Genomic DNA, 67,584 nt, shown 5'->3' with positions numbered 1-67,584 from the left:
CTGTGCAAATATGAATTCGTTCAACCATTAAGATTTAAAATTCAATTTTTGAAATTTTCTTGTGAAACTTCCCTGCATTTAACAACCTGAAATTATTGTGCATAAAATAGGCATGGATGCGTGAATCCATTTACGTCTTTGATTGGATAAATTTTAATTAAATCTGTTAAAACATTAATTTTAATTGATATTCTTCCAATGTATTTCTTGACAAAATTACACGGTGAACTACCTGAGCGATTTCATACACACAATTAACCTCAGAAAATATTGCCGACGACTATTTCATAGGACTTGTTCTATGTACTCCATCATGTACTCATCGGTTCTCAACGATGACGCTACTCATGGGCACTCAAAAAATGAGGAAGGCAATCAGTTCTCTCAACCGATGGCGCTCTCGATCATGTGTACTCTAAAAACGCAAAACTTAATCAGCTCTAAACTAATGGAACTTCCATGTATACTTTAAAAACACAATACGCAATCAATTCTCAACCAATTGCGATTCTCATGCGTATTCTAAAAACACAGAACCCATTCAGTATCAACTGAAGGCGGTTTCATGTGTACTCTAAAGACACTAGCTGTAGTCCATCAGTTAAGAGGAAAATCCTGTTTCTGAAAACAGGAATATTTCATGTTTTCTTAATAAACCAAATGTCTTTCCTTTTGTTTAAATTTGAGAAGAACATAAATTAACCCGCATAGATCATTGACTTTAATGAAGCAGTAACAAAATTTTAAATATCTCTCTTTTATTTAAAAGAATGTTTGACCTTTACTCTATTTTATTAATTTAACACTAATTATTTCATCTGGCTTCTAATTACACTAAAAATGCGTTATGAATATATGCTTCTTTAATTGTGAACAATTCTTCAGGGCTTTATTTAAACTAGTGTCCAGCGTTGATTATATTTTACGAGCAGATATTGACGGCCTGGCATCTCGTCGAGCGTGTCATTGAAACCTGAATAATATCACTCAGGACTTGGATGCTGAATGAATATTCTCAATGAATATTCAAAATTTTCGGTGTTCTTGTTTCATTACATGAAACACGTTTACACGTGACGAAAAACGATTTTTTTTGCTCATAATAAATCCGAATCAGCATCCAAGTCCAAGTCCAGCATCCTACACTGATGCTGAGCGAATATTCACATTTTTCTGAGTTTTTATTTCATTACATGAAACATGTTTCTACGTGACGAAAAACGACTTTTTTTTATCTCATAATAAATTATAAATAGTTCAATACAACAAGGCTGACTCACGTGACGAAGATATCGAAACGTCTTGGGAGGCAAGGAGGCGCGACTCTACAGCCTCGTCGTCATCGTCGAAAGCTTGCATGATCTCCGTCGTCATCCTGGCATCGTCGGCCGCGCGGTGCAACTGTAGTCAAAAAATTAAAATTAGCAAAAAAATGTTCATGAAAATTAAAATGATTCCACATTCACATAGCTATTTGTTCTATTAATTAAAATAAGAAAATTAAGTCTAGCTGTTGCAAAAACAAGCCTTTAGTGGAGCAATTGATTCTGGTCATGATATAGTTGTTATAGAGGAATTTTTACATCATTTAACATTTAATGACAATATTTTTCTTGAAACTTAATGAAAGTCTCTGGTTCTTGTATGGACGAGTAAATACTTGCACATGCACTACTCAATACGAGTACTATACTCGTGTACTATAACGACTATATATGTGTATCTGTATTTCCTCCGCTTGCTGAAGACACGGCAACAAAAGAAGATGGTCACGTATAAACTTTTTATTGCATCTCATAAGCAAAGATATGATAACCAAAAAACCAAAACCTTTTACTGCATCTCATCATGATGCAAAACCTTTTATTGCATCACCAACCTTATTATTGCCTCTCATAAGCAAAGAAAGTTCTCTTCAAAATATGATAACCAAAAACCAAAACTATGAAGAAAATTCGTACACTTCCAAAATCTATCTAACTTTGTATGTTCATAAAATAAAGTTATGTTGTGTATAGGGAAACGCTTACGACTTTTTAAAAGAATAGACTTTTTCGATAGATTATAATTTCTCAGTTTACTTCCGTGGAAATTTTTGAATAGGTTTGCCGATCATGACGGCCTCCATAAGACAGTTGATAATATTTCATCTTTTAACATCATCTTCAGTATTCTGGCTCTTAGTTATTCTTATTTAGCATGAAATGAGAATCAGTGAAAACATTTAATTGAACGGTTGTAGCAGCTTCTATCAGATGATGGATATTCAAAGTACTTCTATTGAATAAACACACATACTTTGATGACACAATGCATAGCTGCACAGTTTCTCATATGTATGTTTTATTAAAAAATATAACTAAGTACTCACTGCAGTGAGTGACAGAGAGCGCATTTTCTCGTCGACGAAAACTTGAGGTTACGGACAGACGGACGGACGGACAGGCAGACAGACGGACATGGCGAGCACAATAGTGCATTTTTTCCATAAATGAGAAAATGCGCTAAAAATGTCGTGTATTTTGCCACCGGGATATTAAGTTTAAGGAGCAACCAGAAGAAGTTTGCCGTCTCACCGGGGAGCCAGAGGAGGGAATTTACAACAGATGTGTGGGACTCGAGAATTATCTTTATCACCAATAGCATCAAAATTATCGAGGCTACATGAAATATTTCGCAAAATGCGCAAATAATGTTGCTACGCAACTATTGTTCTTGCTAAGGACTTATAACGGCTGAATCAACTCAAGTCGATTTATCGGGTTTACATAGCGTTTAGTTGTGTAATGAAGAAACCTGTTTGAAACAGCGCATATCAGAGACCGCAAAGTGAATAAATAAAGGATTTAGATGCATTAAGCTTTTCATCACCAAACGAATTCTATGCTGAAGAACCTAATTCTTATACATCGGGATCAAAAATACCTCCATTCTAAATTTCTTACAGATAACCATGGATTTATAAAGGTAAACAATGAGTTAATGTCAAGCTTGTCCGCCTCAGTTTCCTCGTAACTCGGAAAATTTCTCATCCGTTTTTTAAGAAATATTAATTATTTCTCACCTGTTTATTATGAATTGATGCTCATTTCTCACCTGTTTATTAAGAGTCCATACTTATTTCTCACTTGTTTATTAAGAATTAATACTTAATTCTCACATGTTTATTAAGAATTAATTCTTACTTGTCACCTGTTTATTGAGAATTAATACTCATTTCTCACCCTTTTTGTAAGAAAAATGACACCGCAGCCGATGAGTGTTGCTGCTGTTAAGAACAGCGCAATGTCCGTACTACGAAGTCCGTCGTTTGGTAGAGCGTTGTTGTCTGACATGGCACGAGAGTCTAGGCCTTTGCTAATGTTGAACCTTCTTGGTAACTGGCAATACAAACTGTTGATTGAGAATTTCTGTTTTATTTGAAAAATATTATTTGAAAAATATATTATTTGAAAAATATTAGAGAGCTTGAGCAGTACCTTTTACATTTTTTATGATTCGCAAAGTTGTGTCACAAACCTTGATATTGCTGAGAAATTTAGCACATTATAGTGATTTATTAATATAAATGATTGGATGATCTCATATATTGTTCAACACGAGCTGACACAGTTGTATATTGTTCAGCTCGAGCTGTCAACATACATGCTGACACAGTTGTATATTGTTCAACACGAGCTCCCTACACACATGCTGACACTGTTGTATATTGTTCAACACGAGCTGTCAACACACATGCTGATACACATGTATATTGTGCAACACGAGCTAAGTCTACACACATTCGGACACTTGTATGTTGTTCCACACGACCTGTTTACACACATGCTGACACTGCATATTGTTTAACACGAGCTAAGTCTATACACATCCTGACACAGTTGTATGCTGTTCTATACGAGCTAAGTCTCCACACATGCCAACACCAGACACAGAAATACACTATACGAGATCTTTACGCCGGTCTCCGATATTAATTATGAAGTATGCACCGATGGAAACGCGGTTATGCATTCTAATCAGCTTTTTAATACCGGTTTTGAAGCAGGCGCTTAGGCCTAGTTGTAAATGACGAAAATTTTCTGTAAAATGAATTATAAGATAATGTAAAACCTCTTACTAAGGCATTTATAATTGAATCAATCTCATGGCTGCATTTAATTGTATTGCAGCAACTTGAGTTGTCGCTTTAACTTTTTCATTATCAATTGCAAACCAATTCCTAAAAGTATTCACTCATTCAACATATTTTTTAGAAATGTTCTCACTGGAAAGTAAAACCCTGCATTGGTAATTTCATCGCAAGTTCATGAAAGAGAAGGAAATCAGTCTTTGATGAATAATTCGTTTGCTTCCAGTTCATATGTTCTGCAAAGCACGCGTTAATGCGGATTTTACAATAATAATTTATCGCATGTTTCATCAGATAATCTATGCATTCAAAATCCACATAAAATATTCAAAACCTATTATTCCTTTGAGCCAAGGTGCACTCACCGGATGAGCCAGCTATAAATTATTCAAATTGTATTCTAAAGAGAGATAAAATTCATGGAAAGGAACGAGAATCATTTCAAATCCCCCTCGTGTTCTGTATAAATCAGGGTTTTACTGAATCGTGGATGAATAAGTGAACAATGCATAATGTTTGAATACAGCGTCGTGGTCAGATGAATAACCACTTAAATTAAAAATATGATGTAAGCATTCATCAAAGTATGTTACACGTGTAAACGAAATGGAAATATTTATTATAAAAAATAATAATTTATCATTTCAGAATATTTTGAAGACAATTTTCTGTTTTGGCTTTGCAGACATCGAGGTGTTGCTAATTAATGAACTGTTAAGGCCACGGACCTTAGCTGGATTGTGCGGTTTGTATCTGAATGACAATATTGAGCATATGTAATAAAAAAATTATTCTCATCCAATTGATTTTGATTTTTTACTGATTTCATAATTTATAAACGAAAAATTTGAACTCATACTTGCTGTGTTCACTAAATAAAGTATAGCCGCGATTATAAGTTCAGACGAATAAATCCAACTTTAAGCTTCCAGCACTGAACATTTGAGCCTGGAGCTCGAATGAAAAGCAACCAGCAATATCGTCAAGCTGGATCCAAACAAGGCAGCAGCACACGAATTTATCCATATATTAATAATTTCTCATTCCCATGGATTAATATAAACAGTACAGTTAAGTGTTATTAAATGTGACGTTTGCGACGTTTGCGTTCCCGAAAAAGTATATGCCCGTTGCGATCTTGAAGAAAAAATTAACCTATTTGACCTCGCCAACGTCATGAAATAATGGCGAATGCTAACCAGTTCAAAAATGTATAGATGCGATGGCACCAAAGTAAAGATAAATGCTAAAGTTAGGAAGGTTTTGGGTAGGCTGATTCAATGAGGAATGAGGAAAACAATGAGGATAAAAAGCTTTTTCTATAAAAATTATACAAAATTTTCATGACTTCACACACGGAAACGCAATGCTTTTTAATTGTTTACCAATAATTCTTGAAGACTAAATAAACTTCTATAGGACTGAGCGTATAGTCTGAGGATACACTGAGAAAAATGAATGGGCCAATATAGTCAATATAGTGGTAAAATTTCTTTCCCGCAGCACAAGCATAGAGCAGATTCGCCCATTTGCTAGTCCAAACTGCGTCAGGATGACCCGTGGTAATAAACATTATTCAACATTTATTTTTTTAAATATTAATTTACGTTGTATTACAGTTTTACATATTAATACAACGTAAACATTTTTTATTAATATGTAAAATCATTTTTCGCGATGCATAGAGATTTTTGCTATTAAAATATTGCATAGTCAATTGATCAAAGTACCACTCATTTTTTTAAGCGATATATAGTTACAAAACTATCACCCTTGCTCCCTAAATATAGCTGTGCTCGCGATGCATAGAATTTTTTGCTATTAAAATTATGCTTAGCTACTTGATCAAAGTATCACTAATTTCTTTAAGCGATATATAGTTACAAAACTATCACCCCTGCTCCCTAAATATAGCTTGTGCTCCGCCGCCAGCGAGTAAGGCGGTGTAGGCGCAGGACTCAGAAGCGTCTGCTTCTCAAATAACAATCTGCAGTACAAACACAGCGTCCGTCTGAGATTAATGAGTACACGACATCTAAAGGTAGACGAGTGCGGACACTGTCTTGGACACCATCACATTGGTACACACAGAGGAAAGTTTCCGTGATATTGTGTTGATATAAAAAATCCGTGGGAAAACTGGAGAAAATGGAGTGGAAGCCACATAAATAAATAAATAAGTTGAAAACTGTAAATAATTTGCAGAATTAAAATTGAGTTAAATTATTTCTTTTCAAACCGTAAAAAAACAGTGCGATCGGTTGGAAGACGAGTGAAAATAAACAGCATTGCCCTCATTGCTGCTCAAACTAACGTTTTATGACAATTCATTTCGAATGGTGTTATTTGTATTAGCCGGAAATCTACCACTCATATTTCGGCATTTCTACAGAGTTAAAAGTTGAAAAGGTAGAATAACAAAAACACGGAATGAGTTTTTGGACAAAAACAGTCAGAAATATTAACCCTTGCAGTGAGCATTTCAGTCAAGAGATCTTTACTGAAGTAAAATTCTAAAAACGAAGCTTGCGTCGATCGCCTCGGCTTTTCAAACCTCCTGATTTCCCGAGGAATGGAAATTGCTAATAATATAACATTATTTAATTGCGACTTTATTATATACATTAAAGTTACTGTACCGGCTAAATATGGTTCAAATTAGTACGGTAACGTTGCTATGTGGGCAATTATTCAATGCTTCATCAGAACTCACTAGCAATCTTAAAATTAACATCGTCCTTTGCATTTAGAAACATGAATGATAATCTACATCATCGCAATAATCAAGAATATTCTTATAACTTATTCTATATCACTGACCTCGAAATATCACGAAAAATCATCATGAATTTCCCATAAAAATAATTTTAAGAACAAAGGAATCGCCAATCAAATTGATTATATATTCATTAGAAAAGTTTGGGAGATCAGCTCCATGCAATTCTCTTCCAAAAATTTAGAGAGTGCAGTATAATCAGTAATAGTATATAGTATAATCAGTAATAATCAGAATACTGTAAAATCAAAAGAGGAAAGCCGAAATTAACAAAAATGAAAACCTCAGTAACAAAAGACAAACGAAAGAACATAAAAATATGTCGATTAATATTTCGAAGTGGATAAGCACTGTAAGCGCTATTAATGAATGACATCCGTTTAAAAATATGCAGTGATTCCAAACTTCTTAAATCTATATCCTACCATGCTGATAAATTCTTGTTAAACTTAGGATTTAAGCAGACGAAAGTTTCCTTAAATATCGTTATCAGGCCGCTGCCTTCCCGGCATGGACCTCGAGTTATCTTGGCTCGACCGCTCCTGCCGTCAAAGGCGTCGTCTGCAAACAAACCTTGGTCGAGATATTGCATTACGGCCCCGGCACAAACTTTGCCTGCGCTGCCTATTGTTTGTGTGAACAGTTTGTCCTCGTCTCGCTGTCACCAACAGGAGCCACCACCTCCGTTGCTGTCACCAACAGGGGCTGCCACCTCAGCTACAGGATCATTCAGCCGCGGCGCAATATGTTCCGGCGTCTGCATCTGAAACTGGGCGCGGGAGGTGGAAAGACTCAATGGAATTGTACAGTGGGCGAAATATAAATAGAATTATTTAAATTGTTTTTTTTTAGATTGGGAGGATATTTATCGACGAATGGGAAAATAATACGAGTTTTGAAAAATAGTAAATGCATAATAGATTTCGTCGTTCACTTTTTTAATATTTAATGTACAAAATTTAAAAGATATTTTATTAAAACATTCGACGCAAGCGCTATATTTTAGCAGCACCTCGCACTTCCATGGCTGCGTTTCGCTCTTTCAGCCAGGGCCTCCATCGTTCAGACAAACCAGCTTCAGTGCGTCATCTTCTACCTATCCGTCAGGTCAAAGCAAATTTAAAAAGCATATTTAATTTTTTTCGGAGTACCTCTTTCATACATATGAATAATTTTAAGCATCGAATCTGCTATTCAATGTGTGTGAAAGTCAAACACAGAATTTTACAAAGACCTAGAAAAATTTAAATGATGCATGTCATAATTAATTATTATAGTTGATACATTAATCATCCTATATAGCAGTCATAATCCATGATTAATCGCGGTACGTCTTAAAACTTGTTCGATTAATTGTCGCGAATTGCGAAGTTTCCATGTTTACGTCAAGCGCCCAGCCGGCGCCCGAATATTCGACTAACGCCTAGTATTTCATGATATCAGTTACACGGAAAAAATTAGTGATTGATTATAATAGGCGAGGCGCCTGTGAGGGCAGATGCCTTGCCTCTCATGCTCCACCAGTGATTTGAATGTTAGTGCTCCACCAGTGATTTGCCACACTGACCCACTGCTATAGGTCAGTGTGGCGTAATGAGTCGTAGCTTGATCACCTTCTATGGTATTCAAGCTCTTATATCGAATGTTAGGGCATCATTATTACCACAAATACCTCAAAGCTGTGATTATCCCGAAGGTGATCAAGCCAGATCACCAGCGAAGTAATCACAGCTTGGTGGACATCGCCAGAGATGCGAGGGGTTCTTCAACGCTGGTGTGCGCTTTGCTCCAGAAGCTTTAATCTAGATTATTAGTAAGTACATCGCTTGGAAAGACTCAATGGAATTGTACAGTGGGCGAAATATAAATAGAATTATTTAAATTGTTTTTTTTTAGATTGGGAGGATATTTATCGACGAATGGGAAAATAATACGAGTTTTGAAAAATAGTAAATGCATAATAGATTTCGTCGTTCACTTTTTTAATATTTAATGTACAAAATTCAAAAGATATTTTATTAAAACATTCGACGCAAGCGCTATATTTTAGCAGCACCTCGCACTGCGTTTCGCTCTTTCAGCCAGGGCCTCCATCGTTCAGACAAACCAGCTTCAGTGCGTCATCTTCTACCTATCCGTCAGGTCAAAGCAAATTTAAAAAGCATATTTAATTTTTTTCGGAGTACCTCTTTCATACATATGAATAATTTTAAGCATCGAATCTGCTATTCAATGTGTGTGAAAGTCAAACACAGAATTTTACAAAGACCTAGAAAAATTTAAATGATGCATGTCATAATTAATTATTATAGTTGATACATTAATCATCCTATATAGCAGTCATAATCCATGATTAATCGCGGTACGTCTTAAAACTTGTTCGATTAATTGTCGCGAATTGCGAAGTTTCCATGTTTACGTCAAGCGCCCAGCCGGCGCCCGAATATTCGACTAACGCCTAGTATTTCATGATATCAGTTACACGGAAAAAATTAGTGATTGATTATAATAGGCGAGGCGCCTGTGAGGGCAGATGCCTTGCCTCTCATGCTCCACCAGTGATTTGAATGTTAGTGCTCCACCAGTGATTTGCCACACTGACCCACTGCTATAGGTCAGTGTGGCGTAATGAGTCGTAGCTTGATCACCTTTCATGGTATTCAAGAGCTTATATCGCAGGTTAGGGCATCATTATTACCGTAAATACCTCAAAGCTGTGATTATCTCGAAGGTTATCAAGCCAGATCAGCTGCGAAGTAATCACAGCTTGGTGGACATCGCCAGAGATGCGAGGGGTTCTTCAACGCTGGTGTGCGCTGTGTTCCAGAAGCTTTAATCTAGATTATCTACACTTGTGCACGAAATTATTCATACCCTAACGTAATTTCCACAAATGACGAGAAATAGACCAAACAATAATTATCGAAAACTTTAAAGCATATTTAAACCGTTTATGAACCATATAACATGTATTTAGAAACCAAAAAATATTATTTTTTCAGTTTTTTAAAGAGATTCAAAGGAAACATAAAACGGACTCATGACCAGATTTATTCATGCCCTGAATCAATAGTTAATATCATGGCCTTTTTACTCGTGATAACTTGCTGTAAACGCTTTGGGTAATGGTCAACAAGGTTCCTGCATGTATCAACGCTAAGTTTTGTCCATTCTTCCAAGGCATACTGTTCCAATTCTTTCAAATTTTTAGGTTGTCTCTTTTTCATCTCTATTGTCAGTACGCGCCGCAAATTCTCAATTGGATTGAGATGGGGAATTTGACTAGACCATTCCGTGACATTGTTGTGAGAATCCTCGAACCACTTCTTGACTATTTTCTATGTGTGCTTCGAATTATTATCCTGCTGAAGAATCCAATCAGGACCAAGAAAAAAACTTTCTGCATCATGCTTGATGTTATTTTTGATAATATCAAAATATTGTTCTTTTTACATGATTCCAATTACTCTGATCAGACTTCCAGGTCCCCTGGCAGAAAATGAACCACAAAAGATCAAACTCCCACCGCCATGTCTAGCTGTGGGGATTGTTTTCTTGGGATTATGAGCCTCACTTTTTTTTCGCCAAGCGTAAGCAACATTCATATGCCCGAATAATTCAATTTTAGTTTCATCTCTCCACAAAATCTTGGATAAAAATGGGGTTTGGTAATCGACAGGAGTTTTAGCAATCTTCAGACGTGCTTTCACATGCTTTTCTGTTAGCAAAGGGGTTTTCCTGGGTCGACAACCCTTCAGTCCGTTACGTCGCATTGTTCTTTGCAATGTTTGCCTTGATACCTTCATATCAAAAGCATCCAAATTTGATAGAATTTCCATACTAGTGATTCTATAATTTGTTGCAAATTGAGCGTATTATGTTTCTAGCACATCTAGGGGAGATTTTTCCTTTCCTTCCTCGACCAACCAACCATGTTATCCACCGTGATAAATAAATGTGGAATATATCTTTAAATGTGGAATATATCTTTAAATGTGGAATATATTTTTAAATGTGGAATATATCTTTAAATGTGGAATATATCTTTATTCTAAATGTGGTCCAGAAGCTTTAATCTAGATTATTAGTAAGTACATCGCTATCAGATAATTAAGAAATGAATAATCATGTAATTATCAATTAGGAATTGTTGATTACGCATGCATGCGGATAAAGAAACAATACAAACTGAAATAGAAAGTATTATTTTGAAAGTGAAAATTTAACTTGCAGTGCCTTCATTTGAGCTTTATTAAATAAGTGGTATTGTTGATTGATTTAATCAAATAAATAAGTTAAATAAGAAAATTAATTTGCGTTAATTTTGATAGGAATCTCTTTAGAGAAGAGGATGAATAGATTTTTGGGGAAGGTTCAAAGATAATGGTTATAAGAAACCTTCATTACGTGATTACATAACATAATTAAAATATTTGAGTATATAATTAACATGGTTTTGAAATATAGTTTTCGATGTCTGAAAAAATGACCGTGAGAAGTCAAATGTCACTGTAAAAACTGAACATCCTGGCAAATATATAGGTCTGTCCAGCAGGACTTGCCTCAATGTCTTATAATTGCCTGGAAATATAATTTATATAGTACTAATAGTTATTATGCCAGGTTTACCGTGGTTATTGGTATNGTTATTGGCATATGTGAATTACCGCCGCTACCTAATGGCCTATGAATAGTGGATACCCAAATTTAGCCATTGTTTAAATGGAGAAACCGGATTGGAAGAGGATGAATTACCTAATTGTTGGAATTGATGCACTAGGTAGGTGCACTAGGTAGGTGCACTAGCTAGGTGCACTAGGTAGGTGCACTAGGTAGGTGCACTAGGTAGGTGCACTAGGTAGGTGCACTAGGTAGGAGCTAGTTAGGTGCTGAATTTAGTTCAACTGAAGCCAAATCTGAAAAAGCAATTTTGATCGATCAACCATAGCTATTTTCCCATCTCTAGCACACTGCACACATAATATTTTAACAACGAAAAGTGTCCAGACAAGTGAACTTATTAAATAAATAGTATTCCCATTCCCCGGCCAGTTAGTCCATAAATCCGCACACTAGTATTCTAGAAGAATATTGGCTCGTTTTCTATTCGTTACAAGTGAGAGGATCAACGTTGAAAATACAAAAATTGAAATTAACGAACGAACATGTCATAATGTCAAATATCTTCTAGATTTTTCATCAGCTTTGGAACTGATAAGTCATGGCAAGTAGTTTGTATTTGAGAAATCCATAGCTTCATGAAGTTAAAGAAAGTTAACTATAACTTGTGCATGTATTGTGTGTATGTAGTCTAAGTATGATAAAGGCGTATACGGATTGCAGCGCAAGAAAGAAATCTACAAAAGTGGAAGGTTTTCTGTTGAAAAATTATCGTAGAAAAACGTGTTTGAGCTACATCCATGTACAAGATTCATTTATTTGAACAAAGAGCTTCGTACAATTTTTCATTAAATTATAATTTTTGCTCAAATTTTCAGTCGACAGGTCGTAACACAAAATGCATTGTGCCATTAATAGAATTAAAAGCGGTTTCGTGTTCGTCTAAATCCGAATTTAATTAAAATGGCTGCAAAAAATTCATTATTAGCATTTGTTTTTGTATTGTACTAATAAACTAATATGCCAGTTATGATAGCGTAACTACAATGGAGTGGTTTCTTCACGCATATTCAAGCTGACGCATATTCGGGTGCAAACATCTTAGCATTTTTTCATGTTAGGAGGGAAAATTATTGCATTTCCTAGAGTAACAATCTATGGAGCTGATTAATTATTTGGGTAAAAACGGATGTAATGTATACCACATCATGTATATTTCTGGCTTCATTCCTTAATTCGATCGAAGTCAAATTTATTGTCCTGCATTTCCATTCCATTGTCTTGTATTTCCATTTTCCTACTATAAAAATATATTTTTTAATAATAATATTAAACGTACTGCCTCAATTATATAACTCATCAAGCGATTGAACGCTGATGAATTCTGCGAAAATATCTGCAAATATTTCTACCTATAGAATAAGGAGCAAGGAAAAAAGGAAGGAATAGCTCTATCCGATAATGTAAAAATTTCAACCAAAATCCTCAGAAATATCCCGGAATAAATTAATTTGAACTGAATTGCAACTTCGTTATCGCTTTTTGTAACGCACCAAAGTTCAAATTTGTTGATCTGTCTTTTGATTCTGTCAAGGACTAAATTTCAAATACGAGAAGCTAGAAGGCGCATTGATGTTGTAATGCCATGTACTAATTCGTAAGTTTTAGTGGATAAATTTGAACGGAAACCCAACGTGGTAAATTCTCGAAACATTCGTACTAAAAAGAAGAATCTTTTTCTGTCTGCGGCTAATCAGATCACAGCTGACGTCTCGTCGATTGATTCAATCCATGGATCTAATAAACCTCGGTTGGGGAGAGAGGAGTTCGGTAGCAGCCTTGCTTTTGCTAGAGATTTGTAGGAGTAAATGTTTAGTGGGAATTAATATAGTATGTTTTCTTCGAGTTGTTTGTGTTCTTAATGAAGAAATGAGTGAGCTAATTTAGTAAGAGAATGATTCATGAGAAGACTATTGAGAATGTGACTGGATCAGGAGAAGATAATTAAGAATGTGACTGGATCAGGAGAAGATAATTGAGAATGTGACTGGATCAGGAGAAGTTAACTAAGAATTTGACAGGATCGGGAGAAGAAAATTAAGAATGTGACATGATCAGGAGAAGATAAATAAGAATGTGACTGAATCGGGAGAAGATAATTAAAAATGTTGAATCAGAAGAGAATAATTATGAGGAAACGGAATAAAATAACATTTTCAGTTTATGTAAAGATATAAGTGCCACGAGCCTCGTGCAAAACGAAGTTTATTATGCAAAAACTACATTCACCACAGCGTAGGTGTCTATAATTGTGCGTTTTTTTGTTTGTTAAGTAACTATAATGTAAACTAATGCCTCATCTGAAGATCATTCTCGTACATTTTGCGCGATCCAATTACTAAAACAAATATTTCACACACACTGGCAAAAAATATTTTTACCCATGCACACTAAAAGATATGAGTGAGACTTTATCCCAAATAGCAATGCACTTATATGATCATGTGTAGATCTTCATAGCGAGTCTGTGCTACGCGAAAAAAATTGTCACTATTTTGACTATATGATGCATTCACTTTTTTGAGTGATGCATTCATTTTTTCACATCAGAAACAAGTTGCGACAAGTAATGAGTAATGAAATATCATTGAATTACTATTTTAAAATTAAATTCTTTATTAACTTTGGGTTTTAAATTTTGGGAATCGGAAGCAAATTTGCATTTCCTAAAATTATAATCAAGCAAGAAGAATCTAATCCATTCTGGAAGTTTTTATGATCCTATTTAAAAAATTTAATTTCAGTTAACTCTGGCTACAGTTATCTCAGCAATATTTTGAAATTTATTGAGTTTTTATGGGAATGTCTGTATGGAATTTTTCAGAACGAATTCACCGTAAATTTATATTGATATTGCAAGCACTATGTCCAATATCGGTGAAATACCCAATGTGCAGTTCAGCTCGGGGACGTCATTATTGTTCATTAGGAAGATTCTTAATTAGACACAAGACTGTGCAGTTACCCCTGAACGCCCTCAACGAAGTTCCTACTCAGGTCATGTCTGAAGTTATAAGGTCCTCTGCACTAGGTTCCAGGCCAACGCTTATGACTACAATTTGCAGTGAAGCTCGCGACTTGCACACGTGTAGCTTCACTTATTAAGCAACTAAAACTACTCGGACTAATTAGGTCTTGGGCGACATCTGTGCTTACGAAGACGATACGTCTTGGCCAACGACGGTATTGGCCTAACCGAATACTGGTCGTTCCGAGGCTCGTTTGATGCCAGACAGTCTAATTTGAAACACCTCGCAAGACGAACAACCTTCATTAGAGCCGAAGCCTAATTTCATGTTTGGTAAAAGGCTTGCATTTGCTACAGTTGAGGACTTAGTACAACGAGAAGGCAAAATATTACAAAAGACATTTTACGTAAATCTTTGAAATGCAAGTAGTATTTTAGCATCGTCCTGTAGAAAAAGCGTGCATTGGGGCTGAATTTATTAAAGATTATGCCCAAAAGTTTCCTGGTCTAGTAAAATCAGTTATTTCCCGTAATACTGTAGGCCACGAGATTGCAACGTTCAGCCACCGATGATTCATGCATGGTTTTCAATAGGGTCTACAGCTGTTCGTTCGCAGTCGACCTTTGCACATGCGCTAACAATGGTTCCCTGCGTGATTATCGCTAATTCCACTCGCATGTTGTTGAACCAACCAATCATATCAGAGCGATGAATTCAACAGCTCCTGACAGTCCTTTGGAGTTATCATCAAAGCCTGAGATAGATCACTGTCGACAGGTTTGATCACCATTATTCGTGCTATCGTAATTTGATTGCTCTGATTTGAATGCAAATTTGGATCGTGCTCGCCAATGGGGCCGTTATTGAGCACAAAAATTAGCTTAATGTTTGTCTTTTTAAATTTAAAGATTACCACCCAGTGTGCATATAATACGCGTTAAAAAATATCACGTCAGTTTAAATGTTCTAGAAAATTTCCCTTGACAGACGCTCGTGCTCGATTTTTAACGTTCACATAATGGGCCGTCACGCAAATCCCTCTTTTATATCGTCCAAACGAGTTGCTGATAACACAATACAACAATTAAAGTTTAATTTTCCAAACATTAGAATCAAGAAACTATAATTCACTTACTATTTTCGATAGCTTTCTCTCCCAAATCAGAGATACAATTCGAAGCTCATTAACGGCCTTTTCACATTTACAGTCTGTACATGTCGCGATTAATCCTCATCGTAGCAAAATATAGTTTTAATAAGTAAAATGATTACAAATAAAACAAATTACAGTAAAATATGAACATTTTTACATAGATTAAATTCACGAGATCAATGCGGTTGTTCCCTTCCACCGCAAATGTCAAGGGCAAACTGAATTATAAAAAATACCCAGGAAAGGTGAAGGCTTGTCGTTCTGCTTTCCCAAGCAATGAATTTTGCATGCAGGCCAATAGACCAAATGCAGTCATCTTAGGCCAATGGCTTACCAACACCGAGAGTTATAGGCGCGTTACAGGCGGCCAATGAACGAGCGATGGTTGGCCGAGCCTGTAGCTTCTGAGGTTTGGTTACCTGGATACGATGCCCAGTGGCGCAGTATGTATTTTTGAGGAGGTTGGTGAGCGCTTTCTTTGCTAACAGGAAAACAAGGGTACGGTGTTGGGGAATAAGATAAATTTGTACATATGTCATGGTAACAAATAAGGAATTTAAAAGCAAAGAAAACGCCAAGAAAATTCACCATATCGATATTGAAAACGTGTCGGAGTCCAGCTCCGTCATCAGTTCGACTAAACAAAAAAAGGAATAAAATAATTTTTTAAGTCAAAATTCAAAGACAGACATAAAACCTAAACAAGACCTAACATTATATCGAAATAAACAGGACTAGATTGGAACAATACCTTTTAAATATTAAATTCCTTGCGAACTTGCGATATAAGCAGACTGAGGATATAAGTACTTATATGGCAACAAATATTCCATTTTCATTTTGAGCTTTCCGCACTTGAGGTTATGCAAACATCCGGGATTCATTCATGTCTTAGGTACGCGCTGGTAAGGACAACAACCCGATACAACGCAATTGTATACACGTGTTTTACCAAATAAATTGTGAACAATCAGAGTTTATGTGAACTAAAACCCTTTATGACCCTTTGAGATATAATGGTAAAGAAGTAGCCCCCCAGCTACGTTCAAAAGTAAATGTATCATACACGTGGGACTTTCTTGTGAATGGGATGGAGCTGCGGCCTCTTATTGATTTACATGATCTGTGACAGAAATCTTCGAGCTTTCCTTTTGATACAAGATTGATTTTTTACGAGCTAGCAACAACGTATAGTTTGATAAACACAACACAGTAAATTCTTTGAAAAGATGGCAACATCCGACAACGCAAACAAACATTGCATTTTAAAAACGCTTGAACTTTTATCATTATTATAATTAATTTGAGGAATTTACGGGCGGTGCGTAAACATGATGGAAATAATGATATTTAGTATTTAAACAGTCATTTTGTCAACATTGAATGAAAAATATCTTGATCATCAACGGTCACGGTATAAGAGATATATTATGAATTTACGGGATAAATAACGGGATAAATAAACGCAAAACCTGTTAATATAGAAGGAATATTCTATAATTGTTCAGGTGCAATATAATCGGTTACAACGGCTAAATTCAAACACAATCACAATGGTTGTGATTAAATTTACTCATTAACCGATCCCCTGTTGAACTGACTATTACTATATTATATATTAGACACTGAAATAAATTAATAATTGAAAAATCAGAGCGAAATAGATTTGTTTCTATTTAATTCTTGATTAGATAGCGTTTCAAGCAAACTAAATAAATAAGAACTAAGCATTTTCTACACGCAGCAAAAAAAAGTGTGATACATTCAGCTAAATGTATTACAAAAATTATATGCATACGCAGCTACCACTTGACCAACTATGAGCACATTGATTATGATTTCAATATGTTCCTCTAATTTCTGACTAATATTCTCTCATGGGGCAGATGACTCTGATTTGAATCAAAATCTCGAGGAAATTATCAACCTTGATTTTGAGCCTCAAGCATTTCAAATGGGTTCATTTTAATTATCATTTAAATAAGACATCTTTAATTACTTCTTGGTAACCTTATGCATTATTGTTATAATTATTTCCCAAACGGAAATTTAGGTTTTTGGTAGATAGTTCAATGCTCGTGTTTGTAGACGATGAGTTATTGTGTAACTCAAACAAATTTTATTATTATTATATATCGCTAAGCGTCATACTTAGCAATTATTTATCTTTTTGTTGTAACAAAACTCTGGATTATGAAAGAGATATTATATGGCATGTACCAGCGCACAACTTACACTCGAGTTACAGTTCCTGGAGAGAATCAGTTATGCCAACAGGTAGAATAAAAGTTTGCAGAGAAGCCGCATTTATTTGTTAAACAGAACAATCGATTTTACCGAGTTAGCTTTACTTGACACAACAAATCTTGCAAGTTAGCAATGTAATTTGATAAATTATATTCTTTTAATTAAAACAACTTAGATCTATAAATCAAAAGTTGCATAGTTATGTAGGAATGCTCAAGTAATCGCCTCAGAATGCAGCTTGCATAAGTCACCAGAGTTCAGCGGGACATTCATTAAAATTAATGGTAGTTGTTGCCCTTAGGTTACCGTAAGATCAATTGGACCGAGGAAGAACTCTGTCTTGATTTGAGAGGCCGGCCGACCAGAACAAAAACTAGGGAGCTCCAGCCGTCCACGGTTGCTTCCTTAACAACAATTGACTGCGAGACTCCTGGCTAGCTGACGACCAGGTCCCTGAAGCTATGCCTTTATTGTAGTCTGACTTGAGTTCTTTCCAGCCGCAACTCAAAGACTTTTCAAGAATACAAATGGAAGTTTTTGCATGAGAAAAATGTAAGCCTCGCATCCTGTTTCCCCATGGACTTCTGAATACAAAGACTCCATAACAAGCTCGGCTTCGGGACATTTCCTGTTAAAGTTTAAAACTTTTATAAGCCGCAAAAGGTTTTCTCAGAAGCATAAGCTGCGAGTAAATTCATTTGCGAGATCTTCGAATTGTCTGATCTTTGCAAGAGAAGCAGTCAGGTTTTCAAAAATGGGAACCTTAGACGTGAAAATGAAGAACGACAAGACTTTTATGCATCACATGACAATCTCCTCCTCAGGCTTTGTCTTCAGATCCAAGAGGGAAAAATGCTGACTCCTGCTGACAGCCGCGAATGCTCAGGGGCTCGGGCGGTGGTAGGGAAAAAGAATATGCGGATGAATTGAAAATTGTTATATGGATGGAATGGCTGATAGTATAAAAAATATAACTCAGTACTCACTGCAGTGAGTGAAAGAGAGCGCATTTTCTCGTCGACAAAAAGATGAAGTCACGGAGAGACAGACGGACAGACAGACGGACAAACGGACGGACAGACGGACATGGCGAGCACAATAGTAATTTTTTTCATAAATGCAAAAATGCGCTAAAAATGGAAAAATCCAATTCATACGTCAGGTCCACCGGGAATATACATCACGATATATTAATATGTGGGCTCCAAAACATGCGGGTTGCTGAGCGCAACATACATAAGAATAAAATAAACCGAGTTTATTTGTGGGCAATCATCCATGTTCTATTTATAAGAACTTTAAGAAGGGAATTCAACGTATATTATTGAAAAATTAAAGGATAGTTGCTAATAAAGTTTTCTCTTTAATTTAATGATAAGAAAGCTTGCTGGCAACAGCACGCGGATCGAAAAATGTCAACTGCCTATAATGAAAAATACATACTTCTTGTTCAAGCTCTTAATTAGTTTTAAATTGTTTATAGAGGCATCGCTAATGCATTTCCTGACTGCACAGTGGCTGCATCAATAGTTAAGATGTTGCTTCAACAATTTCAGACAGACATTTCCGGTTGATTATGATTATTAAACGCCGTATATCTCCTTACTGAAAAATTCATGCACTTTTAAACAGCTAGTGCAATGCATAAACAAGCAATTATCTGTGTAAAAATGGTTATACTATTACACAATTGCATTTCCTATGATAAATTTTATGATTCAACGCAGAATATCGCTTAACTCAAGAAATTCCTGTAGTACCAACTATGCAACGAGTCTATGAGTATTTACTGAATAGATATTAGAGCAGTTACAGAATAGCATTTCTGGTGATAACATATATGATTTAACATATCACCTAACTCGCAAACTTCATGGTCTAACGGCGCAGAGGGTCTACGTGTTTGGCAAGAAAAATTCAATCTGTTTCGTATATGGTTTTCAGGTAAAAACTTCAAATGTTCAATAAAAAATATCACATCACTCGAAGAACCCATTCATTTTTTAGTTGATCAGTGGTTGCATTAATTGCCTAGATGTTGGGTCTGCCTTTTCACAATTGAATTTTCAGTTATGACTTTTTGATTTAACACCATATATATCACCTAAGATGAGAAATTGATTCTACTTTTATCTGCTCAAAGGTTGTACGAGTTTAGTTGAAAATAGTTGATCGATTTCGACATTGGCTTTTCAGATAATAACTTAAGTGATCCTACATCACATACGTAATAACTCGATATAATTATTTATTTTCCCAAATGCCCAGTGGCTGCACTAATTATCTAGACGTTGGTTGACTAAACACCGAACATCATTTAATTCAATAAATTCAATTTTTCCAACTGCCCAATGAATTTACGAGTAATTATTGCATATAGATATGGTTATAGCTGTATAAAATTTGTATAGTCTTTTATAACATTCTTGATTAACACCCAATGCCTCCTAACTCAAAAATTACAGACACTTTCCAACTCCGCAACGGGTCTATGAGTCTTGTTTTCAACGGTTCATCCGTTTTGAAATTGTATTTTGAGGCAATAACTCCCACGATTCAACGGCAAATTTTAAGAACTTTATTCATTTCTCAGATGATTAGTACCTGCATTAATTTTATAATTATTAGTTCAGCCGTTTCAAAATTGAATTTTTGGTGACCACTTTCAGCGCAGAATATCAAATAACTCAAGAAATTTATTCACTTGCCTAGTGCGCAGAGAGTCTTCAAATTTCGTGGGAAAAATTTCATCATTTGAAGTCCGTCGTTACTAACAAATTATTGTGAGTAATAATGATGCAGTACTCAAACTTGTGAGTAATAACTATGACACACTCACAACAGGGAGTGATAATGCTTCAATCATCCAAACAAAAAAAAAACGCTTCATTACTTCATTATTTATTAAAACTTACAAGCGCATGCGGGGCAGATTATTTCAATACTCGTGACAAGCTGCATATTTTTATTTATGATTTAAAAGAGCATTAAATAACAAACTGCAAGCTATTCATTTATTCAAATAGTCTGTAAAAGCCCGATTATTAATTAGTCAAATGATTTCGATCATGAAATCAAGCTTCACAAATTCGGCTCGTTTGATGTGTGAAATATTGAGCGAGGCGACGTTAATAACCACGTCAATGGTCAGGCCACATCAATGGTCAGATCACTTCAATGGTCAGACCACATCAATGGTCAGACCACATCAATGGTCAGACCACATCAATGGTCAGACCACATCAATGGTCAGACCACAGCAATGGTCAGACCACATCAATGGTCAGACCAATAAGTGTGCTCTCATTTCACAGTAAAAGAGAACTAACATGACTGCGCAGGGGCTGGAATATCAGGAATTGTTGCGGGTTCGAACTTCCGTCATCCAATCCAGTCATCGACAGCCCAGTAAAAGTCTGGCCTAAATATGAAAAAAATCAGAAATATATTAACAATGGCAATAAATGAAGTAAATGAAAACCTAAACTAATAATATACCAATTTCAATTCTATTGCCTTAATTGAATTTCCCTTTTTCATTTCGGAAATCAAGCAGGGAATTTTACAAAAAAAAAAACGATGCCTAAAACATATTTTCCGCAAAAAATGGAGAAATAGGCGGTGCCGTATAAGAGGCAAGCCATATGGAGCACCGAGGACCTACTTAGCTTATAAAAGTGTCCAAACTAATTATCTCGTGCATGTTAAGTAGACTCTTGGGCTCAAGTTTTCCGGTGCCATACAAGTGAGCCTCACGCACACAGGGCCCAAAGTTACCCCATGTCGGGGCAATAGTAATCACTGTGACTTCATTCCAGACGTGTTCTGTTATGCACTAAATTTAATGGGAATAGTACGACGTCCAGGGCAATGGAATAAATCTAAGGGAAATATTGTTAATGGAAACAATAATCTGCCTTAGGGGGTATATTATTTGGTGACACTGGCCGTGCAATTATTTTTGTGGTATGAAATTTATCATGGAAAGTTTTGGGGCAAATTAAAATTGAAAATATTCGGTTATATTTTGAGCGCGTAAAAAAGATAAGACTATAGAAAGTTACGCGATTTATTTCGCTGCATTATGAGATATTCGTTTGATGTAAATGTATTTAAACAAATTAGTTATCACTAAATTAAAGTTACAACGTAATCACACGTGCTAAGTGCCAATATCTTACTTGAGCATTTGCGGATAACATCTGATCCGTTAATACTATGTTCGCATATTTTACACGTTTTTGTCCTTAATTAAATTGGTCGTTTATCCTCCATAAAAATAAATTATTGTATTCCTCTTAATGAATGACCTGGAAACTTCCTGGAGATTCATTTATTTAATTTCATATGTATGAGGTTTAAGTTGCCGTTCTCCCGCGACAGCAACATGAATGTCGACACAGAATTTCAAATTTCAAGAAGTGCTACTTAGCATCAATTTTCATAAGATTCTGACATTTAATATCAACTCACAAACATTTCATGCAATTTCCTATCATGTGCATTGGATATTTTGAGTAAGCACAATAATTATTTTATTGCAGACGTGGTCTGTTGTTTTCCGCTGCTATTGTCGAAATAAATATTATGGAATGCAGGTAGGTTGGTTGCCAAGTTTAGGCTCATGCAGATAGAAATGAATTTTTGATTGTCAATGAATAATAAGTTGAGTAGTTAGGGGACTTTAGATCCCCTCGGAGGGAATGGGAGTTGGGACCTGTAGAGATGAAGTGCTCTCTCGTTGAAGATCATTGCTTGAATAGAAGAAATTAGTTTTGCATGGATTATATGCACAATATCTGGTCGGCTACGTCGATGATCAAAATATAGATGTGAAAAATTCTATTTCCGGCTTGGCAAATAACAATTTTCATTTAGTTATATATCGATGAATGTATCAATGAATTTTTTTGATTAATCTGGAATGCATTTATAAGTTGCACTAATCAATAACGGCGAAATTATATGATTGATATAAAGACTATCCGTCTGTTTTAATTGATTTACTGTTCCAAGGTTCTCTATTCCAGTGAAGCTACATGAGGTTTTCGTATGTTTCGTACGTTGCAAGCACATCATTGAAAATGTATGAATTCCTCACGAGTTCCAGGGATTTGAAGACATGGTTGACAAATATATTTTGGAATTTGAGTCAGGATGTTCATTTGAAAAGAATTTGAACCGCGCATCAAGAACCAACGCTTCTTGATGGCCGCTTTATTAATGAATATTTCTGTAATAATCCACAAATGGATTGCAAAATTTACAAGGTAAATTTACAAGGGTGGAGCTCAACCGTACATGTCATGAAATTGCATTGTACAAGTAATTTTACCTAATTTGTTTAATCATTATTAGAGCGACAAGACAGAAAAGTATTATTAGTAGCGATCAATATTCAGAGTAATGATGATTTCAGTGGTATTTATATTCAATTTAAATTATAACAACGGCTAGTTGCGACCAGAAGCCTATTTTTCAACGAAGAAACCGATTTGCATTTGAGATTTCCATGCGGAAGTCTATAGCAGAAAGCGCTGCATTTGCAATTCCGCTTGATACGAGCGACAGTCATCGAGAATTCTGGAAACCAAAGACTGTGTTTGGAGGCTCAAGAATGGCTTGACGATGCGGTTTGCTCTTAGATATTCCAAAGGCGCTGTTGTTTCTGATCCTAAAACCATAACCTTATAAAAGAGCAAGCATGCAGAACAAAAGCAGTTCATTGAGCTAAAGCCATACAAGCCGAATCTCATGTATTAACATTATAGAATTCATTGGGTTCTTCAAAGAGGCTGAATTATAAAGAAAGTCAAGTTCACAATTCCAGGGTGGAGAGGCCGTGGAAGGTTTTTTGATCATGTTATTATGAGCAGCAAAAGCACGGCCTATCAGGCTCTGTACGTATCTCAATCAGAAATTTTCATGTGAGGGAAAGGCTCGAAAAAATTGCTTCCTTTGATCAAGCCTTCTTCCAAGTAACTTGATTGTTTAATAAACAAACACTGATCACTAATGAAACAATAAATGTTTTGAACATCGGCCGTTCATGATCCAGGAGCAGAAAAACATTCTGACATCATCTATATTTGTGTGTTGAAATGGTTGAATCACATAGATAAATAGATGAAGGTATTTGACACTAACTTGAAGCAGTATTTGCAAATGGTTCATTGCTATCAATCGCAGGTTTTAATCTTGCCTTCCGGGCTAGAAAATTCGCTTCTTCGTTTCGATACATCAACCCGGCAGACTTGGGGTAAAACGTGAAGCTGGGGCGGCCACTTTTTACCCTTAAATACCCGCGTACTATCCAAGTTTTTCAGAGGTTTTCATAATTCCTGTATTTACGCTAAGCAAAGGCGAATTCCCAATAAGTATTAAACTGTTCGAAGGGTTTTGTTGGCACCGAATATAAGTGAAGATTAGAGTAAATAAAGTGAAAAGACCCAAAAACATCCGCGAAATCGAGAGAAATTGTGGAGCAAAATTTCTCCTTGTCCTTTAAAGACGTTCTCAAAAAAATGTCATCTTGGGATGCGTAATGGTGCAAAATTTATGAGTCTACTGCGTATACCGCTGTCAATTGGCAAAATGTCAGTTAGAAATTGAAATCACGCTTATTTGAAAGGAATAAACGAAATAAAAGTCAAACATTTCTTCTAAACAAATTTTGCGTTACTCTGAGTGTTGTAATCACCATTATTCTCGTCAACCGGAGACATTCAACAATGGATGAGCGGGATTATAAAATTTCATGGATGTATGGCACACAAATTCAACCATCAAAGTATGTATATATTAGTCAAGGTTTCCGGGGTTGACTGAGTGATTTTTTTGTGACAAGAGGACGTGATGCTAAATCCAGGCATCGCCACTCACACAGTTTTTACGCTGGAAAAAAAATTTGTTATGAACAATGATCACATTGTAAACTTGGACAAATATAATTCGTTCTCCGTTCATCAGAAATGAATAATTTGGGTTCAACAATACGGATATTCTTTTGCTATAAGAACGCTTTATAATTTCTATTTGGTCTACATGATTTAATTTAGACTCGTATCAAGTGTATGATAATGTGAAGGGCGAAAGATAATTCTGTAGGGTTTATTTAAATTGATCTAAACTGGCCATCAACTGTTAGAAAATTCAATACATAATTAAATTCAAAATTTCCAGAATGTGATGTTTCGAATAGCTGAAGCGATCTCGTACTCATTTTCTTACTAGAAACGAAAAGGAGACTTCAAGTGAAAGCCAAAACAGCATGGATGTCGGGCCGGGTAATGTTTAAGGAAGAAATTCGCCGTGAAAAAGCGGAATTGAAGCGGGCCGTGTAGCAGGTCTTCGATCTGAGAAGATTCTCGGCCACGTGCACGGGTTTTTACCACCACGTGCAGAACAGGAAAAGTGTTAGCCGCAAGCTGTGGGCTAGACGAGGAGGACACTTTTCTCTTAACAATTCCGGTAAATAATATTAGAAAGTGATCACCATAAACTTGACTAGCGGGCACGATTGTTTTTTATCTCTACAGTAAGAAGAGGCCAATCGAAAAGAAATAAATATTCTATGCAATGATGAAAATTCTGTTTATCCAGTCGAAAATAACGAACTCGTAGCAAGGCATTTTAGCGAAATAAATCAATTCATAGGAGAATGGAAAAATTTGATAGTTTCACTTTCTGCGGCAAAGGGTCTCAATGATGACAATCGGAACGTTGAGTCACCGAATGGACATTTATTCAAAATATTTCAATTCAAAATGTAGGAGCTAGTGTTTTGTTGACGAACCAGCGACTTTTCTCAAGAGTTTTACATGCTGATGATTTTTCTGATAAGATTTTCTACGAGAAATCGGTTCGATCATCAAAAATTTTCGTCTAACGCTTGACTGTATAAGAATTTCTCAAGTGACTGAAATCCTGGTTCATTTTGCTTTATTCATCATGTCTTCTCGTATTCTGATGTGTGTAATAAGAACTTGTCAATCATTTGATATTGTCTTACTGTTTGATATTGTCTTACTGCGAGCCATTTATTATGAATGACATACTCGATCGAAATCTGAATTACAATAATGACATGCTCGGTCGAAATGTGGGCCTCAAGAGTTTTTATGCTTTCGATGAATGTCATTTTTAATTTGTTTACTAATTCATAATTCAACCTACTGAGACATCAATTGTTTTTTATCGCTAATCTTATCTAAATGACTGGTAAATAGAGTTACTCTAACTATAAAGCGAATTACAATATCACATACACATGAGAAACAATCTTAATCACTTCCCATAAACATGTTCCGCGCGGCTCCGACTGAAAATCCCTAAACTGGATGCAAGATCGATTCGAAAGCGCAAGGTCCAGTTTTTAGTCTCAATTTGATCCTTTCTACTGGGCGAGTTTCCTCGAGTCCGACAGTTGTGCGTGCGCTCAAGTTTTTCGGTTTAGTGAAACCGCCGCGAAAACCCGTACGTCTCCCGGGGCAAGATGAGTCGCCGTCCGCTGTGGTTTGGAATTAGGTCCCTATTCATTTTGCGTACTTCATTTACATTTTACCATTTCATTTTACCATTGACTATCAGGCCAAGAGATTTATAGCAAACATTTTTTTCATATATCATTTATTTGTTTAATGAGGCTAAGGACAATAGCTGAGGGAACTGAATGCAAGTGTACTATGCAAATTTTGGGTATGTATTCATCATGTGTTTCTATGTCTAACAGTTTCAACTATTCACCAGTCAATAGTTGAAATTCACGCTTCGCGACTTCATTAAATAGTATATTTTGATGTTCTAAATAAATTCGAACATATTTTGTTGTATGTAATAAACACTCCTGTTCGCTCCTTCTTCCTCGACTAACAATGTAAAAAGTTCTCAGAATTAACATGCATAGTTTCTGTGTTTGTGGATTCAAATCTGCTCACAGCAATACCCCGTAAACATAAACTTCTCAATGCAACTGGTCTTCACGAGCAAACTAATTATGATATTTGACATGTCCAACGATTATATCTGTAGCCTACAGAAAGAACCTTAACGGTGAAGCATTTCATGCACCTAATCCCAGCCAAGCGTTATCAACGAAAACTCATTAGCAGGGCTAAATGTCTTGAGTGGCATTGTTCTAGCAACAATAAATATTTACCATCTTTAGCCTCAATCTGGTCAATTAAATTATCATTAGAAGTATATTGGTTAGAAGTATATCCAAAGGTTTGATCATTAGAAGGGAAAAAACTTAAAACTTAAAACTTCAACAGAAGGACAGGATTGGTTACAGTTGTAGTGCAAGCATCTATGTGTTTCAATCATTATCTTGCGCATAAGGAGAAATTTTACTTGAAAATATTACCGGACAGTAGTCAGAAATCCGGACAAAATAGCGTCCGATTATTATTTCAGTAATTAGTTTGTACTTCAAAACCGGACGCAAAAATAAGTGAACTACACATGCATTACCGGACATCTAAAAAATGCCAAACTCGTTAGGTTAGGGTCAGAGTTACGATTAGTTGTGTATAAAACACATCTTTACATTACTCAACACCCTTTTATTGGGGTCGGGGGTAGCCAGATCAAGTCTTTTTCCTTTTTAGCTCATTTTTCTCATTTATGGAAAAAATGCACTATTGTGCTCTCCAGGTCCGTCCGTCCGTCTGTCCGTCTGTCCGTCTGTCCGTCTGTCCGTATGTCCGTCTGTCCGTCTGTCCGTCTGTCTGTCTGTCCGTCCGTGACTTCACGTTTTCGTCGACTAGAAAATGCGCTCTCTGTCACTCACTGCAGTGGGTACTGAGTTATATTTTTTATAATATTACATAGATCATTGGGTACAAAATAATCATAGTCCAGACATAAGTTACTTGTACTTATCTATATTATTATAAGTATGGTTTGGTTTTATGTTGTCGCACTAGACAGGTCTGAACAATTAGAGAAAATACTTGTGAGTGCACCTGTATCCGAGAAACAAATTCAATGAAACTATTGATTTCAAAGCATTTTATATGACATTCATGAACGTTTTGCGTACCACCTTCATGAATTTCAAAACATTTCATAAGACATTCATTAACGTGTTATACAAATCGATTGCTTCTACAAAAAAAAATAAAAATAAGTAAATGAATACGATCGTAATGTCTTCGGTAATTCTGCAAATTGTTCCTGTAAAATCCTTGCTCCTCGTGACTTTAAACAACACAGACAGACGAAACCATTACAGATTTTATCCTTTATTAATGTTTAATGGAGGGAAATCATAAACGAAATACCCGACTACATCGAGACTTTTTCTCAGGTTATTACATGCTGGCGTCATTTATTTATGAAAAATGTATTTACAACTAATGATTGAATATTTAGTTGCAAATGCATTTATGATTTATTTAGATCCAATCACTCAGATCTAGAAAAAATTCCAATTTAAAATGAACCAATATCATGAAAAAATTCAATAAATATACACAAGCATGAAATATTTTTACTTCAATTGAAGTAGCAATGAAAGTCTTTTTAGCACATTTTCTTAATTTATGGAAAAAAGCGCTATTGTGCTCTTCATGTCCGTCCGTGGCTCCGCGTCCGTCCGTGACTTCACGTTTGTCCGTGACTTCATGGACGGACGGACGAGAAAATGCGCTCTCTGTCACTCACTACAGTGAGTACTGATCTAATTTTTAGCGCCTATTTTCATTTATGGAAAAAAGGCGCTATTGTGCTAGATGAATCGATATAATTAAAACAGTGAATAATCGAATACAGATAGCGTGTCTATAGCGCATGTTGAGTCCGCTCACATGGGATTGAGTTCCTCCCGAAACGTTAATTTTGATTATTTTCTGTACTTTAAAAGGTTAGGATTTTAAGGTCACATACAGAACATATTTTTAAAAAAATTCGCGAAAAAAGATGTTTGAACTAACCTTCATGGGATATTATTTTGGGACTTAATAGGAACTAATGCTATTTAGTTAAAAAATTAATACAAATATATTTAAATCTTCCATTTTTCAGAAAGGTAATATTAGATCGAAGCCACGAAAATTCAATGAAAAGAAAATCGTCAGACTGAAGATCTTGGAGACAAAAGGTATGTTTTTTTATTAATTTTTAGAATAAAAATTACACAATTTAGCTTGCGTAAGTATGAACGAATTATTTTTAATGTATGATATAGCGGTAGTATGAAAGTCCGTAACTAGTACCCATTGGCCACCGGACTTCGCTTTCCAAGGCGCAATTCTTGCAAAGAGGCTTTCGTAGTTTTAGGCAATGTGTTCAAAAAATATAACTCAGTACTCACTGCAGTGAGTGACAGAGAGCGCATTTTCTCGTCGACAAAATGTGAAATCTCGGACAGACAGACTGACATGACATGCACAATAGCGGATTTTTTTCCGTAAATGAGAGAATGCGCTAAAAACGAGTCGTTAAAAGGATAACATGACATTTTTGTGCGCCTTGCAGTAGCCGACACTTCTGATGCGCGATCCAAAATCTGTAAGTCTCCCATCAATCTGTCAAATTTCTACCCATAGAAGTTCTTGCAAAAAGTAGTTTACTAAAACCCAGAGTGCATATGCTCAGTAACCTGGATACTGGCCGGGCCAGCAGCTTTCTTCCGTTTTTGCCAACTGCTGAAAGCAAAAAGCCTTGCTTTCAAAAACTAGTGTTTGACGGTTGCTCCCGATTGAGGGAGTGGCATTTTCTCACTTTTTTATGACTTCACTTTTTAAGGACTAAGTACTTGTTCCTTCATGATGCTATTTATGTCTAAATTTGTTGTTGATTCATTGGGAACGGGTAAGAAGACATGACTTTATTTTCCATCACAATTGAATGCCGTGTGAAGTTGTACTTGCAAAAGTTTTACCGTGTTTCCGTATTTTCTATACAAGTGAACTATGTTGTAGAACTCTGGCTTTGAGATCTGCCTTTAAAATATAACTTTTAACATGTGTAATACATATAAATATATTAGGGAAAACAACTTTTTGATGATTCAGGACATTATATAATTACGAGCATATAATGAAAAACATTATTCTGCGGGAATGAAAATCATAGTCACTTTTTTCAATCGCCCTCATCGCAAATTGCTCGAAATCAAGCGTTTGCATATTCACAAATTTTTGGTTTTAATTTACATATATCATTGGGAAATAGTTAAAATTGTCAAATTAATATTATTTTTTCATTTCGATGTAATGGGTTGAAGGTACAGAGAATTGAAATCACTAATTCTATCCACACATTCCCATGAACGGCCAATTCCNATTTTTTCCAGAAATGAGAAAATGCGCTAAAAACGAGATGTCCTCAGCGATCGCTGCGCTCGCGCCGCCTCGCCCGAGGCGTCGGACTCGAGCGGTCTTTAGCGCCTCGCTGTCGCCTCAGGCGGGCCGGTATTTGGGCTAGAAAGTGTGCGCGTTATAATCATGCTCCAGCACGCAGCATGTTAGTAAACAGAAAAATTATCACAACTATGATCTCAAACTGATGAAGTTGGTGAAAAAAATTAGAACTATTGATTCTATATCTCCCTACTGACAATCTTAGTTCAACTGGACACTTCCGAATTCACACATAATAATAAAGAAACGACTTGAGTCGTAGCAACTGGATAAAATAATCAGTGTTTGTTTAAAAGTTCCTCATCGGTTCTGACGTAGAATTTATTCGATTGAATGGCATCCACTTCTATAATAATTGAAGTATGATGCCTGCTTCTAATTTATACAAGTGCTTCAAAAACGGTTTAGAAACTCCAAATCTGAACTTCATTCATTATTATACTAATAGGAGTTAAAATGAGGTAAAAAGATCATGTTTCTTATCGATAAGATGGATAGGAGATTTTAACCTAAGCAAGCTCAGTGTCATGGTGCTTCCTGTATCCTGGATACGAGGTTTGCATATACCGCCGCAGAGAGAGAATTTTTTCCAGTCCGTATCTTGGTCAATTTTTAGTGCTTCTTTTCTGCTCGGCTACAATTTCCGTGACAATAAATTTTATTCTTAAGTATTAGATCGCTGTTTAAAATTTAATTCATAACTCATGAGCCATTGAAATTTTTCTTCTAATCGGCGAGTTATACAGTATATAAACTCGAGAATAACGAGTCCTAAGATGTTACAGTAAAGCGTAGTGATGCTATTATAGAGCCATTATGCAATTCAATAAGTAATTCTGTTATTAACTTACTAGTCCAGATGGCATTGAAATATTACGGTACCTAGCTACGACAATCAACACGACAAATAACTACCGTTAAATACACTAAAACAATTCATTTTCTGCTAACAAATATTTATTTATAATTGAATGCACATAATAAAATATTTACAAATAGAAGGAGGCTTGATCAACCGTTGTGGCTCATAACAAACTCCTCGAAGTATTCAGAAGATAAATGGAAGAAATATACAAAAGTTTTCGCAAACACCAATTCGGCTAATTGGAATAATTCACTGGTAGCTCAAAATTTAATTTTTCGGAATATACCTTAAATCTGGAAACGACTCAAAATTAGCTAGAAAGTTCTGAACTATTTTCGTTCCCCGTTGCTCTAATTTTTGTATATCATAAATGTAAAAAAGTTATCATGATCTTCATTGTCTAAGAGACAACAGAAAAATTAATTTTGAAAGGAAATGAAAAGTTTTTTTCTGTTACTTGCTCTCAACATCACAAAATTCACATGTACTGTATATATCTTTACGTGTAATTAAATAGGTTGTTTTATCATATCACGTACACGAGCTCCTGCTTGTGAGTCACAAACCTGAAAAGCATTAATTCGCTACTGTATTAACGACTTATATTCAACTCATCAATAAGTTGTAATCGCGGTTGCATTAATGAGCTGTTTTCAGCTAATTTGGGAACCACAAATTCGACGGCAGCTAAACGTGGGTTTCATTTTTTCAGAAACAACGAAATTGACTAGAATTGAAGATAACTATATTTATATATAAATATATTTGACAGAAAATAATTTGAGCTATTAATGAAAAAAGCTTTGAAGTCTCACGTACATAACTCAATCCGTCGACCCTGGCAAAAACCTCCTAATGGGTTTGATTGGAATACACTGACTGATATGAAGCCATTCGCCATTTTTCAAAGGGAATTTTAAAGCTCCAAATATTAATTTTTTTTAATTAATGAGATTGTTTCCTCAACGTCATTTCAAATCTAAGGCATCAGCCATACGCGGCAAGAAATTCCGCCTCAAAAACGCTATCAAACTCATCGTCGTTGACGACTACATTGTTCAGTGCTGAGAACAAAATTATTAGCGCAAAATAATATTCCCTTAGTTGACCGGTAATTCAAAATTACGTAGTTTCGTATCACAAATAAATAGTTTTATGACATGAATCGAGCCCAGTTTATAATCACGCCAATAATTGACTAAGCGTTTATAAATTTTTCCTGAGTTTCACAAAATGAAATCTTGAAACACGTTTTAGGTGAACAATATAAGGTAGGATTATTGTCCTGATACTTTTTAATGTAGAGTTTTCTTCAAATCCTAACGTTAATTTACGTATTTAATTTCATGCTCTATTTTCAGTGTATTAGCTGCCAAATTGCCTCTTGAGTTAACGCGCACGGGTGTAAAATAAAATATAAGAAAGAATAACGCTACCACGTATCAGTTGCAATAGTGAGTGGGCAATAGTGCATGAGGTAGAAGCATGACTATATATACGAGGTCACGGTAGAGTTTGTGTGAAACCTAAATGACCAATGATGAATATCCTACACCAAAATGAACCTATATATTTTACTGCATGACTTCCCAGCATTAATTCAAACTTGATGTATGTTTTCACCATCAAAATAGCAATTCCATTCAACGCATAATTATAATTTGCATGAGTGTCTTTCGTTAGCACTTGTCATGTTGATCACATTTAACGAGTTTCTCTCCGATAACCGAAAATTCCTGAAAACATCAAATAGCCTGTAAATTCATTGACATTCAATGAATAATATCGTCCCGAAATCCCATTTACTGCCTTAGAAGACCAATGACTGGTAAACATACCACTGTTGCAGAATTCGAGTGAGAGAAAAACTCTTGTCCAGGATATCAGAATATCTTATATTCTGCACAAAATTGTACATTTACAGACAATTAATCACGTATAATACATCTTAATCTGCTCAAGTTCCACCCGATCGTTGACTCGACCTGCCAAAACTGGCCCACTTTTTTCCATGATATTTTTTGCGCAGAGAAAGCGAATCCTGTGATCCCACGGGCCTGTTCTGCAGCGCCCTATATATCAGGCAAGAAAAACCCACTAATGATTAATAGAGAAAAAACTTAATTGGTGTTCATGACTCTCTAAGGACAATCTTCACTCAAATTGGTAATAAAGAATTTATTTACATTAATTTTTTATTAAATAAATTTCGTGCCAGTATACAATTGGACAATATTTACTACAAAGGCTAAGAGCAAAACTGAGTTAAAATTGGAATCAGTGCCTTCAACCATTTTTCAAGTAAATAAAGCTTACAAAATTGAATATTATCCGAATATTGCTTATCCGATGAAAATGATGCATGATTAAATTCATGTGTAGATGAAGTTATTTGAGTAATTATTTTATTCAATATGGTCGCATGCCCAAACTAACTGCCTGTTGCTAATGCCTTTAAAAATATAACTCAGTACTCACTGCAGTGAGTGACAGAGAGCGCATTTTCTCGTCGACGAAAACGTGAAGTCACGGATGGACGGACAAACGGACNTAAAACACCACTTTGATGTACAATTTATATGGACTCTTGACAGCCGTCCCATAGTAGACACTTCGTCGCCAATTATTGAACTTTAACCCAACAATTATTTTTGATGGCCTCGTCTCAGCTGTGATTTTAGGCGCAGCTTTCAGCCGACCGCAGGTAAACCCAGCGGGGGAATTTAAATTAGAATTTACCATGCAATCCCGTTTTTGCAGCCATACCGAAACCATAATCCCATTATGGATCGTATTGTTGGGCAGTAAAGGGAAATTGTTAGACCGAAACTGAAAATGGAAGCTTTCGCTTGCATTCCAGTTCAACAGGTCGTTAGCAAGTGTAATGTTCCTAGAAGGCCGCATTCATTCCGTTTTTTTTTCAATTTTTTTAAATTGTTTAACACATTGAAAATAAGATGTGTAAACTAGGCTTACTGTTTTGCCCGGCGTATAATCTCCGATAATTTTTATTTTTAATTGATATAAGGTGAAATTGTTTCGTATAATTCTTGTTTTTATTATTTCTAAGAATGCGTATTTTTTTATCGCAATTGCCTCTGACGTAAATTAGGATAACGGATTTTCAAGTGTTTAAGTTGTACCCAGTCTTATTAAACTCGTAAAATTGAGTACATTTTACTAAATATTGCCCGTTAAAATATGAATACGAGGCAAACCAATTTTTCGTGATAAATTGCACTTTCATTTCGATTTCAAATACTTTTTTGACAGAGTTTTTGCCATCGAACCGTTCCATTCAAACCCGTTAAGAGTTGTTTTTGCATATTCCAACAAATTTTCAAACACAATAAGTATTCATTCTATATACTCTGATATATGCGTTGGTTATAAACTTTGACATCCATATTATGCTATATTTATTTATTTTATTATAGGTATGAATGAATAATTTGGAATTTTAATGAGAAATTTGTAGTTTACTTGGGTATCCTGTCACCTCAAGGCGTGGGTAAATTACCATTAGTTTTGATCTGAGTGTAAACTTCTCTATAAAAATAGTAATTAATAGATAAATGTTTAATATTCACGCAAAATAAATAATATTCTTCTGATAAAACTTAATTACTGGAATTGTTTTTAAGTACAGAAAATGCCTAGCAAATTCAACAAAATTTTATTTGTTATACCTGCTTATTGAAAACAAAGTGCAATGCCAGGGACCCCAGATCCTCATTCCCTTGAATTCATATTCAAAGTATGAAGACACTTAATTGCTTACAACCTTAATTACGAATACGGCAGGCAGAGGGTAGTCACCACAGCCCAGGTAGGCGCTACCAAACAGCTTCACCCTTCACGCTCTCCTCTCCTGATTGAAAGCAAACAAGCTGTGATTGAACGCTTCACACAAGCAAGCCGCCAAAACATTCCAACATCCAAGAATTGTCCGCCAAAATTGCTTGCTGAATGCATCCCGTACAAAATTTTTTTTAGTTCTATTTTACCTTAGAAAATATTTTATTTTTCAATTCGATATTCAATGAATTATTTAATTAATTATTCGCACGACTGCTTTACTTAAAAATTTTCGTCTAAGGCTTCGCACAACTTCAATATTTTGTTCCTCGTATTACAATAACATTCGAAAATGTTGTGAATACAAGAAAAAGTATGCAACTTATTTGAAGTTTGAAATAATAATAGTTCGGTGATCAATTGCCTTTCATTCGATCTTTAATTGCACAAAATTATGGTCTGTGAAAGATCAGATCTCCAGCTAAATGCATCATGCATCAAATATTATCTGGCCTGATTTCTTACAGCAAACTTTAAACTTTTTCTGGTAATTTCAACGGTAAAGTTATAATAAATCGTTTTGATTTCTCAGGTTGAAGAAGAGAAGGTTACCCGCGCTCGGTCCTGCCACGAAAGCCAACAACATAAAGCGTAAGTAACATAATCATAGCAGGTCTTCCATCATCATTCCTAATGAAATTTGTCTTATGAGTTCTTCCATGAACATGAATGTTATAAGAAGTCAGATATAGGCAAATTATGAATTGAATTGTAATCCGACATTAATATTATTCTATCATATACTCTGATGAGCAAATGGAATTTTTGTTACAATTAAGGAATTAAATACAGCAAGTTCGGAATTTTACGTCTATAGACAAAAATAATCTAAGTTTTTCACGTCTTAAATCCACCCTTGTATACCATAAAATAGAATATTTATTGCCTATAAAGTTTAACATTATCACTTTAGTTAAATATTGACTAAGAAATATATCCAACCCGGAGTGTTACGTTAATTTCAGTTGCTAACTTAGTATAATCAAGCGATTTATTTGTGTATCATTGTATATTTTACCTTGTTCACTTGTTTTTGGAACCTTTTTTTTACAAATAAATCATTTATAATATTTATTCTTTTCTGTTTCTATCGACGATAAATCCCGACCAGGTTTCGTTTGCTGTGTTCGGTCGTCTTGAGCTGTCAATGGCAGCCTGCCTCCACTGAGTGCGCTGCTGCTGCCGCATCGGGTCTACGAACACAAACATGAGCATCCCGGTAAGCCGATAAAAATTCATATTCATAAACTATTATTTTTAACAACCGTAATAAACGTTGCTTAATTTATGCACTTTCCAAAGTGGGTTTTGGCTTTCATCTTTATGTTGTTTCCATCTTTATTGTGTTACCATCTAGAGTCATATGACAGGCCTATCCAGGCCTATCCTGGCCTATTCTTTAAATGCCGAAGATACTATACTATATGAATCGGAAATTTATTGTTTAGATTTTGATTCTCTCAGTTGAAAGCCTTCGAGTTCACTGTTTCATAACATTTTAAAGGAATACAAATATTATGGACGTTCACCGTTCCATAATATTTTAAAGGAATAACTTAAATACTGATCGTAGCCATTAATAATACATAATTTTTGGAAGAAAAATAAAATACTGCTTATTGAAATGGGTATCATGATAAAATCAATAGGATGGAATTCGAGTCTCATTTCCATCTAGATTTGAATGACTGTGCCAGCTTGGGAAAATAGGTAATAACTTATCATCACTGACGAGATTTGTAAAATCCTAATAAATGGTAAGTTAGAATTTATGAGAATAAAGCAGTTGGCCATGTTCCGATATCTAATAAATTAGTTTTAGAATGAATTTGTCTTACTCGGTGACTTATAGCTTAAAACATTATTTCAGCTGTAAATATTACTCTAAGAATCTTCACGCCATGTTATTAATTAACTTGGTGCATGTGTTGATGGTTTATTATCTTCTGTCAAAGTATTTTAACGACAGCGACGCTAGTCAATGTCATGTTTTTTATGTCGATACTTATAACTTCTTTGCTATTATCTAGTTCATTGCTTCTTTTATTTCCAAATTTTTACAATAATGGTGATACCTTACAATAATTTGGAAAATAAATTGAGAAATTTTTATAATGCTTAAAAAAATGATAGCAATAAAAATTTCAAATATAACTCCTACGATACGAGACTTTTTTGGGTGTGAATGAACTGCTGGAACGATTCAAATCAGTACGTAGGTTCATGCTGTTGGAAAAATAACTCATCCCTAGTTTAAAATTCAGCTTTCCATCGTCGTTATTTGATCATTTCATCAACCAATGGAATACAGTATGCCGCCGAACTTTGTTAAGAAAAATTATAAATTTAACAGAATTGACTTCTCAGCAATGTTGCGGACCATCAATAATTCCCCGACGATGGGTTCTTGTAAAAAAACTTATTTTATTTCTCAATGAATACGATGTTGCAGTCCGAAGTGAATAGAATTATATCAGACGTTATGAAAACTCCCGACAGCTGACAGTGAAGGAAAATTTACGATCCGCTCGAGCACTTTGAAATTCTGAAAGAACAAAAAGTATACCTGTTTTGATCATGCATTCGGTGGGAAAGTGATAAGAAAATACCATCTCGATCCAAGACGAGTGGTGAAAAACAAAATTCAACACGTGTCAAATTTTCATGGATAGAAGAATAAGCTCGTTTGTCATGCAAAATACGTTACCGGATGTCAACAGACAACTGCATCGCACTAGAATGATATAAACGCTGGATTTCCTATCATGTGCAAACGGAAACACCGCCGCGAAGTCGAAATAATTACGGGTAGCGTGCCAACTTGGTTGAGACTTTCATACTGATTCTAAACACAAGGGCTGAAGAGTCGCTCTTTGGTCCAGCTCTTAATTCCCTTGCGTTGAAGAGAGGAGGAATGAACGCGAGGAAATTTTCGTAGTATACTGGAGATCTTCAGGCGATTTACAAGATTATTCATGCAATGCCGCACAATTCATTATTCTACTTAGTCCAAACCTTCACAGAAAAAGGATTGCATTTTCAGGGATACAAACAGCAGCGAGAAACGTAGGTATGAGCCCTAATACAGAGGTGGGAGTAACAAAAAAAGACAGCAAATGGCGCGGGTATTAAGCACACCGAGATGCCAACATCCACCCGCGGAGAGTAGAGTGACAAGCTCTAAAACACTGCCAAGAATCACAAAATGGACAGCAAATGGTACGGGAACCAGCCGCACCGAGATGCCAACTACCAGCCGCAGAGACTATGGCAACTAACCATAATACACTGCCAAGTTCCGATTACTCCCGAACGTAGAAAGTATGAATTCCCACCACACGGGAAATGCGAACAGTACGGCAGAAGCTGCACCAGAACTCTGACAAATATACACGAGTGCGGAGGTTATTGAGCCCCCACAACACGAGAAGTGCTCGGTACGGGAACTAGACGTACCTGAGCGCTACCAGCAAATGGAACTAGCCAAGAACTCTACTATCGCCGTATTTAGTCCGTTTGTGGATCTCTTTACGAAATATGTCCAGAACTACGGCAGGTTTTCGGAAGCGAAGATCTGGCTCTCTTAATTCGATTCAAAACGAATCGAATAAATCCCCCACCCCCACCCCAAGGTCCCCCACTCAGTCAAACTAAGCACACACAATTTGCCCGCGAGGGGTAACTCATCTAAATAACTTCGCCCAAATACCACGTTTATAGCGCACCTAAATGGACTAGTTTCATAATTCAGATAAAAAAGAAGATAATATAATACTATAAAGTGATAATAATTTTAATCCTTTGACACACTAATCACAAGTTAATAGTCGAACAATCCTAAACTAATTCTAAAGAGACCGAGCTCTTCGTCGTCCAAGACCACCGAGGGGATTAAAAGCGCACCGAAGCGAGGCTACCAGCAAATCTACCAATCACGTTGGAGCTACAAGACATTCAGTCTCGTTCCAGGACCCTAATAACTAAATCCTATGAATTAACAAAATAATATCACAGTTTAACGAGATTCCATATTTTAGTGAAAAAACAAATATATTCAACCATTATTGAGTCACTAATCTAACAAAAGGGCATCATCAATCCCGTCACGCATGGCTTATCTTTATTCTTGTGGATTTTCACGGTAAAAGAAAACGAGGATTTGATCGTAAAAAATTCTGAAAAATGCAGATCTGAACTTGATACTGGATTTCAGCAAATAACTCTACATAGGTTCTGGAACAATTATTATTGTCAGAGCTCATTGATCAAGCTCTACCTGAGGATCGGGTTACGTGGCGATCGTGAGGATCGGGTTACGTTGTGAAGGATAAGTAAGACATAGCTGTCTAGATAGCATATCTTGATATACGGGTGGTTATGCGTGAGTTACGATACAGAGGTATAAGCTACAGCATCGACCGCAAGGTCGGAGAACTCAACCGACGCGTTACATCGCGGAGCGCTTATCAGCTACTGCGGGGGCTCATACTAAGGTAAAAAGCCCTTATGAAGCTTTCGCTTCCGCCCACAACTAAGGTCTTCCAGATGCTGACTCATGTCATCAATCTCTATCAGGTCAAGTGAATATTACGTCCCAATTATATATAATTTCTGATTATAATGAGACGCCAGATTGACACCGGATTAAAACGATTGAGAGTACGATTGAGAAAACCTCTGTAGCCAATTAATTAAATGAAGAGCGGTAGAAGCTTGTCGCAACTGTGCGACCTAGTCCACCATAGTTGAAACTAGTTCGGTGCGACGGAGCAGGTTATACAATGTGAATTCAGTTGTAGTTGGTTAATTGCAGACGCTGAATTCATCAATCCAGTGAATTCATGGACTTGAACGTCAAGCGAAATTTCACAAGAAACTACAATCGTTGATGGATAGTCACCCTATGTCCACTCATTCTCTCAAACTCAAAAAATTTAGCTAACTGAAGGTTCGGCCAGTGTCACTTGGTGAGAACATCGATTTTTTAACCATGGTGGCGTATTAGTAAACTCTTTTAACCATGGTGGCGTATTAGTAAACCATTAGTTGGACTCGCAGTCCGGTGGTTCAAGTTGGATTGGTCGGGCTCTCAACCTGGTGGCGAAGGCTGTACTGATTGGAAACTGAACCTGTTAGCGAAGGTTGTACACTTGTACTGGTTTAACTCTCAACCTGTTAGCGATGAGTCCAAAGGAGCAGGTTTTCCGAGTTTGGAACGAAAGTAACCACGCCATCGTGCCACGTTCGTGGATCAAGCCAATGTTTTTGTGGTTCGACGACCGCAGTTACTCGTCTGATCCTGTTCTCCAAATAAATCAACCTCATTTTGAACTTCAGTTACAAATGGCGTGTTGCAGAACACGACCGATGGTTATCTCCGGTTATTGCCATGTCATTACCTCCCACTGACCGACACAAGAGACGTAATACAATTATTTCGTCGAGAAAGTTTCTGGTGGCCGAGACAGGGTCTGAATAGCATCACAACGCATGAGCAATCTATGTCATTTATTCAAAAGAATGATGATTAAACGATTGATTACAAAAGGATGTAGGGCTGTCATTACAAGATCCAGAACGATCCTCTACGAGCGCCAGAACACAGTGCTACATCGATTTTCAGTTGATTTCGACAATTACTCTGCAAGAATGTGTCGAAAGTCAATTGGAAGAAAACTTGATCAAGAAAAGTGTGTTTTGAAGTTTGATGGAACATTAAAATTGTATATTTGTACAGGCCTACGGCAACTGATGCAACACTCACTTCTTAAACGACTCATTTGCTGTTAGCGGAATTTTTTCCAAATTCTAAAAAAATATTACATATCAACTGACATGACAGCCTTAGCTAAATCTAAGCCATTGAGTTAAGATTCTTAAATACTAAACAAACGCCTGAGAAGCGTTTAGCCGATCAGAACACTGAAGACATTTAACAATTTTCAGGGACATCCGGGGTGGCCGATCGTCTTGCTGCTTTTAGCTGCAAGATGCAGCTATGGAGATAAATTTGCATCGCCCACCTCATCTCGCTGGCAGTCCACGTCTGCTGCATTGGATTCCCACAATACTCCACTCTTTAGACATGAGGCTGTACCCTTTGAGACCAGGAGCTATGGAAGGCCGGCTGCTGCTGAAGCAATCACCCTGATGTATGCTAGCGGTCACAACCAAAGCTTGGAGCCGTCAGAACAAAGTAATCTTCGGAATTATGCATCGCCTTCCAACCACCAGTTGCCACACCTAACTTCTCGGGTTAACTTGCCAGCGTCTTCCTTGACCAAGAGAATGGGGCTGTCCACTTTACCAGTCTATAGAGTTGATGTCAGTGAACTGCCGACATTACAGGAAGTTCAAAGCCAGAATATTCACTTTGTGCCCAACAGTTTTGGGCATTCAAATGTTTTGAGTCATAGTGCATCTTTAGCAAGACCAGGCAATAGCGATCGGACTTTAATTTCTCCAATTTCTTTAGGTATGCCTTTTCCTTCACATTTTTCTCCTACATCAAGGCATGTATCAGCATCAAACGTTGACGGAATACAAAATCCAGTGCATTTCTTTCCTTCAATGTCCACATTCCGCCAAGAAGATATTCCCTCTGTAAGTTTATCGACATTGTTTCCCAGAAGTGACTCATTCTTGCCGAGAAATACTGCTGTGTTGCCACAACAATTTCTCCATGATAATTCTTTCGCTCGAGAAAATATCTTCCACACCGCTGATAAAGTTGTATCTCCTCAAGACGAGAATCATGAAGCTTCCAACGGAACACATCTTCAGGAATTTTCCGTTACTAATAAGATGCCAACCATTATCAATCATATCCACATTATCAGCAAGAAAAGAGAACCTAAACCCGTGAAAGATTCGAGAAAAATTAACGACTTCAGCCAAAACCTCTACGATGATTACTACGAAGACGCTTACCCCGACTATTCATTCTATGATGAGAATTTTTGGCAAGAACAGAAGACGTTGTCGAAAAGATCAGACAGAGAAAGATTAACTCAAGAATCTCTTGCTTCCTCGTCGTCCGTGCCATACGAACAGCTTACGAATGTAGCGACAGCTCGATCCCTGTCGCTTCCACATACTGACTTGCCGACTAATGCTCCAGAGGCTAGATTGAAGTCAGAAGAAAAGGAACTGCTTCTTATGGCATTGTCTGAGAAAATTACCCCTCAGTACAGGTATAAAATAATGTCACCAGGTAATAAACATGGACCTGAACTTGAAAAAAGTAGCACAGCCACTGCCATAAATGGTTTGTTACAGGCTGTTGCCAGTTTTTTCGGTCAGAATGACGACACAAAAGAAATGAAGAAGGTTGAAAGGCCCAAAAATAATAAGATCACATATCGAGATCGCTTCGAGGAGTTCATTAGTAACATGGATGACGACACCTTCAACGCTATACTCAGAGACGAAGCTAAAACCAATCACAGTGAAGTGACTTCAAGAGAAAAACTCTCAGTCAAATCAGAACAGGACAGCAAAAATTTTGAAGAAATAGCTAACGATCTTGCTCGTAACTTTGTTTCTGCGCTGCTCGAAAATTACCGCGCAATTGTCAATCCTGGAAATCTTTCCGCACCCGTTCAAAATGATCGAGTTGATATACCGCTCGAAGATACAGAAAATGAAAGCAACACAGATTATGTTGATATGGGATGGAGATACTTCGTTGACAGTATGAATGAGTTAAGTGAAAGATATTCAGGCAGGACTAGGGAGTGGGCAGATTACATGGGTGACGTGATGACGGAAAGTTTGTCGCAGGCGTTTGCCAGTCCAAGTGTAGACATCGAGAGTTACCTTCCTGTACACGACATGAATGAAATAGATCGGCATTTTGTTGAAGGGAATAATGGAGGTTATGGAGGTGGTGGAGGACATGAAGACGCTGGAGGATATGGAGGAAGTGGGGGATATGGAGGAGGTGGAGGGTATGGTGGCGGTCGAGGGCATGGAGGCAGTGTAGGATATGGAGACGGTAGAAGAAATGGAGGCAGTGCAACATATGGAGACGGTGGAGGACATGGAGGCGGTGGAAGGCAGGGAAGCACAGGAGGGTATGGAGGCAGTGGAGGAAATGGAGGTGGTGGAGGCGGTGGAGAGTATGTAGGAGGTGGAGGACCTGGAGGTGGTGAAATGTATGGAGGAGGCGGAGAACATGGAGGCGGTGAAAGACGTGGAGGCGGTGGGGGACATGGAGGTGGTAGAGGGTATGGAGGCCCTGGAGGGCATGGAGGCGGTGGAGGATATGGAGGCAGTAGTGGATATGGAAGCGGTGGAGGATATGACGGCGCTGGAGGAAGTGGTGCAGGTCCTGTAGGCCGAGGTGGCTACGGCAGTGGAGGCGGTTACCGCCAAGCAGGCGGAGGGTATGGCGGCGGTATCGGTGATGGCTATGGTGGGGGAGATGGTGGAAAAGGCCATGGAAAAGAAAAAGGCAAAGGCTTCAGTAAAGGCGGCGGAGGAAGTCATGGGATAAGCTTTCAGTTGGGATACGACGGTAACATTGACGATATTTTTCATGAATTTGGAGGGTTAGGAGGAGGAAAGGACAAAGGCAAAGGAGACAAATTTGGAGGACACGGCGGTGGTTTTGGAAACTCCTTCAGCGGAGCAGGAGGATCTTATGGTGGAGGAGGACATTACGGACAGGACTGCGTTGGATATGGTTGTCCAGGTGGATTCAACAAAATACATTTAAATCCATTCAAGCTTATCAAAAGTATGATCAAAACTAAGCTGGCAGCATTTGCTGATGCCCACAGTCAGCTCTTCAGCTACTTGGGTTGGATCGCTCATCTCAAAGCAGAAAAATGGCGAAAGAAAATCCTGAACTACGGGTATGGCTATACTAGACCAAGTGGGTACGACACAGATGGAAAGAAAGGAGATTTCGGTGGAGGGAAAGGGAAGGGAGGCGGCAAAGATGGATCAAAGGATGTCAGTTTTCTGGTTACATATGGTGCGAATAAAAATAAAAATGTTGGATTTGGTGGAGGCAGCAATGGGTATGGAGGAGGGAGTAATTTCGATGGGAATGGATATGGGAATGGCTTAGGTGGTAGTGGGCACCGCGGTGGTGGTATTCGGGGTGGAGTTGGTGGTGGATACAGTGGAGTTGGAAGTTATGGTGGACATAGCGGAGGAGGAAGCGGAGGTGGATACGGAAGCGGAACTTATGGTGGACAAAGTGGTGGTGGATATAATGGCGGGGGAAACGGTGGTGGATACGGTGGAGGATTCCGCGATTTTGGTTCAGGGAAAGGGATTGCAGGAGGGAAAGGTAAGAGTAGTGGAAAGGGAGGAAGTAAAGATGGTTCGAAGGATATCAACTTCATGGTGAGTTTTGGCGCAAATAAAAATAAAAATGCTGAATTTAGTGGAGGTAGTGATGGATATGGAGGAGAAAGTAATATCGGAGGGGATGGATATGGGAAGGGCTTCGGTGGAAGTGGGTACCGTGGCGGTGGTATTCAGGGTGGTGTTGGTAGTGGCTACAGGGCAGGTGGACATGGTATTGGAGAAGGCGGAGGTGGATATGGGAGAGGAGTAAGTGGTGGTGGAGGATATGACGGAGGTGGAAGTGGAAGTTACGGCGGACAGAGTGGTGGCGGGAGTGGAGGTGGTTATGGTTCAGGTGGAAGTGGTGGTTATGGTTCAGGTGGAGGTGGTGGTGGTTATGGTTCAGGTGGAAGTGGTGGTGGTTATGGTTCAGGTGGAAGTGGTGGTGGAGCAGATAGAAATGAATTTTTGATTGTCAATGAATAATAAGTTGAGTAGTTAGGGGACTTTAGATCCCCTCGGAGGGAATGGGAGTTGGGACCTGTGTGGTGGGGAGGGAGTTGGTACCTGTTTGGTGGGGACGGGAGTTGGTACCTGTTTGGTGGGGACGGGAGTTGGGACCTGTTTGGTGGAGAAGGGAGTTGGGACCTGTTTGGTGGGGAAGGGAGTTGGGACCTGTTAAGTGGAGAAGGGAGTTGGGACCTTTTTGGTGGAGAAGGGACCTGGGACCTGTTTGGATGGAAGGGAGTTGGGACCTGTTTGGTGGGGAAGGGAGTTGGGACCTGTTTGGTGGGGACGGTAGTTGGGACCTGTCTGGTGGGGACGGGAGTTGGGACCTGTTTGGTGGGGACGGGAGTTGGGACCTGTTTGGTGGGGAAGGGAGTTGGGACCTGTTTGGTGGGGACGGGAGTTGGGACCTGTTTGGTGGGGACGGGAGTTGGGACCTGTTTGGTGGCTGTCTCTTATACACATCTAGATGTGTATAAGAGACAGGTTCAGGCGGAAGTGGTGGTGGTTATGGTTCAGGCGGAAGTGGTGGCAGATTTGATGGAAGGGGTAAAAGTCGCGGTGGTTATGCTGCAGGGAAAGATGAATATAATGGAAGAGGTAACAGGGGAGCTCATGGAGAATATAAAAAAACTGGCCAACTGAGAGGTGGACATGACAAAGCTGGAAGCAAGGGCCATGATAACGGCGGACACGTTGGTCAGGGTGGACGTGATTACTTCAAGGGGCAAAGTAAGGGCGATGCATCCTCTGATTATGATGACTATCAAGACTATGAAATCGAATACGAAGAAATTGAAATTCTGGGGCAGGTTGAGCCTGTCCACAATATCTTTGAAGGTGGGAAAGGTGAAGGATACAACACCGCTCCGGATTCCCGACGAGATCGCATTGACCGCAGGAAATCAAGCGTAGTTTCGAAGTACGCATCGAAGCTGAAAAATGATGTTAGAAACACCACAAACAAGCCAAAATCAAGTGAGAGCTTCGAAGATTTCGTTACAAAATACGACCAAGTAAATGTTCTGGGTAAAGTTGAATTGATCAACAAAGATGGGAACGAAATTTTGACAACAAAAAGAAACGATAACGACCTCCCTCTGAGTAGCCGATCTCATTCAGGAGAAGAAGAAGAAGAAGCAATTTTTCTGAGCGCAGAGTTGCATAATAACAGGACCAGAGAGCAAAAACAAGACGTCATGAAGTCGGAACCTCAAACAAAAATCAAAGAAGTTGGCAAGAAAAGGAAAATATTACCCGAGTCAAATCCCAAAGTGGAAGTTGTCAGGAAAGTCCCGACTCCAAAGAATGTCACGCATTCAAAAGTTGCGAGAAGGACAAAAATGACTACAAGAGTTGCGAAAAGGAGAGAAAAGAATAACAAAAAACCTGAAAGGTTGCACAATGTTAAAACAGACGTCGGTTACAAAAACCAAAGCTCATTACAGTTTTCCAATGGGCACGGAAATCCATTGGCAGCTGGGATGCCAAAGCATGGCGAGAAGAGACAAGCGGGCCGTACGAAGAAGAAGAGCACCGCAGGTCATACGCCTCATATCATATTGGATGAAGCAAATTCATTTGGGAAAATCACTTATGAAGATATTCCTCCCAAAGCCCCAGTGGCTGAAAAAACGAAGAATAATCACAAAGGTCAACGTGATGACGATGCACAAGGAGGTGGAAGACAAGCGAGGGAGGAGGTTACGCCTGAAGTTGTCCTCTATGACCGCCAGATTCATTACCAGCGTAAGAAGAAAAATCGCGAATCGGCTAGCCGAGGCATTCGTGCAACTCCGCGAATAACGCCGCTCGTACCTGTGAAACTTGGCTACATGGGAGCAGGCAGGATAGTCGATTCCAAAGGAGAATTCTTCAAGGTTGTGAACGAGAACAAACAAAAGGTGCTTGACGACAGCGCTGATTTCTTCCTGAGTTATGACTTAGGGCCCCCAATTATCAACTCATACTTGAGGACCCATGAACCAACGCCTGCGGGCGACGTCAAGGAGGAATCTCAGGTGAAGTTGTCAACCTCAAATGATGAATTCAAAGACGTTCCGGCAACTGTTGAACGCAAAGCTCCCATTCAAATGCACCGGAAAGTTAACGTGAGAGGCTTGTCTAGTAATCTTCCCCCGATGGGCAGCCTCAGCAACTGAAATTCGACTCGCTGATCGCTCGAGTGAAATTGGTACAGCTTTCCGGGGGTCTTGCCCTGTAAAGATAATTACGGAGTAACTCCCTTCCCACTTCGCCTCCCTAATACCGTTGATAATTTTCGAATAATATCCCGTTTATTCGAGGATTAGCTAATCAAACCCATATTAAGCATGGAGTTAAACTCTTCCTCTCCTAGTAAATTCCCGTTCGGAATTTAATGCAAACACTAACTCTTCTTTTTGAAGAATATTAACACTTGCCACAGAAAAAACTATTAAATTTCAATATTCCATTTACACATAAGTTTTTTTAATTTTATAATATTCCGTTGTTGGGAACAATATTTTGATGCAAGTTAACATCACATTCCGATCGAAGTGAAAATCCTAATGAAAGTGCTTAAAATTTGGTTCATTAAAAATAGAAAATTAATCAATAGTAAGATATATTTTTTCAGTGTAAGGGTTTCAATGGATAACAATGTTAACGTTTTCGTAAAAATAGTATATTGAAAAAGTTGCAAAGTAGCTCCTTCTTGATTATTTTAATTTCGAAACCGCTCTGATAATACCGCTTAATGCAACACTCATTCTAATACAAAGTATATTGTTACAATACTTATTGTACATGTGTATATGACGCGAGGTATTTCATGAACTCAACGTTCCTACGCATTGTACTGAAATTTTCAGGTTGAGGCTCGAGTTGAATTATGTCAACTATTCGTTTTAAATATTGTGGTCTCCAGATTCAATAACGAACTATCAAAAGCCATTTGAAGAGAGTAGGTGTGGAACAGGTGTGAAAAATAACTTTGTGGTAGTCATGCTTTAACGTTTTCCGTGTGGGTTGTGCCAGAAAACAATCTTCCACATGAATTGCTGCCAAATCATGACGAAACGAGTTTCTTACTATGTAAATAAGTTTGTACATTTTATGCTTGGTAAGATAATAATAATGTATTGTACTTAACAAAGTGCCAGGAAATTTATTTATTTTATCAATAATATTTGGATGAACGTTTTAAGGGCCATTTAGTCGCAGTTGCGTAGCTTATTTCAATTGACAGGTTTACTGTTTAGGTTTTAAACATGGAGGTTATGAGATTATCTCAAATATCACTAGGATTAGGCAATAAATGTGATGTTAGTGTAAGTTTGTGTTTCAAATCACGTGAGAGGACATTATAAGTCGCTGAGAATGTACTCAGTACATCGATGCAACATGAGCAAGGACGGCCGACGAACGTTCACATAGGTTGGGCGTACATAAACGTTGATAAGCACGGATATTTAATTTTTGTCGCTAATTAATACAAATACTTACATTTATTCGAAGTATCATCTGCTTGGATATCTATTATTAGTACCCAGATACAACGCGGTAATACGATCCAGGATTCACTTAATTGCATTAATTCGTGCATTATATATACGGCATATTATATACGGCATTTTTTACTGTTCGTGACTTTTTGCGTGAACCGCATGCTGGTTATATCTTTTAAAGTTACAAATGGGCTTGTTTTTTAAGAAATTGTACAAATTTCTATAGCTTATTTCTGTATGTTAGTTCTATAAGTTTTAAAAATACAAAAACTATTTGATATTTGAACAAATTTTCTCCTTACTGAGTCGACAGCATGCAAGGATATAAGCACTCGATCTGAAAAATTGCCTTTTACTGACAGCTACACTCAATTTGAAAATGTTATGCGTTAATTTTTTATTTTGAGTTATTATATGAATACATTTAAAAATAGAACTGTGACATCTGTGGTGTTCGACATTACATCACCGTGTGACAGAAGTTAATAATATGATAGTTAAGTTTATCTGGCATCATCTAATTCCTACAATCGAATACTTGTTATTGTAATTTTAATAAATTAAAGATTTGAAAACTTCAAGCTGAGAAAATGGTCGGTATTGTAATATATATAAATGAAATAGGGTTTAACTTAAATCTCCTTCGTACATCATCATGTTAGTCCGACAAATGAATGACTTCCGACATTCATCTTGATATGTTAAATTTATTCATAATCGCGTCTCTATTCGGAATTTTTCGTCGGTTTTTTATTGGATCAAAATAGTCAATGCGGTTGAGGGAGCCTATAGTTAATTAATATTACAGAGCTTAGTAGGTTAAAAATAATCAGTAGTGAAATTCAAAACATGGATTAGGATTAAATTAAAGAAATATTAGATAAAATATTAAATTTGATCGAAGCTTAATTTGTCAGTTTACATTAATATTTGAAGTGAATTATGGCTGCACTGGAAATTATCGATAGAAGTGTAAAGTTGTTCAAAAATAAATAAATTAAAAAGATTAAATTATTTCGACCTTCAATGGAAATTTATTGCAGGCGGACTTCATGAATGATGAATTAGTGAATATTTACGAATTTACTAATTCACGAACCCAGACTTGGTCGATATGCTGACCAAGCATAAACCTGATACTTGAACCAAAAGCATGAAGAATTATGGCTTCTGTGAATAAATATTCTCAAAAAAGGCCCGGCTGACGTTATGCACTAAAGCTGAAGCACTCAACTGAACTAAAGCTGAAACATTCATTATTCATTCACTAAAGCTGGAACATTCTACGGGATTTTTTTGAGAACTTTAGTCCAATTCACTAAAGCTGAAATATTACTCGACATAAATTGCTAGAAAGCAAAAATGTCGAAGTTTTCCTACGTGTTGGGCTTCGAACAGCCACCATCGCTAGGGCTGCGATGCCGAACTCAGTTGCTAGACGATCAAGATCCGATTTGGCATGCAATAAGGCTTAAAGTGGAAGAATTGTCATCTAAGATTACCGCGAGTGAGTAAATATAAATTAATATCAATACGGGAGTTCAATGATATGCACATTTATTTCTGGTACCAAAGGTTTTTAATCCTAATCTAAGTTTTGATCCATACATTATGAGCCCCTTTGCATCAACCTACAGTAGGATACTTGCTAACATACATAGTATAAAAGCATCCAAAGCTAACAACGTAGGATTTTATTAAATATTTATTGGAAAATATATCATGCTAATGTTTACGTTCTGTAAGTGTGTCAGAAAAAATGCATTGAATTTAGTGACCTGGATTTTTTCCTTAGGACGCCCAATGACGCAAGACGCTGAGGCTGATCCTGAGTAATGCTGCCCTCGGTTCATCCTACACTCAGCACGGCCATGCTGGTGAGTTCGGACCGTTGATTTTGTATCCGGTCGAGTAGCTTCAAGGGTTTTGGATAATATATTTAACTTTTAATGGGTAAAAACTCAAATTTTATATTATTTCAAACAAAATATAAATCAAATATTGATAAGAACAGATCAATGAGGAAAAATGAAATGAGAAATTAATCATTCACGGATCAGTGTAAATTAACTGAAAATATACTTTTTCAAGCAATACAGTTATTTTTCAAACATTTCGAAAATTTTCATAGATTTCAGAATATAACTACAACAGCCTTGCTCGATTAAGGATTTGAATCCGTTGGTTTATGCCACTCTTAATTCCATCACGAATTGTGTTGATATTTGAAAGGAAACGTTCAATGTGTTGTTGACAGCTGAATTTTAAATGTAGCAATTTATTCAGCTGAATTCTGAATAACAATTATCTGAATTCTGAATTAATTTGACAGCTGAAACGTGTAATTTCCCCCAGATGCGTCTGCAGAAGAGCCTGCTTGTGCTGCTGGTCATAACTCTGGTGGCCACCCCAGGCCGCGCGACGCAGTCAACACATTTCAGGGCAACTCGTGTCCATTTGAGTGACAATGAAGCTCACATCTCAACTCCAACTACTTTGTTTAGGGACGACGCGGTGCCCGTTGATCCTAAATCCCTTCACGTTGTCTCGAAAATCATTGGTCCTGGTGAGGGACCTGAAATTGAGACCGATGACCTCACCGGGTCATCCGGAACAACGTTGCCTGATAGCGACGATTCGAAACCTCCGCGCACAGATTTTTATTCAACGACTTCTGTCAATAATGATATTAAACGTCATGGCATGCAATCAACAGATTTTCAACAACCAATTCTCCCTCCTGAATTAGATAATCAATCAAGTTTTAAACATGCCTCAGTCACTGGAGGAGACAACGGTGATTTGGACACCGGCGAAAGCGCAAAATTTGAAGTCTTGCGCTCCGTAATGCGGTCCGGTTTTGGTCTTCAACCAAGATCATCAACTACAGAAAAACATAAAAATTTAAAGAAAAGAGAATCAGGAATAGAAAGGATACCATATCCACCATATCCTATACCTCAATTTGCAAGGAGCATGGAGGAAATTCCATCACTCGAAGCAATTAAGCACCATCCAATCATTGTTAGAACGAGGAATTCTCCTAACATGGCTTCAAGAACCAAGAGACCTCAAAGACAACCGTCAGTGCATCAACCCCAGCCTTTTCTTGAGTATTACCTCCCAAAAAAGACCACAGGTCCTGTAAGGTACAAACTACCGCAACAGCTTCCGTCAGCATCTGCATACACTTCGAGCGGCGTTACTCCTCAGGCTCACGGTACGCGTGTTCAGCCTAGGGCTTCAAACAACCCTCGTCGGCCCCCGCGACATGGCACCAAAATAAAACAAACTCCAACTGCAGCTTCAACACCCCCAATATTCTACCGAAGCAAAAATCCTTCTGGAATAAAACATCCACTACAAACAATTTCACTCCCGTCTCAGGAATATATAAGCTCTGAGTACGCACCGATGCATCCTTTGATGTTCCCTAGTTCGAAAATTGAAACTCTTCCTATGCCTTCAAATCAGCATATTTATCAGACATCTTTAGATTCGTATCCACAAGTGTTAGCAAACTCGTACATACCTGAAGTGAGCCTTCGTGATATTTATAAAAGTACGACGAAGTTTCAACCACAATTAGAATTCAATCCAATGCCCAGGCCAAGACAAAAACCTGAGATTCAAAGCAGTGCTCCGAAATTTCAGGGGCTGCCCACCAATTTCGAGATGGGATCTGTATATCCGACAGAAATCTTGTTGCCTCCGGAACGTCCGACAGAAAGCTTGTTGCCTTCGAGACGTCCGACAGAAAGCGTGTTGCCTTTGAAACCTCAGAAACAATCTACCGAGAAAAAAGAAGTGCCTACAGTGATCAATCATATTCATATCACAGAAAGCAAAAAGTCTGGCATTAATAGGGAAATTACCATCGGTGACCCTACCGTGAAAATTATAGATGACAATGAATCAGAATTGGTAATAGGTGGGTCAACGAAGTCAAGAAAATCGAACGGTAGTAGCGGAACAATGATCCGCATTGTTTCTCCTAGAGGAGTAAATCGACAAGATACTAGAGATTATGAAGCATCCATTAACAAGGCTTCACCTGGAAGACATACACATTCGAAATCAGAGGAAGAGAACTTAAGATCACATCCTTTAATGGCTGGACATCGATTTACTCAAGCATTAAAAATCCCTGATACCGATCACATACCAACTTTCTTCATGAAGCCTCTCAGACACCGAGTGACATTGCACGAGGACGTCGAAATGTTAGAGAAAGAGCATGATAGCGAAAACTCGGGAGGAAGTTTCCTGTCTAATATAATGAACTTTTTTGGACAAGGAAACACAAGATCACAAGAGAAAATTCGATCGGATAAAACAACACAGAATAGAAGGAAACCGGTTTACAGGGACAGATTTGAAGAACTGATTATGAATCTTGACGACGAGTCCTTCGATGCCTTTTTGACCGCCGTTAAAGTTAACAAAATATTCGACAAATCTCTGCAGCGTCTGAAAATGAATCAAGGATACCCGAATTCGGCCAAGATCTTCAACAGACGATCATACCAACTGCCAGAAGAGAACAGTGAGGAATTGGCGGATCGCATGATTGAGGATTTTGTGTCAGTGCTGTTTCAGGAATATCCGACGATCGCTCATCAGATTCAGCACGACAAGCCATTCTTTTCTGCTTCAAATGAGGTCGAAAAAAACCTTTTTGTCATTCCCGAAGCAAGAGTGAATGATATGACTACATATCGTGGATTACAAAACTTTACCGAGAATTTACACCATTTTTCGAATAAGTATTCAGGAAGAACTAAACAATGGGCGGATTACCTCAGCCATCTTCTCGCTGAACGATATCTGAAATCGGTCAAAGTTTCGGAACCGGTGCGAGAAAATTTAGATATCATAGTGAATGGAATACAAAATAATCAAATCGATCGTAGCGATGATTGGTCCCAACTGAAAATCCGAACAGAAGATTTTAAGAGCAAAAGAGAAAAAATTTTAGACGAAAGCAAGAAAAGGTATCAAAATCTCGACGCTGGGCTCGCTTCTGGAGAAGTGAGAGTCCAGCTTGGGTATAATGGAACCTCAGGAACTCCTCTGCATCAAATTTTGTCAGAAGTTCTGGACGAGTTTATAGATTTCGGTAATAAAGACAAGGCCTCGCGGGAAAATCATGAAAACACCGAAAGCTCACCAGAATTCGCACACTTATTCACACCATCTTTTATTAAGACTCTTAACAGGCATCTAGAGAACAAACTTAGACGATCCGATCAGTGCAATGGGGCTGACTGCCCTCAAAATACAAGATACAAGAATCCTGTTGAATCAAAAGTGGAAAAAAATTCTTCACGAGAAAAAAGTATCGGCAGTAGATTGTTGGACTACTTGAGATGGTTCTCAACTGGCAAAACTGATGATAAGCGATCCAAAACAGCTGACCGCGTAAATTTTCATCATTTTGTGAATTCTAAGAAGAGTGATTTTCGATCGAAAAATGGAGAAGAGACAAAGGACGATTTTATGTTCGAAGAAATAAAAGAGAAATACTTCGGTGAAAGATCAAATGGAAACAAATTTTTTCCCGAAGAGGACCGAAAGAATTCTAGAGAATCGTTTTCGAGTAAATTTACCTCCAAGGAAGTGGATGTATTACTGGATTACCTAATTCAATCAAATCTTCATACACGATCCAATCACATAGGACCTTATCAATATTTTTCTACTCCTGGCTTTAACCAACAAATGCCTTTAGGATTGCCAAATAAAGGACTTAGCCAAAGTACTGGTGGCGTGAAGGCGTTTAACCTTGCCGGTGATGGAGGATTAACTGCCTCTGCAGGTTATGGAGGATCAATTAACCTTGCAGGTCATAGAGGATCATCTAACCTTGCAGGTCACGGAGGATCGACCACTCTTGTAGGTCACGGAGGATCAACCACTCTTGCAGGTCACGGAGGATCGACCACTCTTGCAGGTCATAGAGGATCATCTAACCCTGCAGGTCACGGAGGATCAACCTCCCCTGCAGCTAATGGAGGATCTGCTAACCTTGCAGGTATTGGAGGAGTACTTGGCAGTCTTATTGGTCGGTATTTTGGAGGCGTTGAAAGTCCAACACAAAAAGGTCTTGGAGGAATAGCAGGTGCCGCTGCTCCTGTAATCACAGGTTATGGTCTAGGCAATATGGCTGAAGCTTCACCGTTAAATGGAATTGATTTTAACCTACACGGAGCTGGAAGAAAGCCGTCGGAAAATGGTTTACGCCAATCTGATGTTAGAGGAGCTATGAATCTAGGTTTTAGTAGGGGTATTACCCCGCAGTTGCATAACTCACCGGCTCCTCTTGGGTTACATCCGAGTATGGTTCACAGTATGACTCATGATGGGCTTCAAACTGACATCAGACCGGTCAGTAAGTTTGGATCTCGGTTGAAAAATGGAAGACCAAATACCGGTGCTGGAGGTCACCATAATCAGGGATTCAATTTTCGGAATTCTAACAAGCGCAACATGGGGAAAAATTTTAATAGGTTCAGTGCATCTCGACCGCCGGGATTCAATTCCCACAATTACGATTACGAAGACCCCGACGACTATGATTATGAATTTAAAATGTACAGCCAAATTTATTCACCAAATGGAAAAATAACATCACCTCATAGTACAGCGACTTTCTCTGACCACAATGATTACGACCATCATAATTACAGAGCTACTTCGAATAACATGAGGAATCATAGAAAGAAAAAGCGGCGTTTTAGGGCGAAACAGAGGTTGGAAGAATATTACGATGACTATTCAGAAGAAACACATGTTTTGAAGTCATCAGACTCGAACGGTTCTTCGCGAGATTCTCCTGATGAACGAGATTACAGTTCTGAGGCAAACAGTTCAGATAGGACAAGACCCCGCAGACATCGAGAAAATAAGGGTTCCAACCGTCAGCCATCGAGGCAAGAACTTCCCTCAAACTCTCGTGCCAAGAAAGAAGAAGAGAAATTGGACACTTCACATAAAAACGAGGAGCTTGCTAGAAACGGCAACAGTGGTACTGGAGATCGGACTGAGGATGCCGACGGTAAAGTGATCATCAATATCGGTTACCCGTTACCATCCTCAGCCGAGTCAAGCACGGCCACCGTCTCCGACAAAGCAGACACTAACAAGGAGGATCCTTCAAGCTCAAAGGGTTTCTTCAAAACCCTGAAGAACTTATTCACTTCTTACTCGGATCTCATTCAAGGACCAGCGAAAGGAACTTTCGCTATGTTCTCAAATTCTGACAACCAAGTGGACCCCGCCAGTGCAAAAATCGCATACAGCCACCGAGACCCGAGCTCAAATGTTCATACTATCATCACGACCTCAAAATTTGAAGATGATGCCGAGCTGGAACCACCTCGGATAACATCACACCCACGAATACCCTTCACAAATTCAATAAATAATCGACACCGCGTAAATATCTTTCCAAGGCATCAACGCAATCGTTCGTTTTTTGACAATGCCCATTCGGGATCAACTGCTGTCCACCAGCACTTGCCTCAACAGAATATTTTGGAGGAAAAGAAAAAAAATGCCACGGATATCACATTTGAGCAGGTATCGTACACCGAAACTGTTTTTGGCTCCTCATCGGAAACATTTCGGACCCCATCTCCACTTCACGAATTAGATCTAGACCCTCTGAATCCTGTCAAATACGGGCCGCCCAAAACAGCTGAACCAACTGTGCCTAAGGTATTGACGCAACCTGGAACAATATACTTCAATGGACAACCCATGGTGAGGTACGATGAGAGTGCCGAGAATAATGATGCCCGAGCGAAGCGACTTAATTCTCCAACGCAGTAACCATAATTACGAGTCAATTTGTGAGTTATGGGTGACTATATCACTGCAACCATCCCTCCACAACAGAGAGGAATGTTATCAGAGTCCGCACAGAAACTTACCAGTAAACAGGAGTCTGAATAATTGAAGAAAAGGTTGCAATTTCGGATGTTGGAGCAAAGAGCATTTGACGTTTATTTCAAATCTTTGATGCGCTATAATTGACATTAGTTGAATATAAGGAAAATGGCATGCCATCTTATGCGAAGATAATTTCATACGATAGTATGTGAAAATAATTGCATGCGATCTTATGCTAAGATTACATATGCGACCTATAGGCGACAATAATTGCATGCGATCTTATGCTAAGATAATTGCATGCGATCGTAGGCGAAAATAATTTCATGCGATCTTATGCTAAGATAATTACATGCGATCGTAGGCGAAAATAATTGCATGCGATCGTTACCCATCCACTTGTCATTTATCAAAGACATATTAAGCAAAAGAGAGGTTAATATAGAAAAAAACCAGTACGCAATATACAAAGGCATTCTTTGGATTTATTTTTATGGGTGCGATTAGTTTAGTACAATAATTTTATTTAAATTTATTTATTTATGGTATATATTATATACATATATATTTATTTATGCTATATAAGCTTTTTTACCATTTATGTTCAGGGTTTCTGGATAAAAATAAGATGCAAGGAAAAAATATTAAACCATTTATGTTCAGGGTTTCTGGATAGAAATAAGATGCCAGCAAAAACCAGTACGCAATATACAAAGGCATTCTTTGGATTTATTTTTATGGGTGCGATTAATATTTAGTACAATTTATTTAAATTTATTTATTTATGGTATATATTATATACATATATATTTATTTATGCTATATAAGCTTTTTTACCATTTATGTTCAGGGTTTCTGGATAAAAATAAGATGCAAGGAAAAAATATTAGTCGAATTTATTTTAAAAATGTATTGTTCATGATGCCATAAACTGAATATGATATAAATCTTCCAAGTGCTTTAGTTAAGACTATCTCTTGCGTGCTACATTGAAACGGATTGTCCAAACGATACATTGTAGATATGAAACAAAATATCAACTTTTCCTTTCATAAATATAATAAGAAGAATTTTATCGGCGGTGAAGATTTTTCCAGATTTTCTGATTAGGTTTAACGCCTGAGAATTGGTATTCAACTCTGTACATTTCATTGCCGGGTCATAAGTAAATTACGAGGACTAAGTTTGTAGTATAAGTTTTGAATAATTTCTTGTTTTTTTTCACAGTGTCATAGACAAAATATTTTTGTGTTGAATTTGAGTGTCTGATTCAACCTGCCTGAATGGAAACACTCGAAGCAAGACCTAGCACCGCACATATTGAAATAATAACAGTCCAGAGCAAACGTTTTCTCTGAACTGTTTCTTAGGTCCACTCAATCATGTGGTTTGACCTGAATTGCGACTCATATAGGGCTTTGTAAAATTTCTGTAGTGGATGAGTGATGCTGTCATGATTTATAATTTAATGTCGGTTTAATCGACCAAGCATTTCGGTGAGATAAGCATTACTTAACTGACTGGACCTCGCGAAATATAGCGTCAGCCACGCTATCGAGGGACGTGCCAAAATATAGCGTCAGCCACGCGATCGAGGGACGAGCCGAAATATAGCGTCAGCCACGCGATCAAGAGACGTGCCAAAATATAGCGTCAGCCACGAGATCGAGGGACGCGCCAAAATATAGCGTNCATTAGTCTGCTTATATCGCAAGTTCACAAGGAATTTAAAAGCAAAGAAAACGCCAAGAAAATTCACCATATCGATATTGAAAACGTTTCGGAGTCCAGCTCCATCGTCAGTTCGACTAAACTAAAAATGAATAAAATCACGTGTTAAAGTGATTTTATTTTAAAGTGATTTATTATTTTTTTTTAAATCACTTTTTAAAGTGATTTTATTCATTTTGAGTTTAGTCGAACTGATGATGGAGCTGGACTCCGAAACGTTTTCAATATCGATATGGTGAATTTTCTTGGCGTTTTCTTTGCTTTTAAATTCCTTACATTAATTACATTATTACATTATTTCTGATTACATTAATTAGATCAACCAGCCATTGCGCTTTCCCAATTATGGCTGCTTCATCAACAATCGTAGTTCCAGTCCTGCATGAGAAAGATTCCCCGTCAGACATCAGCGTCTACAGAAGAAATAAATTATTTGCTAACTGCACATCCCGCTATCTAGACGGAATTCATGGTCATGGAACAAACAACTGGAAATGAAGGTTGGAGTTCGTTCATGTCGCATGAATACAAAGTAATTTCAACTGAAGGATACAAACGACATTTATAACACTGAAAATGTCCCTCTGACAGGGCACGGAATGAGAGAGAATTCAAATTTAAAGAGATAAACTGGGGGCGAAGGAAACGCAGTAGAGAACGTAATGCTTTCCTGAGGAGGAAGTGAGAATTATTGAGTTTCGGGGCAGCGAGGGGAGAAATGAAAGTCATGGAAACGTACGATGGATTTGAATTAGCCAGCCATCAATTCAAAATTTATTCAGAAAAGACGAAAGAATAGCCGTCCAAAAAATTTAAAAGACAAAATTTGCGAAGCCGAAGAAACAATGGTGGTAATCAAATTGACGGTAACACGGAAGATGAATAGACGAAGCTTATAGTCGCGCACAAAATATAAGAAAAAAATAATTTACGTAATGAAAGTGAGATCGAGAGCTCTAGCTTCTCAAATCATTCAAATGGAAAAGGAATTAACGCAAAGTTTAAGATAAAAAACTCCATCCTGTGATCAGAGCTCGTCAACGCTGAAGTGAAAGACGTTCGTCATATGATTGCCTGGAAAATTGTTAGTAAAAATTGCGTCAGAAAAAAAAAACTTTACAAAAGAGACTTGTTGTGAATGCCGCGAAGTCGTGACTTGAATCATTCGAGGTTGCATGCGCCAACGTCAAGGCTTCTCAAGGTTCAGATTAAGAGAACAGTTTTTTGGTGACAGTTTACCCTTTTACTCGAATTTACAAGCGTGATGTTATATGAGCGAGAGGAATTTATGTTGAGAATTAAAATTTGCAGAACCAGTGCATTTTGATTCTGCTCATATTTATTTAAAGAATTAACGGTAAACATTCTAAGGCTGCGAGATCTAAATGAAAGATTTATTTCAGTTGAATCGAATTCATCAATGAGATGCTGTGCTGAAATCGTAAACAAGTTGTGCTTCACAAACTCAACAATTTTTACACTGAGTTTTCTCGTGTTTAAAAGAGAATTTTTTGAATTCAGATACGTTCTTTGGGGCGTGTGAGCCAATAATTTGATTGAAATTCGAACAATGAAATTATCGACTCGAGTATGCAATTTATTGCCGGGGATTTACAATGTCATCGCTGCACTCATCCATTGTCTCGTCAGAATAAGCGCGAAATAATGCAGAACGCACGGTCACTCGACCCTACATTTGCACTAAAATTTGTTTATAATATTACAAGCTTTTTATAATATATCATGACCGTCTAACTTTAAATACCTTCGATATTGAATATCTAATAAACCTACGATGAAGTTAGCACCTTACCAGGAAACGAAAAATAGAAACGAAGAAATGAAGCAGATGCGATGTAGGAAAATTTGAAGAACATCTAAGAAAGTTCGCGCTGTGGTAACTGTGATCAGAGATGTTTGGGTAAAAGCAAAAATATTACGATAAAGCACCCATTAATCACTATAGCGCCTAGCTGTCGCTTTTGGCCGACGTTTTATTTGCATAATCGGATGATCGCTTCTACGCTCCGAACACTTCGGACGCTCAAGAACTGCCTACACTGCGCTCCGGAGGCCAACCTGTCGCAGAGCCTGCGGTGTTTCAGAGCAGCGAATAAAACCGATATTTGAGAGACGTCCATAATACCATGTTTGGTTATAGTCTATAATACAATGCTTGATTATTTTCAATCCGGGCTTGGCAGGGGCAGGCAAAAAGCCAAAGTTTATTTTGAGCAATACCTGTGCTTGGGAGGCGTTCATAATACCACGTTTTGTTATCTATTGTCCGTGCTTGGCTAAGTCAAGACCAAAAGTCAATGTTTGATTTGAACAACACCAGTGTTTGAAAGGCTTTCATAATACCAAGTTTAGTTTCCTGGTGTCCGTGCTTGGACGGGGCACGGCAAGAGCCAATATTTGTTCCGTGTAATATCGGTGTTTAAGGGACGTTTAAAATACCATGTTAAATAACTCGAGCATAATTCCTTAAATTCTGTACTTATTCGAATTTATTACACGTACTCCTTCGGTTGCAACTAAAAATTATTATATGCTATAATAACTTTAATTATAACAACTTATTGCTACAATTATAACAATAACTATAATAATAACAACTATAATTATTCAAATAACACAAACTTACAATCAATTCTGATTTGTCGAGTGTCTTGAGAAGCAGTTTTCTTTTACGGTTTCTAATTGAATCGGGAAGACGTGATACCACAACTACAGCTAATATAATGCACTGAGATGCAGTGAACCACACTGTAATGTTGAGTGGAGGCTGCAAATTCCCTTCTTACATTCAGACCGGAGAGATTAAGTATACCGGCGCTGATGTAGGCTGAGGCTGGTAATAGTAGCTGTGTCAATTCCGGCTTGTGTACTGGTGCCTAGCTTACAGGGGATTACCTGACAGTCGCCTAGGTGAGCTGTATTTTGCGTTACTGTTAAATACTGTGTTATGTGTTACTGTATTTCGTGTTACTGTTACAGTGACTTTGTGCGTGTTTACTTATAGGTGGCCTATATTATGAAGAAATAATGTGGTGTCGTGTAAGGCCGTTGGTAGAGTAGTCATCAGGCTTCTGAATTACCAGTGTACTTACGATGTTTATTTTTCTTCTAGGATCAAGAGCTTTGTCCCTCAGCTAGCTCGCTCTCTCTCTCCTCCGCGTCTTAGCTCCATAGTAGGCTACTTGTTGAACTTGTTCGTTAATAAACTTTGAGGAACTTGGTTTTGGTTATAAATCCCGTCCCGCCTTAAGCATTGCTTCGCAGCCAATTGGCAGCTGTTTACATATTCAGCTTCCGGTCATTGGTGAGACAAGGATGGTCAATGCGAACCGTTAGGCGAGGTTACTGGTTACTTGGTGGTCGTAGGCCGGTTTATTACACACACTCACTTATGTTTGCATTCCAGAATGCACTGAGATGCAGTGAATTACACTCAATTATGTTTGCATTCCATTAAGAATGCACTGAAATGCAGTGAACCACACTCACTTATGTTTGCATCCCATTAAGAATGCACTGAGATGCTGTGAATTACACTCACTTATGTTTTTAAACTCACTTATGTTTGCATTCCATTAAGAATGCACTGAGATGCAGTTAACTGCACTGACTTATATTAACATTCCATTAAGAATGTAATAAGTTGCAGTGAACTACACTGAGTTACGTTTGCATTCCATTAAGAATGCACTGAGTTGCAGTGAACTACACTCACTTGTGTTTGCATTCCATGTTTGCATTATATTAAGAAGCATTATCCACGTTTTCCCTTATTAAAATAAAAAATTAAGTGAAATAATAAATACTTTTCTTTGCTGTATCTGCTAAGGCCTGTTTTGGTTTCGCCATGACTCTGCAAGGAAACGAACAAATTTTTTCACACCAGCCTTGCTTGAAGTCAAACAATAGCAAACAGCAGTAATTAAATCTCGTTACAGTCATAACTGCAAGAGATTTTAGCATTATGACGTTGATGGGATTGCAGTTGTGCAGTTCTAATTGGGATTATAGAGACTCCAAGAAATTTTACAGCGCTTGTAATGCAAATAGAAGTACGAGTAATTCCATTTATTACAGTGTATAAAAGCATGCATTGCTCAATGCGCATTCTTCGGATTCATACCTTAAACTCAACCGTGATGCGGACTGGAATATCAAAATGTATATAAAAGAGATTTCTTCAAAATGTTATTTTTGCCGAATAAATTTAATACGACACACATGGAGAGGATAAGAGGCATTATTTTGCGGTAGGAAATTATTCAGTTTATTTCTGTTAACTTATGTTAAAATATGTCCAGTAATTTCAGTAGAAGATAAGTTTGCAGGCCATTATCTGGCAATCGTTAATGTTTTAATTCTCACTGCGATTGTAAAAGAATTAGAGAAGAAGCTGCCTCGTCGAATCCTGTTCTTTTACGTCGACAACATCCAAGTCCGCGATCCTTTTAAGAACTATTGGAAGTTTAATGTCGTAGAAGCTGCCATCTTCGAGTTTCTGTTTGAAACATTATTTATATGATTTTTTTTCTCTTTGGTCGAGTTTCGTTTCATTAATAGCAACGTTTTTTCCTATCAAGCACAATTTTATCAATTCAATTCCACCAATTATCATCAATTCTATTCCATCAAAAAAATTTTCGCACGTTTTGAATCGATTGCCAACATTATACGGAAAGGGCGCGGAAGCCATTCTGGTCATTACATTGAACTTGAAGAAAACGAAGGAAATAAATACAATACTATAAGCTTCTGGTATAGAGAAACAATTCAGGGAATTTTTGTTCTAGAATTAAACTAGACGATAGCTGTAAATTGAGATTAGAAATTAAGGATAAGGAGTAACATGTAGTGATTCGAAAATAAGCTGTCAATATATTTGTCTTACTTTAGCATCAAATGTACGGCCATAAATAAACAGTATCAACTTTACAATTAAATAGAATAATACTTCGCTTCGATCGTGAAAACACTATTTTAAATAATTCTCACTTCCATCAGTAACGTTAAAATATACTCGGGGATGTAAATGATAAAACGCTAGTACCACGAAATTACATTGGTTTATTACAGAAATATCGAACATATAAAGAGTCTCGTAAATTTCGCACGTACTCATTTGTCATTGTTTTAGCCATAAAATAAATATCTCATCGGAAATAACTTATATGTAATAATTATCTCATGTGACGTCAGTTCGTCACAAGGTAAAAATCTGCAATTAAATAAATTTTATCAACCATTCAAGCAGCAAAATATATATCTGCGGTTAAATTGCTTTGATCAACTAAACGAACCCCAAAAATACGTACCAACCTACGGTGACATCACTTTGATCAACCGTTCGAGCCACAAAATGCACATCTTTCTTTTCGCAGCCGAGACGACAACATGGCCAACGTCTCTATAGCAAGGCCCTCAATTTTCGAACGAGTAAATCCATTTATCTTAGAGCAGACGAAATATTTTGTCCGGACCATCGAGTGTTGAACTTTTACCGTATTTCACCTGAGCGAAGTGCCAAAATATTTGCCAGAAATGCCGATGGCAAATTGTTCCCGCAACTCACCTCATAAATCAAAATTTTCACTTTTTTCCAACACGCTATCATTCATTTATAATTGGGCGACTTCGAGAAAGGCTTTAGAATGGACTGAAAAGATTGCATCGTTCTCTGCAAGCGCTTTTCAAAGGCTTTTTTTGATTTAGAAACATAACTTTATATAACTATAAGTCTTTGATTTAGAGACCTAGCAATTGCCTTCCTTAGTATAAAACTCCCATCCGAAAACGTTTAAAATTTCGTAACATATTTTCTAATCACCTCTTGTAGGCGGCTGGTTAAATTGCATTTAATAAAATATAACTTTAATTGCACAAAAGAGCGTAAGTTATGCGTGTTTATGGATTCATGGTTCATCCAATGCTGGTATAACTTGTTGTACATCATATGTTTGTCTCACCACGGCGAATGTCGTTTTATATACTGCCTTTTCGACGAAGCCTTCTCGCACGGCATTTTTACGCTCTTTGCAAATTTCGATCCATGCAATCGAAATTTATTAGAGCCCATCAAGCAAGATAATTATTATTATTTATCTCAACAACAATAATGACAACAATATCATATTATCATTGTCAGAGCGCAATCTATTAATATAGGCTTACTCCATGGGTAGATAGCAGAAAAATTTAATTACAGCTCGAAATTGAGCCTATGCAATGAAAGTGGTGCATAAGTATTGCACAGACATGGACTGTGCAATACTTATGGGGGAACTCGGGAAGATTTTGCTAGTAAAGACGTACCTTAGTGTGTGGATGCATCACGACAATATTAGTTTGAGGGTGGATGCATCACGATAACTTTAGTTTGAGGGTGGATGCATCACGATAAATTTAGTTTGAGGGTGGATGCATCACGATAATTTTGGTTTGAGGGTGGATGAATTACGATAACTTTAGTTTGAGGGTGGATGCATCACGATAATTTTATTTTCTTCAAGTATTCATCGTTCATGACAGTGTAATCCTTCTACATTAAACAGTAACAGAGCTGAAATTCAAATAAAAATGAATTTCTATATTCGAAACAGTCAATATATTTGATAGCAATCAAACTATATCGAAACGAGGGAACGTATTAGTATTTCTACATTTTGGTTGAAAAATTTTCAAAAACAATTTTTAATAAAAATCTATGCCATATCCACATTCGATGACAACATTACAACAAATAAGTTAAGGTATAATACTTGATTAGGCGTATAATTACCCTTAGAAATTTAATTAACTATAAATTGAAATTTTTTCATTTATCATTGCGCTAATATTACACAAAATCTTTCTGTTTTTCAACCTAACAAGCAGAAACCAGATCGTATTTGATTAGATTACCAAACTTATTCCCATCAACATCAATAATAAAGTGAACAATATATCTAGTAAAGTTGCTGGCATCCCTGAATGAATAAAATATAATATATAATATAATAAATATAATACATCTATAATAAATAAAATGAAGTTGGTGATATCCCCTAAGGCCTAAGCGGACAGAAGCTGACATATTTCAGAGTTAACAATACGAAACTTTCGTAGAATTTCAGAGCAACAACTGACAAAATTTATCCCTAAATATTATGAGCGTGTCGCTGCAATTCCAATGTTATGGCGAACCTTTGACTTCGATTAGAAAATACGGCTTTAGTTGTGGATGCTAACACTGCGATGCTGAGCGAGAAATTGTGAACGTTGCCTCCATACGACTTGCAACCTTATTGAAAAACATTGACAGGATATCTGTGGTCATTCTTCATCTGTAAGAATTATGTATATTGCCTGTCTCTTATACACATCTAGATGTGTATAAGAGACAGGGTACGATGTCACTTCACACATGGCTCGTATGAACCCACGACAAACCCCCGCATGGCTCGTATNTAGTCAAGTTTAAGCTGCGTCGGCTTAAACGTGACGCAACAACAAGTGTAATCAGCTTACACTTGTTGCAGTATGGAGTCCTGGGCCTATACTTTCAAAAAAAGTTAAGAGATCGGAAGTTCATCAGCCAATCATTGATGGCCCTTCAAGACAAATCCACCAATCACAGACTAGAAAATAGAGCGTAAGTACTTACGTTCACTTAGCGAATTTTGAAAGTATGGTCCCTGAGTGCTGGCATTGAACTACTAAGGTGGAGTTTGTGCCCCCCTCTCTGTAGCACGGGTCATAAATTTAGTTTCTTGTCATTTATCAAAGACGCTTTAGGTTGCTTCCGTAGGCTGCGTATTTGCATAGGAGCTGCCTGCCGAGACAGACGAGATGCAGTAACGACGGAATTTATCAAAAATGTTTCTACTAAATCATGTGTCAGGAACTCATCAATTATTCTATCTATAGAAATACTTATAATTTGTTGATAGCTTCTTGAACACAGTATTACATGTGAAAACCCTATGTATTTCGTAGATAGATAACATAGCATATAAGTATTTCATTTAAAGAAACGCTTGTTTTTTAGTTAACTCCTTCAACTCAAGTATTCCATCTAGAGATGAATTGCATTTCGTGTCTAAACTGAAACACCCCGTTATCGTTGAAGAGCAAAATATCGTCCCGCGATGACTATGAATGCTTGTGAAAGTTCCCTCCCGGTCGAAATTCAGATTACATTCAGGGTTGCCCCAGGTATAGCTCCATTCATTCGACTGCTTAGATGTGAATCTGGTGCAATTCGGCCACCTACTCTACATATTTGGCTTTGAATTTGGTGCTATAATTACGGGAGTAGATCGTACGATGGGTCAAATCTACGTAACATAACCAAAAATATAACTCAGTACTCACAGCAGTCAGTGACAGAGAGCGCATTTTCTCGTCGACGAAAACTTGAGGTCACGGACGGACGGACAGACGGACAGACGGACGAACAGACAGACAGACAGACGGACATGGCGAGCACAATAGTGCGTTTTTTCCATAAATGAGAAAATGCGCTAAAATGAGCAGCTGACCAGGCTGTCTAATGTCAGACGCTGATATTTTAGCAAACCATGATCGTTTCATTCAATGGCGGTTGTACGTACCGGGCTTTTTTCATAGCAGTGTGAATGTCATACATGGTTAACTCCCTCTCATCTAATGACATCGATATATGTGCACGCGTACGTTTGTTAAGTCATACGATGGAGCAAAGAGTTGAATTTGTTGAGCTTACGTGCTATTTTGATAGTAATTTCATTAATTATAAGACAAAAATATCTGAATGTATTTTTTCGTATTTAGAAACCACAGGCTGCTTGAACACATGGAAACACGATTAAGAGGGGCAAGGTGAGAAAAATGCTAGATAAGTATGTGACAGTAAAATAAATAATGCTTTTAGCTCCAAGAGATAAATTTCAAATCCTCATCAAAACAAACAAAACTGTTATGTAAGCTGTTGATTGGCTGAACCGCCAACAGATGAACATTCATTAATGCATTCAGGGCCTACAAGTGTTCAATTAATTGTTCGTGTCACTATGATTTTGGAACGGCTAATTCATAAACTGCATTGGTCTCTTGGAAAAATCTCCTTTTTTACAGAGGTTTTTGTTCATTACAAGATTCTCTAGGTCTTCAATGAAACCTGCTTAAAGGTACAAATTCTACCAACCTATACTAATCTAATACTATGTACGCGTGCTTTAATCTAACTTTATGTACGTGAGCGTTAATCTAACATTAGGGACGCGCGCTTTAATCTAACATTAGGGGCGCGCGCTATAATCTAACATTAGGGACGCGCGCTATAATCTAACATTAGGGATGCGCGCGTTAATCTAACATTAGGGACGCGTGCGTTAATCTAACATTAGAGACGCGTGCGTTAATCTAACATTAGGGATGCGCGCTTTAATCTAACATTAGGGACGCGCGCTTTAATCTAACATTAGGGACTGTCTCTTATACACATCTAGATGTGTATAAGAGACAGATCTAACATTAGGGACGCGCGCGTTAATCTAACATTAGGGACGCGCGCGTTAATCTAACATTAGGGACGCGCGCGTTAATCTAACATTAGGGACGCGCGCGTTAATCTAACATTA

General features: G+C 37.5%; 2 protein-coding genes across 3 annotated transcripts; both read left to right on the top strand.

The window, feature by feature from the left end:
* The first annotated feature begins 28,980 nt into the window (after nt 1-28,980).
* Nucleotides 28,981-56,768, top strand: LOC108674668. Of its 2 annotated transcripts, XM_047879626.1 has the most exons (6): nt 28,981-29,058; nt 35,578-35,636; nt 36,157-36,264; nt 50,139-50,220; nt 50,699-54,269; nt 54,324-56,768. In XM_047879626.1, the coding sequence occupies exons 4-6, from the start codon at nt 50,179-50,181 to the stop codon at nt 56,174-56,176; spliced, it is 5,466 nt and encodes a 1,821-aa protein (XP_047735582.1). In that variant the 5' UTR covers nt 28,981-29,058; nt 35,578-35,636; nt 36,157-36,264; nt 50,139-50,178; the 3' UTR covers nt 56,177-56,768. The 2 variants fall into 2 exon arrangements, with proteins under 2 accessions (XP_047735582.1, XP_018018119.1); XM_018162630.2 differs by having other exon boundaries at nt 50,699-56,768.
* LOC125177602 (uncharacterized PE-PGRS family protein PE_PGRS54-like) lies at nt 40,997-44,831 on the top strand. The gene has a single exon (XM_047879625.1). The coding sequence runs from the start codon at nt 41,196-41,198 to the stop codon at nt 44,829-44,831; it is 3,636 nt and encodes a 1,211-aa protein (XP_047735581.1). The 5' UTR covers nt 40,997-41,195.
* Nucleotides 56,769-67,584: the final 10,816 nt, after the last annotated feature.

Source organism: Hyalella azteca, unplaced genomic scaffold (assembly GCF_000764305.2).
Source record: "Hyalella azteca isolate HAZT.00-mixed unplaced genomic scaffold, Hazt_2.0.2 contig3459, whole genome shotgun sequence".
Taxonomy (NCBI): Eukaryota; Metazoa; Arthropoda; class Malacostraca; order Amphipoda; family Hyalellidae; genus Hyalella; species Hyalella azteca.
This window is presented reverse-complemented; position numbering and strand designations above follow the sequence as displayed.

What these genes read in the sequence shown, in the direction of transcription:
- LOC125177602 (XM_047879625.1), top strand. Translation starts at nt 41,196, where the DNA reads ATGTATGCTAGCGGTCACAACCAAAGCTTGGAGCCGTCAGAACAAAGT.
- LOC108674668 (XM_018162630.2), top strand. Translation starts at nt 50,179, where the DNA reads ATGCTGCCCTCGGTTCATCCTACACTCAGCACGGCCATGCTG. An exon ending in CACTCAGCACGGCCATGCTG is followed by an intron (nt 50,221 to 50,698) that starts GTGAGTTCGGAC and finishes AATTTCCCCCAG; the next exon opens with ATGCGTCTGCAGAAGAGCCT.